The 61,932-nt window shown below is 47.5% G+C and overlaps 2 protein-coding genes and 1 long non-coding RNA gene across 3 annotated transcripts; all 3 read right to left on the reverse strand.

Annotated features, from left to right (window-relative positions):
* Window positions 1-16,389: 16,389 nt before the first annotated feature.
* LOC144888840 (uncharacterized) lies at window positions 16,390-20,558 on the reverse strand. The gene is made up of 2 exons (XR_013621402.1): window positions 17,593-20,558; window positions 16,390-17,470 (listed from the first exon to the last, which is right to left on the reverse strand). It is a non-coding gene; the product is annotated as an uncharacterized LOC144888840 (long non-coding RNA).
* Window positions 20,559-29,503: 8,945 nt separating this feature from the next.
* LOC144888801 (L-serine dehydratase/L-threonine deaminase-like) lies at window positions 29,504-47,002 on the reverse strand (the record flags this gene model as incomplete). Its single annotated transcript, XM_078768012.1, has 6 exons — window positions 29,504-30,114; window positions 31,528-31,652; window positions 40,865-41,092; window positions 41,237-41,325; window positions 41,497-41,636; window positions 46,930-47,002. Coding segments are annotated over 6 exons (876 nt in total), but the record flags the coding sequence as incomplete, so codon positions are not given.
* Window positions 47,003-56,305: 9,303 nt separating this feature from the next.
* LOC144888809 (uncharacterized) lies at window positions 56,306-57,692 on the reverse strand. The gene is made up of 2 exons (XM_078768055.1): window positions 57,435-57,692; window positions 56,306-57,296 (listed from the first exon to the last, which is right to left on the reverse strand). Exons 1-2 carry the CDS (start codon window positions 57,588-57,590, stop codon window positions 56,448-56,450), a joined length of 1,005 nt encoding a protein of 334 aa, XP_078624181.1. The 5' UTR covers window positions 57,591-57,692; the 3' UTR covers window positions 56,306-56,447.
* Between the last annotated feature and the right edge of the window lie 4,240 nt (window positions 57,693-61,932).

The raw sequence follows: 61,932 nt of genomic DNA on the forward strand, positions 1-61,932 counted from the left end.
AGTTCCCTCTACTATTAACTCTACCCTGAGTGCGACAGTTTTATAGATATTCACAAATGAGTAAATATGTCCCCCTGCGACGTTGCACCCTTCTCCTCTCAGAAACACACCCACAGGATAACCGAATCCGGAAAGAATCCTCAAACTAAACATACAGCCGGTAGGGAGCATTATTTACAAGACTACGCTGATATTTACACTACGATCCAGGACCTGTCTTTGGAGGAACACATGCAGATGTTATGCATAGAGAGAGCGCGCTTGCCAACATCGATACACCAACCCACGAGTGCTCTGTGGCCGACGGCCTTTAATAACGTGCAGAGCACCCTTTCCCAGCATCAAAAGCACCACCCCACCACCAATCGGTGCAGTCACCATTGTTCATTGGAATAAAAATAACTTCAACAACCCCTAACCCTGCAGGTGTCTCTTGCTCTTCTTGTGGTGCACTTGGTGGTATTAACTATTAGTGGTTCACCTGTATGGCATAGGTGCCACGTTGATCCATAGGTCCATCCCCGGGTGGTGCTTGGCCGCAAACGAACTGCGGTCCATTGTGGGTGGCCACAAACATTGCGGTCCATATGGTGTACCGATCCAGGCAGCGAACAGCGAAAGTGCAGGCCCACAACTGCGTCGCCAGCACCTCTCTCTCCTCTCTCTCTACCCCAAAGCCAGATCCTCGGAGGTGGGAGACAACAGAAGAAACCAGTGAGTAAGGTGGTAAGGGCGCAAAAGTGCACGCAATATAAGGTAATGCACACTGGGGGCACATGGGAACCAGGTGAGACAGGTACGTTCCTATCGTACGCCCCCCCCCCCACCAGGTAACCTACATGGCCCCTCCCTTACCCCTTACTGTATCCACAAAACACAACACTACCCATAAACATCTACTTTACAAATCAACAAACATCCCTACTGTCTTCCCCGTTCCTCCCATAAACCAAATTCGTCTTCTCTCCCTCCTAACCAATCAAATTTGCCATTTTCAACTCTCATCAAAATTTGCCATCTCCAACTCAACATCATAATTTGCCATTACCAATTCATCATCAGTCCCTCCTAGGGAGGGAGAGATGGAATCACCCCAATGTCTCATCCACGTCGTGATGCGTCTCACAAATCCTCACAGCAATCTCATTTCCTGCAACAAACAACGAAAACACAGGTGTGGAGTCATCATCATCACCACAGGCAAGTGGCTGCGTATGGTGCGACAGGTTCATCAATCCTAACTATCTCCTAAATGACTTTAACAACTTTACACTACCCGGGGGCTTTCTCCGGCCAAACCATTGGCCCTCTTACACTATGGGTTCTAAAAACCAATTCCCATTGGCCAAACTGTGGTGCTCTTCAATTTGGGGTCTCACTCCCCCGATTCATCTCCCGGTGCCCTCGTACAATTTCTGGGCTGCGACGTGTACCTCTCCCAGTGGGTCTACCCACCTGCACACCTCCACCACTGCAGTTGCCTCCGAGCTTACCTGCTCCTTACCCTAACCTAACTACCAGGGGAAGGCCCTCTGGCTCTCTCCCCACTCCGTGCCCTCTCTGGCACTGGGCTGCCCGATCCACACCCGGGATCCTCAGGCCCCATCCACAACTCTACCGGCTCCCAGAGCCCACCTGCGGCCTCACCTGGCCGACATCCTCACAGTGGTGGAGTGCCCAACCAACTACACACACTAACAGGCTACACGCCCAGCCATTTCCACAACACTAATGCACCCATCCACAACACCATTCTGCAACCCCACCACAAATGCCAATATCCAACCACAATTTACCTGCACCCTCTACCTAACACTTACACTACCCGCCCCGGGTATCCGTGATGGGGGTCCACTCTTCCCCCATCCACACCTTCGCACCATGCACACCACTCCGTACCACTTACTCCAACTTTCTCCACACACCTGTACTTGCACACCTGTGCTCTCACACCTGGTGCCACCGGCACCCTTCTCTCCCCAAGCGCATTCGCGCTGATCCACAACACTCACTACTCATACACTGCTCCACACACCTGTCCAGTTGCACACCTGTGCAATCACACCTGTTCAATTCTCACACACACAGCATCATCTCAGCTAACTACTCCCTTCTGAAACTTGCGCTTCCCAGTCGTCCCTTTAAACTATTGCGCTCCCTCGTCATTATCATCCATACTAATCTACCTGCGTCCCCACTACAGGTATCAGTCACTAACTAAACTTAACGTTACCTAATGTCAATCTCTTCTAGATCCCTACACACCATATCCTAACCCACCCGGGCTAGTTTTCACTGCCATACACCCCATAAGCTATTGCGCATTTGCCCCACATGGGAAGGATGGTGGATTTGCCATCCCACCACATCGGGGGTCTCTCACTACCAATTTCGCACATCAAATTGCAACAAATTAAAAATTTGCCAATCACTGCCCATCATCTGCCAATCACTACTGCCAATCATCAAATTTTGTTCTTCTCTAATTTTGGGTCCAAAACACTAACCTCATCACCCAGTCTACTCACTACTGCCTCTCGGTGCGCCAATTCCTGTCCAAAGCCCGGCTTCGTAAAGCCAAGCAATGGATGCTGGTTGTTTTGTGCCAGCGGCTGGATGCGTCCGGCACTCGGTGCAGGGACGGGGGTTTACCCGTGCCGAGATCCCACACACCACCTCGGCGTGGAGCCATCCAGTGTCCCGATCTCGACCTGCCGGCACGTCTCAACAAAAAGTGGTCGCCATGACGACCCTTTCTATCGGGCTGCCAGCTCCGCCTAGTGGAGCACGGACGCGGCCGTTCAAAGCGAGGCCCAGCACGCACCGAGGGCCCGCTTCGGCTAAAAGTCGACCTGACCTTTAACCCGTGTAACGTCGATGCTTCACCTGCATGCTTACACCCCGCAGCCCGTTCCTTGCTCATACATGCAGCTGTTCCCATTCTCCTTGTACCGTTCCTTACACACCCAGGTACACCCATTCCACTCACAGCCTTGGTCACACACCTGACCACCGAACACTTTGGCACACATTCGTTGGTAGCACACCTCACCAATACACCTCTTCGCGCCCCCTCCTCAGTCACCTCCTCTGTGACAATCACAGGTGTGCTCTCATTCGCACACCCAACCACGTGCCTCACCACCATCTCCAGCGTGCATTCCCACTCACGCTCTACCATTCCAGGTGTGCATCCTTCCATCCCAGGTGTACATCCTCTCTCACCTGTCACAACTAACTCACGCTCCATGTCACTCTCACTACTTTCACCTCCATTCCTGACAGCGCACTCACCCTTACTCTTGACAGCACACTCTTTCCCCATGCACCTGTCCGTCACACACCTTTCTCGCGCACACTCCTGCGCACACTCTCCCGTCACACCCTCTGTAACACTCACCACAGGTGGACACTCTTCCTTACTTCTGACAGCGCACTCTTTCCTCATGCACCTGTCCGTCACACACCTTTCTCGCGCACACTCTCCCGTCACACCCTCTGCAACACTCACCACACCGCGCTTCCATGTGCTCCCTCGCACACACGCTACGACCGACTCACTCTCGCCAGCACACTCACTCCTTGGCACGCACTTTTTCCTCACACACCCCAGAGTCGGACTTTCTTGCACACCTCCTTTTTCGCACACCAGACCTGTCGCACACTTCACCAACGGCCTCTCACGAACACCCGGGTCTATCTCGACCCCCAAGCTTCTTAAATCCCCTGGCGCATCATACGCACGACCATATTGGTCACCACTTACACCGGGTCCTCTTCCTCTTCGCTTCTCCTCCATCACCTGCGAATCCCTCATCCGGTTAATGAGCACATCATCACGATCCAAACACAGACTTTGGACCAATTCTTTTATCTCCTCCTTTATCTCCTTCTTATCCCCTCTCCGTCGCTTCTTAATTTCGCTCATCCCTTCTTCCACTTCTTCTAATTTGTGCTTCACCTCTTTTATTCCCCGGTACGTCTCCTCAAGCTCGTCCTCCAAGGCTACCTTGACCGTTTCCAGGTGCGTCCTCACCTGCCGGTCCTTCGTCTCCATTACCTCTATGACCTCGTCCAACCTCGTTGTCAGTCCCTCACGTACCATCTGACATTCCCTCTTTGTCGCTATCAAGTCGTTTTTTATGTCGTTTTGTGTCGCTTTCAACCCTCCTAATACCGCAGTGTTCCTTTGAACCTGCTCCACTAACTCCGTCTGTCCCACCGTCAGCTGCTCCACCTCCTGCGTCAGGTCCTCTATGCCCCCTTGTAACTTTACAGTCCCCTTTCTCACCTCCTTTTCCATGTGCTCCTCACAGTGCCTCACCTCCTCGCGCACTCCTCCGACCTCCTCACTCACTCCTCTTCTGATCTCCTCTCCCATCACTTGCATCTCCTGCCCAGATGCCACCCTCATCTGCTCCATTTCCTCCCTGTGAGCATCCAGTTTGGTTTCTACCCCCATTCTGACCCCCTCTATCTGCTGCTCCATTTGTTTAACTTCCCTTTCCGCTTGGTCCCTCATGTCCCTCAATTTGCCTTCCATACTGTTTTCTAACCCCTCTAACCCATTTTTCACTCCCTCTATCTGATTCTCCTGGGCAGCCATTCTATTTTCTACCCCCTCTAACCCCTTTTGCATCCCTTCCATTTGATTCTCTTGAGCGGCCATTCTGTTTTCTACCCCCGTTAACCCATTTTTCACTTCTTTTATCCCGTTGTCTAACCCCTCAAAATTATTGTCTAACTTCTCACTGGTACCCCTCGCTTCGTCCCTCATTACCCCCATTTGGCCCTCCAATCGCTCACCCTGAGCATCCATCCGGCCCTCCAATCGCTCACTATTCTGGGCCATAAGGGCCTTCATTTGTATAAAAAAAAGGCCCCAATCCATCGGGGGCGCTGCCACGGTCGCTGGCGCGGTGATCAGCGAGGCGCCATTTTGCGCGCCCGCTTCTTCGTGCGTGACGGCGCTATTTTGCGAACCTGCCGCCCTCACTGCTTCGCTCTCCTCCTGTCCCTCATTTTGGTCCTGGATCGACCCTACCTCACTCTCCTTTACCGGACCCCAGCCGTCTTGATCCGCCATAGCGCGACTTGCAAAATTCGAGTTTCGTAAAACAAAACAAATTTCGGCCGCTCCAAATTTTGACCAAATTTTTTTTTTTTCCTCTATTCGTTTTTTTTTTTTTCCTTCAAAATTTGGTCGGGCCTCGAATCTCACTCCCGACACCAATTGTTACAGATACGACTTTGATGGTATGGTGGGCCGAGCGGGATGGCCGCCGTATCCGTCCAAGTTACCCCGATTGCACCCGGGGTTGACTAATCGCGCTATGCTGGCTCAATAAGAAAAAGAAGACACCCGGCTGGATTACAATCACACAATACGACACCAGGGATACGGTTCTCAAAGGTTGTTATTACAATTGCGGAAGGTTTAGATTACAGGGACAAGAGGGAAACATAGGAAGGTGGGCACTTAAACACACTTATATTATCCCCGGACAGACGACAGGTAAACGCGGGACAAGGCTCACTCACACGGGGTTTGATGGCCAGGAAAGCGGGTAGCGATCGCTCCAGGTGCACCTGTGCTCAGGGCAGGATCACGTACGGTGGTGTCCAGAGATGCGTGAAGGTATCACAGCGCTTGTGGGTCGCGACTTTGGTCTCAAGCTGGGGAGGTCGCTCAGCGCTCGGGAGGGTGGCGTCTTTTCCTTCCAAGGTTCGGGGCGCATCTGACGTCACATCCGGCGCGGGGCCGCGTATATCCGGCGGGGAGTCACGCCCTCGCTCGTTAGCTCCGCCCCATATGGCATCGGCCCATGGCTTCTCATTGGGTGCGGGGGTTACCGGCTCCGCCCTTGACGAGGGGCCGACAGGGAGCCCCCTTCTGGGTAACCCCGTCGAGCACATGTTCAATGGCGGCCAACCGAGCCGGAGTGAGGACGCAAAGCCGCTGTTGTTGTGGTTGTTGTTGGAGCTTGAGATGATGGGAAGAGATGCGGGGAGGTATGGGAAGGTCCTAAACTCCTACTGGTGCCATATCATCACATTCTGGTGCAACGAAGAGTCATAATTAATGGAAACAAGTCCTTAACTGACATAGATTAAGAATAACTAGCAAGATGTCCTATAATTGTCTACGTGTGGTGCGGGGGACCTGGGCACGACATTTAATGGGGGAATGAAGGGGAAGATCGGCTCTAATGGGTGTTGTTTACAGACAATGGGACTAGGGAATGGGGTAAGGGGAGAGTTGGGGAGTATCGGAGAAGATAGGGGAATATTTACAAGCGGATATGGAGGTCAAATTCCATATTCGCAACAATATGTAGAACAAATATGGATATTGGGGCATCAGAAACTCGCCCCCTGGTGGCCATAGCAGCCATTTGATTCATAAACGATTAAAAAAAACAAAAAAACATTTAAATACACATTAAATTAAGAAAAATACAATTAGACACACACAGTCACTCACACACATTTTTTGCGAAGCTACCCTCCACAGCCACCCCCACCCACCGCTAGCAGGCCAGCCAGCACATGCGTTATGCCACAACCAGTGCAGTCGACTGTCCATCAAGGCATGTTAAACATTTTATTTGAACTGCAATAACTATTATATTATATAATCGTTACACATGTTGAACACCATAGGTAAAGTGTTATACATCTGGCCCGGTGTATAAAGAAGTGAATCAGGTGAGTGATATTAGCTTTCTAGCTAGCTAAATTAGCTTTCTGACTAGCTAAAGTAGGCCAAGCTAGGTTAGGTTGAGCGATTTTAGCTTTCTAGCTAGCTAAATTAGCTTTCTAGCTAGCTAAATTAGCTTTCTGACTAGCTAAAGTAGGCCAAGCTAGGTTAGGTTGAGCGATTTTAGCTTTCTAGCTAGCTAAATTAGCTTTCTAGCTAGCTAAAGTAAGCCAAGCTAGGCTAGCTAGCTAAATCATGCTTTAAAGTTAACTACATTTGGCGTAGTAGTAGTAGTAGTAGTAGTAGTAGTAGTAGTAGTAGTAGTAGAGGTACTAGAAAGCGTATTAATATCATACTAGTAAAATATAGAAAGAACTACTTGTTCTAGTGCTTATTATATTAGGATTAAAAAACAAAATGTTCTTTCTGACAATTTCTGAATCTGTGGTGCTTGTATTATTACAGATCACATAATAATCAAGATGGTGGCAACTAATTGACTGTGTCAAAAAGGTTTCTGCTAAAAGACACAGGGTGTCCAACACCCTCGACATCTTCTAAATCACAGCCTGCAAACAAGATAAACTGGGCACTGTGTGTCATCTGCCAAGAAGACCGTAAAGAGAAGCTGACTGATCCAACACTGACGAAGAGGAAGGATGCCGGGAGTGCATACACGTCTTTAGCTGAAAGTCTCCTGAGACTGAATGAACTGAATGAACTACCCGGAGATATACAGATAGAGATACTAGATGAAGGAAATGGGCTTGAAGCTGCTCTTGTTGACAACAAAGCTCAGTGGCATCAATCATGCAGGCTGGCCTTCAACAAGAACGAAGTTCAACGGGCCGAGAAGAGAGCTCTGGAAAAGTCTAGCAGTACAGGCGACGATGACACCATTGCAGTCCCAAGTAAACAGAGAAGGGGACGTTCTAGCACTGAGAACCCAGCAAAGGAAGCACTCTGTTTTTTCTGTTGCAAGCCAGCTGGCACAGATGGTCTTCACGAGGCAGCAACGTTCCATCTGGACAAGCAAGTTCGGACATGTGCAGAGCTCTTACAGGACACAGAACTGCTGGCTCGACTAAGTGCAGGAGATATGATTGTGCTTGAATCCACATATCGCAATAAGTGCTTGGTGGGCCTCTACAACCGTGTCAGAAAACACAAAACTCAAGAAAAGCAGGGAACCGATGAGGAAAAAATGCTATCAGGAATCGCTTTTGCTGAAGTTGTCATGTACATTGAAGAATCACGTTTTGATGACAGCACTGCACCAGTTTTCAAGCTGGCTGATCTGGCTGATCTGTACAGGTCAAGGATGGAGCAGCTTGGCATTAAGCTTGAATCTAAAGTAAACACCACAAGATTGAAGGAAAGACTTTTGGCTCAGATCCCAGACCTGCAAGCTCAGCCCCAGGGGCGGGATGTTCTCCTTGCATTCTCTGATGACATTGGTGCAGCCTTGACTAAGGCATGGGAATGGGACAGTGACAGTGATGCTGTGTACTTGGGCCGTGCTGCAAACATTGTACGTCGCCACATGTTTGAGCTGAAACCCTTCACTGGATTCCATGAAGGCTGCCAAAGAGATTCTGTGCCGAAGCTACTCCTGGCACTGGAAATATGGTCCTTGAAGGTCCAAGCATCAGAGACCAGAGTGCATATCCAGCAAAGTCAGCAGCCTTAACCATCGCACAACTGCTTAAGTTTAACAGCGTCAAGCACAGGCGGCTTGAAGGATCCACATCTGTCAACGTCAGACACAATGCCACTCAGGAAACACCTGTTCCAATGTATATAGGCCTGATGGTCCATGCCCAAACCAGGAAGAGGGAAGTTGTGGAACGGCTTTCACATCTCGGTGTCAGTATCACATATGACCGTGTGCTTCATCTGTCAGCCCAGCTAGGAGAAAGTGTCATACAGCAGTACTACAAGGATCAGGTGGTCTGCCCTCCTAAGATGCGTGGTGGCGTCTTCACAACTGCTGCGGTTGATAATATTGACCATAATCCTAGCTCAACTACCTCAAAGGAGTCCTTCCATGGCACAGGTATCTCACTCTTTCAACTCCCTGCCTTTGCAGGTCAAGGAGTTGACCGCAGTATTGCGATTGTTGGAGGTTCTGCAGGCAAAAAGACAGTGGGCCATTTGCCAAGCTACTACACAGACGTTCCACCTGTTGTCGGTAGCACCACAAAGGCACCTGTACCACCTAGCACTGTGGCATCTTTGAGCAGGGAGAACTCTGACCAGAGCATCAAGGAAGAGTACTGCTGGCTAGAAAATGTGCGGAACATTATAGCACTTCCATCTGAAGATGAAGAGAATCAGAGTGTGGACAATATGTCCTGGGCTGCATACCATGCAAGTCACCAGCCTGCCGGGGAGGAAATCATATGCCCAAGTGCCCTACTTCCTCTGTTCCACGAGAGTGCCCACACCATGGCAATGATCAAACACGTGATGGACATAGTCAGAAAGGCTGTTCAACATCTGAATGCTGAGCAGACACCGGTACTAGCATTTGATCAACCCTTGTATGCGATTGCCAAGCAGATCCAGTGGAAGTGGCCAGAGATGTATGGGGAAGACAAGATTGTTGTGATGTTTGGTGGCCTGCATATAGAGATGGCAGCTCTGAAGACCCTGGGTGATTGGTTGAAAGGCAGTGGCTGGGTTGAAGCACTGGTACAAGCGGAGATAACAACAGCAGGCACTGCCGACTCCTTCTTGCGTGCAGCACATGTTACTCGCACCCGACATGCCCACCAAGTCACAGTGGCTGCATTATACATCCTGCAACATCGGGCCTACAGTAACCGTGACACAGATACAGAAGACGATCCTTTGAGCTTTGACGAATGGTGCCAAAAGAGGGGCGAGAGCTGCCCTCAATTCCAGTACTGGGCAACAGTCATGGAATTGGAGCTGTGTTTACTGGTCTATGTGCGATCCCTGCGTCAGTCCTCTTTCAGCATGTACCTCGATGCTATGACAGAACTCGTCCCCTGGTTCTTTGCTCTGGACCACACGAACTATGCCCGCTGGATCCCAGTTCATCTCCATGACATGTCTGAACTACCAACAAGACACCCAGATGTTGCCAGAGAATTCAATGCTGGGAATTTCACCATTCAGAAGAGCAACAGGGTCTTCTCAGCAATCCCTATCGACCAAGCACATGAGCAAAATAATGCTTGCATCAAGGGTGATGGAGGGGCAGTAGGTCTTACAGACAACCCTAGTGCCCTTCGGCGGTGGATGGTAGCTGGCCCTGAGGTTGCCGCAGTGATTGAGGACTTTGAAGATGCACACCAGCTCATGGGAAGAGGAGATGAGGTGCTCCACCATGACCAGACAGCAAGTGTGCAGAAAGGATTTAAGAAAGACATCTCCTCCCTCATCAATGTATTGGAAGAACTGGGCAATCCATTTGAAGAGGAGAGCAAAGACCTGCTTGTCCTTGACAGCAAAGACATTGCTGAACCATTGGCAGTGGAGACTGTTAAAAAGGCACAGAAGATTGGTCAACAGCAGTTTCAAGCATTCACAAAAGAATGTCTTGTGGAGAGAACAAAGCCCATTGATGACCCAATCCACCGCAACCAGTTGACACTGTTAGTTGGCTCAACAAAAAAGATGGCAAGTAAGCAGAAGCAGCAGCTGACCTCAATGAAAAGTGATGTCGAGCTGTTCTCACGACTCTGCATTAGCTGTCAAACAAGAGATGGAAACCTGGAAGACTTCTTTCAGCATGAGAACCAAGCATGGCCACCAGCGCTCTCCGATGGAGGAAGATTACGACTTGGGGCCAAGAGTGACCTTCTGACATGCCTGGAGGACCTGTCTCCAGCTCAGACTAAAGCCCCTGATGCTACTTGTGTAGTCTTGATGGAGCTGCCATCATTCAGATGATGAGGCCAGCAGGTGCCAAGACATTTGATGAATATGCCCAGCAGATATTCATCCCATACATCTCTTCTCATCTGCGCAGTGTGTCACGCGTGGACCTCGTTTGGGATACTTACAAGGATGACTCCCTGAAAGGCACAGCAAGAGCCAAGCGTGGAAAAGGTGTAAGGAGACGTGTGGTTGGGAAGGCTGCCATACCAGGAAACTGGCAGAAGTTTCTGCGGGTTGACAGCAACAAAACTGAACTATTCAGTTTCTTGTCCAGGGTCCTCCTTCAGGTGTTCTGTGAAGAGGACAAGGAAGTTGTCCTCACTGATGGGGAGGGTGTGCTCAGCATACAGCTACTTCAAGATCTCCACACCCTGGCCCCATGCAGCCATGAAGAGGCTGATAGTCGTATGCTACTGCACGTATCACATGCTGCACAGCATGGCCACCAACAGGTGCTGATTCGGACTGTTGACACTGATGTTGTGGTCTTGGCTGTGTTTGCCATAAGTCTACTACCATCTGGATGTGAACTCTGGCTAGCATTTGGAACAGGCAAGAGCTTTCGCTACCTGGCAGCCCACCAAATGGCTGCATGTCTCGGACCAGAGATGTCATGTGCCCTTCCAATGTTTCATGCTTTGACAGGTTGTGACACCGTATCCAGCTTTGCTGGACATGGAAAGAAGGCAGCATGGTCTACATGGAAGTCGCTTCCAGAATTGACAGATGCACTACTGATGCTGGCAAGTGGACCAAACGAGATCCCAGATGATGCAATGAACATTATTGAGAGGTTTGTCATACTTCTCTTTGACAGAACAAGCATCTGCACCAAGGTGGACGATGCAAGAAGGAAGCTCTTTCTACGGAAAAACTCAGTGCAGAAAATACCACCTACCCGAGCTGCTCTGGTGGAGCACGTCAAGAGAGCAGTTTACCAGGGTGGTCACATCTGGGGAAAGACACTGCTACCAGACCCTGTGCTGCCATCACCAACTGACTGGGGATGGGTGAAGACAGAAGGATTGTATGAGCCCCACTGGACGACATTACCACAAGCATCAAAATCCTGCTACGAGCTGATCTCTTGTGGCTGCAAGAGTGGTTGCAGAACACGCTGCAAGTGTAAGAAGGCTGCTCTTCAGTGCACAGGCCTCTGCTTCTGTGAAGGAGAATGTGAGAGCTGACCCTAAAATTCTCTGACCCCAAAAAACATCAAATGACACGCAGTTGTCCGGAAGAACCACACATTTTGGAACTGCACCCCAGAGACACAGAAAACACTGCAGGTGTTTTTCACACTATAAAAAATTGGTTGAAAATTTGCAAAATGCCCCTTTAATGGCTTCAGTACATTCACTGAACATTGTTAGATATCGTATGTTCAAACTGTTACAGTGTAATTGTTAGTATGTTCACTGAACATTGTTAAATGGCCTTTGGTAATACAGCTTCGGTGTAATCCACTATATCACACCATGTTGTTAGATTTCTTTAATTTAATATTGTCCTACATTGGAATACATTTTTTTTCACTTTAACTGCTCTTTAAATTATATTTGTGGTGCTGAAAACATGGTAACAGCAGCTTGGGGGTGACCAAAGTGTTCTATTCCAGTAACCGCTGGCAGCCATTTTGGAAAATGGCTGCCACTGTCATAAGAATGCCAATCTGCAATGCCCCAATATCCAGATTCATTCAACATATATTAAGCTATAAATGTAGAAAATCTGGTGCTTCTATCACAAAAATGAACGATGTTTTAGCTATGCCGCCTCACTATCACCACAAGTTATACACAGTTTGAAAAAACAAAAAAAACAAAAAAAAAAACAGTGGGTGGAATTATGATAATAATACATTATGCTTAATTTGTTGGTTTGCAAAATTTGTTGGGAATTAGATATTCCTGTTTGTGATGGTAATCATATACACTCATTATTAATGCATTTATTTTCTGTGAATAGTGTTAAAATAACTGCATGAGTTTTCATTTTCAAACCATATTGATTTGAAAGCAATTTTAAATGCTATTCTTAGTTTAGTAATAAAATACATACCTGATTGAATATTATTTGTGTGACGCATATAAATGAATATAGCTTTTTTGAATGTTTTAAGGAAAAACAACAAATTGTTGAATGTGAAACTGTCGGAAGATATACATGACTATGCTGATTTCATGGTAAGATGTACCCTATCTGATTCAGTGTGTGTGGAAAGCAGATTCAGATGTGACTGAGTAAAAGGATAAGACGAGATCACATTTTGAAGGGAGTGCTAACGGAATTGGGAAGAAGTTCGAGAAAGAAAATTTGTGGCTAAAAATGAAGTTAATCTTGGCATACACCCTCCTTCTCAAAGAATGATGAAGACAAACTCCTTTGGAAGATTGGAGATGGATGCTTACCTTCACCAAGGAAAATTTATGTGACCATTTGCCTGGATCACACTGCAACATATGAAAGAAAGGCGAGCACTTACTCTTGTTCGAAGGCTTCGAACATTCATCACATCAGCAATTGCAGGACAATGACAGTTTACCTTCAACCCCTACGAAATGCGGGGACATATGTTATTACTTCACCAACTTCCGGGGAGCCAGCATGGAGCTGCAAGCAAACGGCTGTGCCTTTTCACAACAGCTGTGCACGATTCTGCTGGTTGCTCCTGGTATGGACCGTGGATGACCTGAACACCATGGTCCCAACATTATTGTGGATGCATCTGGCATCCCTGTTCCACATCTTGCTGGCCAATCAACATCACACCAATACTTGCTGCCCACTCATAATGAGGGAGGAGGCAAGTCGACTACAACTGGGCGAAGGCCTTGTTCAGGAATTACTATGGTTTACAGCAAGAGTGGCAAGAATGCTACATGGAGAGCAGGGTCAGTCTATGACTCCGCGCAGTTATTACAACAGCGAAACCCTACACGAAGTAGTGCAGGTGTTATGAAGACATTAGAAGAAAATGTTTCATACCTGAATTCAAACACAAGTGATCAGCCCCTTCCTTTCAAACAAAGAGTCAACATTTGTTTGGAGGCAAACGTTTTTGCCAGATGTTGCAGATGCTTTATAAACTTGAAAATGGTGAAGTGAAATTGTTGTGTCTTGGTGATGGTGAAGTGTTGTTTTGCAAAGATATTTGTGATGCAAATGAAATAGATTGAATTAACAATATGGAAGGAGTCAATGACCAACGAAATGTTTTGTGATCAGATTCTTCCAGGATGACGGTGTATGCCTAAGGGAATTGGATTACCAAATTTGTGGTTTGAGTACTTGTATTGATGTTTAGATTAATGGTTAATATAAACAAAAACAAAAAGATGAGGGATTGTGGTAGTATAAATCTTTACTTGTAATTAGTTATGAGATTGGTGAGTGAGCAGGTGGTTCAAGGAATGTCAGGAATGCCAGGAACTTGGACCTCGGAACATGAAGAAAAACGAAACCTGGGAATCCTTTGTTCACCTTGTCACGGCCCAGGGCTAACACACATTCCTAGGCTCGCACTATTGTTTAAACATCGGGATGCAAATGAAGGGTTGGAGGAACTCCCAGCAGGAGGGGAAAGGATTAAAACTTGCGCAGGAGGGATTAAAAGTTAGCGGAAGGAGGATTAAAAACTTGTGTGTATTCGTGCGCTCATAAAACGTGAGCAGCGTCCTGGTAGATTCAGACTTGCCACCAGAACCTTTGTCGAACGAGACGGAACGAGTGTCCATGTGAACAGCGCTGCGCAGAGGACCGGCTGAGAAAGAAGAACCATCTACTTGAATTACCAATTCGTTTAGCTATTGTAGTTGCTTATTATTTTGAAACAAGTGATCTATTAATTATAATAAATCTTTACTTTGTAAAAGCTGTTTCGTTCATTGGAGTCTCCTGAGTCTTCTCAACATTCTCCAACAATCTCAATGGTTTCCAATGGAGTGCTTGCTTGAGTGCTTAAGCCACTTGGTGAGTGTTCTATAAGATTTTTGCAATATCTTTATAAAATAATAAGAAAGTAAAAGGTAAAAAGACTGAAATGGCAAAATGGCACGAATGAATCATTGTTAGATCAAGGAAATACTGGAGTCAATCCAAACAGACAAAAAAATCGACCAAGAAGACCTCTTGGAAAATATAGGATGAAATCAAGAAGTTTGCAGGAGCAAGATGAATGAGATTTCATCCAGCAGTGGATTCAGGAAAGCTGATTATGACATCTGTGTGTTGTGCAGAACTTTATGTCATAGAGTTAGTCGATTATTCTGAGAGGGCGTTAAGCCGGCTAGCCCGTGAACATGTAAGATCCCATATGACGCCTCTTGAAAACAGAAGGCCTGTGACTTGGACAAATTCCTGCCTATTTGTGCCCAGTATTACTTGTTCCTTCTCATCGTGTTATGGTCCACCCATGCATCCTCTACTGCCCCATTCCTCCCCACACCTCTTGTTTGTCCAAGTCTCCCTCTATCTTGGCCTTCTACTCTGCTGTTGGTGTTTCCCCCTGTCTCTACTCTTCCTTTGGCATCCTGTTATATCCAATGTACTAGCTCTTCCACGAGCCTCGACTCTGTATACCAAAATTGTGCTCAGTTTTAATCAGCTGGGAAACATCATCATCTTCGCAATTGTTCTCCTTCCGTTTTCGATCTGTTTACTATTAATGTTTGTATTTTTCATTCCTTTCTCCTCCTCTCCTTACTTTATGCAAATTTGACCAGCATTTAATGCTGATGGTTGCAGAGCTGTGGGTCGGATATGAATGTGATGGCTTTTGCATGCGTGGCAAGTTGGAGGTGAGGCAAAGCAGGTTGGTCGGGATTGAAAGCGAATTTTTATTTTATTTTATTAATTTATTTTCATTTCATTTCATTTCATTTCATTTCATTTTTAAAATATATTTATTTATTTATTTATTTATTTCTGTTTGTTTGTTTCTTTGTTTGTTTATTTATTTGTTTCTTTGTTTGATATGATCTGGCTGAAGTGATACTGCACGCGGAATCCTGGAGGGTGGTAAGACCTGCAGCCAATAAGACTTCAGACATCACACAGCCAAATGACAAGAGTGATACCTTGCAATGGAAACGAGTGTATTTTTAAAATTGAATAAAGCAACAACAACAGTAACATAATTGGAAAGAACATAGCACATAAAATTTACTTCACGAAAACGACTCTGCGGGTTTGCAGAAACGAAATGGGCCAAACCCATGGAATGCAGGTCACCTGCCATCCATGTTTTTGTCCTTATTGTTGTTTCTCACACAACATTCTCAACAATCAGTACTTCGAGCATAAGCTACGGGAATGGAGGTAAAGACGGTGTGATGGTTGATGGTGAAAAATGGTGTGAATGTTCCGCGGAAAATTCCGTTCCCATTTCCTCAATTTTATTTCCTATTTTTATACATACTCAACCCTTATTAAATGAACATTAAAATAATAAAAAACGTAAACAAGAAAACCCAAATCTTTTGTTCAGGAATAAAACTTTTATTTGCCCTACAAAAAAGTAAAAGGAAATGTACAACATTAAGGTGCGAGGATAAAATATTTACAACAAATATTTGACAAACACAGATCAGGGTAGTGTGCACTGAGTGAGTGCTCAGGACTTCATGAAGTTGTTTTCATGGTAAAGTTGTTGTCTTTGCTGCTTCAACTCATTACCATTGATGCATACACTGTGCATATACTGCTGACCTCAGAATATCAAAATGAAAACACAGCTCATCTGTTGTATCACAGAAAACACATGTGATGTACAAAACACAGAAACACGCATGTGATGTATTATCAATATCAACATCATCATTGCTCATCATACTCATCATGCACTGACCTCGTACATTCTTCACCGGTCATTTATTGTACAGAACAAGGAAACGTAGCCAAAAATAAAAAACCTCCCTTCTCCAAAAACATCATATATGATGAAATTCTAAAAATTAAGGCATCACCAACTGGCATTAGCTGAATAATATAGGAAAGGCCCAGGTCCAGCCTGTGCAGGCTTCAAGTGCCACGTGTTAAGTATCCTCCCAATTTGGAGGTAGGTAGGCATCACCTGACTGCACTAAGCAGATATTCCTTTTGTAACGTTCTCTAAAACCGAGTATTCGTGTTCACCGCACAAGATAAAGCAATGTATTGTAATCACACCTTTCTTATCCACCTGAGGTCTCATGCATCATTCACATATATTCAAGAGAATGAGGTGCATCTTTGCACCTGCATTTTAAACACAGAAATTGATTTACTAATCAAACGAGATTCGATTTCTGGATTTTAGACAACTGTATTTTATTTTTTGGCATTATTGCTTCGGCTGCCCTTTTCTTTGGGCGTTGGACATTTGCGGATAGGAGGGCGTACCCTACATTTTACCGTCAAAAAATTTTTTTTTTTTTTGTATACTGAATCGAGGCTCGTGAAAGAGCTAAAATCGAGGCTCGTGAAATTCAAGGTTTCCAAAGAACTATCTTAAAAAAAATTCATCACAACTAAATACAACTAGTTAATGATACAAAGACAAAGATGTAGAAACAGGAAACTAATGGTCTATTTCAAAAAAGAAAAAAACAACCCGAAAGAATATCATTACGATTCCTTTTGTACAGGTAACATCGGAGGCCTAGCAGCTGACTAGGCCTGCGGCTGCATCTTTAATTCCGAGTTGTGCCTTCAGTTTGTAGAGCTGGGTGAGTGTAATGTTGCTGCCTCCACACATGACGATCACAATGGACGACAGGTTGTGGCTTAATTTGCCCTCGTACTGCAGCTTGCCGATGACGTCTTCGTAGACAGCAGAAAGGGCCGCGCCACACGCCGGCTCCACAAGCATCTTCTCATCGTCTGTGCCACGTGACAGAGGGTACAATACACTCATACTCAGGTCGCGTGACAGAGGGTACAATACACTGTGGAAGTGTAAAATTTATGAAGCAAGTAATTTATATGAGCTACAACCTGCTCACCTTGTGTGCAAGTGTTTTTGTGATTTCCATGCAGAAGTTGAGATTTCCTCCAGTAGGCGAATCATCTCCGACACTCTGACCAAATTCGTTCGCTCGCGAAAAGTAAATTGTTAGTAGAGGCAATGGTTGACCACATATTGTCATGGTTAAATCATTTTTATGACTGAGGATAATATGATTACAGATAGGGTGTTTTTTGGAAATAATGTAATGTTAGATCGAGTATGTCTTACTGAAGTTCCATAAGCAAATTGTAAGCAAAGATATTGTTTTCTTGGTAAATAAGACAAACTCGCAGCTGGTGACACATTGTCTAACCAGGCTGTCTGAAGTAATTTTCTTTCACTTAACTGGTTTATCGAGGCTTGCTTGTCAATGCGCTCGGTAAACAAGCTTTCATTGTGACTGTGAATAATTGACTCAGTGCGAGGTTGAAGCTAACATTGTTTTGATAAGTAAATGCAAAATACTTGGTAATTATTTTCAGAGTTGGACAAAAAGTTCCCTGATACAATAGAAGTGGTCAATATATATATATATTGTTACGGATTTGGCCCTAATGATTGTTGTTGTGATTATTGTTGTTGGTTCTAAGTATTCTGGTGATTGTGGTTGAAGGGAAAGGGTTATGATAGATAAAAGGTTTAAAAGCGCTCATGATAAAATAATACCGGAAATGGCATAGTGGGCCGGAAGAGGTCGAGGGAGGAGGACATGAGAGAAAGGAAAAGGAGGTGTTCTGCCGAAGCTCCGCACCTGGCTTGGGCGAGCTTACATGGCGAGAGAACTTTGAGTCCGGGAAGGGAATCTTGAGCGATTGGTGATCGCTGCAATTGTGGAAAAGCCTGCGAAGTCAGGTACAGGTGTGATTCCGGAGAATCTTCACCTTGCAGCGACGGCTCGAGGACGAGCCAGCCGCCATTACTGGGACCTCGCGCGTCGTTCGCGGAACCTTGGGTTGGCCGCATCCGCGGGTCCCACCATCCGGTGATTTACCGAAATAGGATCATAGCTACTGTTGGATTAGACCACGTGACAGTCCATGCCTTACCTACACCGCTGTACTCGCCTCTTCGCGTCTTCGCCTCATCTCCGTTGAGTTATCGAGACATTGAAGGGTTGGGCTCCATTCACTGGGAGCGTGGATTAATGCCAAGCTGCTGCTGAGCTGGGACTGGGATCTGTGAGTTTATGTTACCATCTTGAGGTTAATTGTATAACTGATTGCTTTCATTGCTGTATGTTTTTCCTGTGTGCTTTAATACAATCAGTTCATTTACAATCTTTGGGTGTGGTTCCACTATTGATTTGTTTTTGACACCGGATAACATATTTTTTTCTGCCGGGGCTCCTCGCGGGGTTCGGAGGTTTACCGAGACCAGGAAATCGGTGAGGACACCGTAACAGAAATTGGGGGCTCGTCCAATTGACTCGTGGGCTCGAAATTGGGTCTGCGTCCGGGATCTAAAATTTCCGAAATTTAGTCCGGGAAAGAATTCCCTAACATTCCCAGAATTCCAAAATTTGGAACTTTTTCCAACATTCCCAAATTTCCCCCCCCCCCCCAAAATAAAATTTTGTGCGAAGGTTAACAGATGTTAACAGTAGTCACCATGGAGTTTGACGCAGATAAGTTTACAGTGACCCCTAGTGAAGCACAGTTCAGAGCGTTAGTAAAATCGGACCTCTTGAAATTGGCCAAACATTTTAGCTTGGAGGTCGAAACTAATATGAAGAAGGCAGAGTTGCAGACAGTGGTGATACAATCTATGGTGGGATTAGGAACATGGGGAGAGGTAGCCCGGGATTGGTTACCCGAGGAACCAGAAGAGGTGGAGCTCCGGAAACTGGAGATGCAATTGCAGAGCGAGGAAAGAAGAGCCGCAAAGGAAAGTGAACTCCAGGAAAGGTTAGAAGACAAAAAAGCAGAGGAAAGGAGAGTGGAACGAGAACTCCAGGAAAGATTAAAAGCACAGGAACGAGAACTCCAGGAAAGGTTAGAAGAGAAAAAATCACAAGCAAGAACCGAGGAAAGGAGAGTGGAAAGAGAACTCCAGGAAAGAAGAGAAAAGGAACAAACAGAGGAAAGGTGAGCTGCAAGGGAACTCGAAGCAGAGGAGAGAAAAGCCGACAGGGAGTTAAAGGACCGTGAAATGGCGCTTCAGCAGGAAATTAGACTCAAGGAGCTGGATGTAATGAAAGAACGGGGAGAGGTTCCATCCATGCCGACTGGTTCGACACCTCGTCAGAACACCTGGGATGTTGGCAGACATGTGAGGCTGGTTCCACCCTTCAATGAAAAGGAGGTAGCCAAGTTTTTTCCACACTTTGAGAAAGTGGCTCGACAGTTAAACTGGCCTGAGGAGTACTGGTCCATACTAGTGCTAACTGTTCTGGTGGGTAAAGCTCAAGAGATTTATTCGGCTTTACCGATTGACCAATGTTCAGATTACGAGGTATTGAAGAAACACATTCTCAAAGCCTATGAATTGGTCCCGGAAGCTTACCGGCAAAAATTCCAGAATGCCAGGAGGGAGAGTGAGACCCATATGGAATTTGCCAGAGTGAAGGAAACCATGTTTGATAGGTGGTGTGATTCAAAAGGAGTTGGGAAAGACTTCGAACTATTGTGACAATTGATCCTGGTGGAGGAATTCCAACAGTGTGTCCACGAGGACATTAAAGTTCATCTGGAGGAAAGGAAAGTACCAAAGCTGTATGAGGCAGCCACCATGGCAGATGACTATGCCTTAACACACAGGATGGGGTTCCACAAACTGAACTTCTCGGCCAGACCTCGCCAGGGGAGCTATGGTACATCAGGGGCGGAGAATGAAAATCCATGGGGGCGGCTTTGGGATGAAAATGAGGTCCACTTTGACACCACGACTTCTAGAGATCAGAAGACTGCGGTTCCAAGACAGACCTATCGTCCGGGGGACTCGAGGCAGACCGCCGCCCCCATGCCTTGGCAGACCACGAGGTTCTCCTCCGGGCCTACTTGCACTTTTTGCCATAAACCTGGACACTGGAGGTCCAACTGTTATGCTCTGGGAAAGGAAAATCATGAGCGGAGTTCGACTAGTACGACTCCAAATGCGATGGCCATTGTGAGAAATCGCCCTCAACAGGGTTACCAACCATTTATTTCCGAGGGGTTTGTGTCACTGGATGGAGCCTCGACTAACCGGAGACCGGTTAGGATATTGAGGGACACAGGAGCACGTCAATCTTTAATGCTTGAAGGCATCTTGCCATGGTCCGAGGAGACGGCAACTGGGGATAGTGTTCGTTTACAGGGGATTGGTGGCTGTGTTAGTGCTCCGCTTCATGTCATCCATTTGGAGCCGATTTGGTGTCAGGACCGATCACCGTCGGTTTACAAGCCACGCTTCCTGTAGAGGGAGTATCGGTTGTTATCGGGAATGATTTGGCCGGTGGTCAAGTTTATGGTAACCCGATGGTTGTTAAAAAGCCCAGTAGGGAAAATAACACCACACCAGTTAGGGATGGCGACAAGTTTAGCAAGTTATTTGTAGGTGGACTGAACTTCAAAACACAGGAAGATGTTTTGGAGTCTGCCTTCAGAAACTATGGATCGCTTTTGGAAGTGCGGCTGATAAAAGACAGGGAGACACGAAAGTCAAGAGGGTTTGGCTTTGTCACGTTTGAAAACTCAAAGGATGCCAGAGAGGCAGAAAATGATCTGAATAGCAAGGAGTTGGAGGGTCGGACCATCACAGTAGGGAAGGCATTTCCTAGGGGTCGAGGGGGCTACAGAGGACCACGGAGTAGTAGTGGTGGTGGCCGCAAGCGATATTATTATGGAGGCTTCCAGAGTTATGACAGCTCCCGAAGGAAGGATTATCAGAGCAGTGGCCGAGAAGGAGACCGCCAGTCAGGTGACTACTGTGACAAGTGGTCCCACCATAATTATTAGGAGTCCGGAAAAGTTGAAGCACTGAATGCTGCGGAGCCGCCGAGCCAAGATTCCTACATGGACTAACCGTGAACGCCACGTTCCTAAAGGCGTCCAGGTAGTGAACTTTCCTGCACGGACTAACCGTGAACTCCACATTCCTAAAGGCGTCCATGTAGTGAACTTTCCTCCCCGGACTAACCGTCAACTCCACGTTCCTAAAGGCGTCCATGTAGTGAATACTTCCAGGCCTCACCACCCAACCACCATGGAACCTGGCTTTCAGCTCGGCCTCCCGGGGAAAGTGCTATAGATTTGCTGGCCTTTGGGTTTTTGATCACAGCCCCTTAACCTTCATTCAAAAAATGAAAAATAAAAATCAGAGGTTGGTGAGATGGAGTTTGGCTTTGCAGGGGTTCAACTTGGAAATTGAACATGTAAAGGGCCGGGACAATGTCGTGGCTGACGCTTTGTCCAGAGGGAATTAATTTTGGGAAAGCTCTGGGGGTGGTGTGAAAGTTTGTTGCTTTATTTTTTGGGGAAATATTGAGTACTGTTGCCCATGGGAATGGATGATGTGGGTTTTGAATTTACTTTTGGTGGTTTCAAAGCTTTACTTACAAAGAAAGTTCTCGCGGTGTTCAAACTTTCTTTCCTGAGGGGGGGGGGGGGGAGGGGGGGAGTGTTACGGATTCGGCCCTAATGATTGTTGTTATGATTATTGTTGTTGGTTCTAAGTATTCTGGTGATTGTGGTTGAAGGGAAAGGGTTATGATAGATAAAAGGTTTAAAAGCGCTCATGATAAAATAATACCGGAAATGGCATAGTGGGCCGGAAGAGGTCGAGGGAGGAGGACATGAGAGAAAGGAAAAGGAGGTGTTCTGCCGAAGCTCCGCACCTGGCTTGGGCGAGCTTACATGGCGAGAGAACTTTGAGTCCGGGAAGGGAATCTTGAGCGATTGGTGATCGCTGGAATTGTGGAAAAGCCTGCGAAGCCAGGTACAGGTGTGATTCCGGAGAATCTTCACCTTGCAGCGACGGCTCGAGGACGAGCCAGCCGCCATTACTGGGACCTCGCGCGTCGTTCGCGGAACCTTGGGTTGGCCGCATCCGCGGGTCCCACCATCCGGTGATTTACCGAAATAGGATCATAGCTACTGTTGGATTAGACCACGTGACAGTCCATGCCTTACCTACACCGCCGTACTCGCCTCTTCGCGTCTTCGCCTCATCTCCGTTGAGTTATCGAGACATTGAAGGGTTGGGCTCCATTCACTGGGAGCGTGGATTAATGCCAAGCTGCTGCTGAGCTGGGACTGGGATCTGTGAGTTTATGTTACCATCTTGAGGTTAATTGTATAACTGATTGCTTTCATTGCTGTATGTTTTTTCCTGTGTGCTTTAATACAATCAGTTCATTTACAATCTTTGGGTGTGGTTCCACTATTGATTTGTTTTTGACACCGGATAACATATTTTTTTCTGCCGGGGCTCCTCGCGGGGTTCGGAGGTTTACCGAGACCAGGAAATCGGTGAGGACACCGTAACAGAAATTGGGGGCTCGTCCAATTGACTCGTGGGCTCGAAATTGGGTCTGCGTCCGGGATCTAAAATGTCCGAAATTTAGTCCGGGAAAGAATTCCCTAACATTCCCAGAATTCCAAAATTTGGAACTTTTTCCAACATTCCCAAATTCCCCCCCCCCCCCCAAAAAAAATAAATAAAATCTTGTGCGAAGGTTAACAGATGTTAACAGTAGTCACCATGGAGTTTGACGCAGATAAGTTTACAGTGACCCCTAGTGAAGCACAGTTCAGAGCGTTAGTAAAATCGGACCTCTTGAAATTGGCCAAACATTTTAGCTTGGAGGTCCAAACTAATATGAAGAAGGCAGAGTTGCAGACAGTGGTGATACAATCTATGGTGGGATTAGGAACATGGGGAGAGGTAGCCCGGGATTGGTTACCCGAGGAACCAGAAGAGGTGGAGCTCCGGAAACTGGAGATGCAATTGCAGAGCGAGGAAAGAAGAGCCGCAAAGGAAAGAGAACTCCAGGAAAGGTTAGAAGACAAAAAAGCAGAGGAAAGGAGAGTGGAACGAGAACTCCAGGAAAGATTAAAAGCACAGGAACGAGAACTCCAGGAAAGGTTAGAAGAGAAAAAATCACAAGCAAGAACCGAGGAAAGGAGAGTGGAAAGAAACTCCAGGAAAGAAGAGAAAAGGAACAAACAGAGGAAAGGTGAGCTGCAAGGGAACTCGAAGCAGAGGAGAGAAAAGCCGACAGGGAGTTAAAGGACCGTGAAATGGCGCTTCAGCAGGAAATTAGACTCAAGGAGCTGGATGTAATGAAAGAACGGGGAGAGGTTCCATCCATGCCGACTGGTTCGACACCTCGTCAGAACACCTGGGATGTTGGCAGACATGTGAGGCTGGTTCCACCCTTCAATGAAAAGGAGGTAGCCAAGTTTTTTCCACACTTTGAGAAAGTGGCTCGACAGTTAAACTGGCCTGAGGAGTACTGGTCCATACTAGTGCTAAGTGTTCTGGTGGGTAAAGCTCAAGAGATTTATTCGGCTTTACCGATTGACCAATGTTCAGATTACGAGGTATTGAAGAAACACATTCTCAAAGCCTATGAATTGGTCCCGGAAGCTTACCGGCAAAAATTCCAGAATGCCAGGAGGGAGAGTGAGACCCATGTGGAATTTGCCAGAGTGAAGGAAACCATGTTTGATAGGTGGTGTGATTCAAAAGGAGTTGGGAAAGACTTCGAACTATTGTGACAATTGATCCTGGTGGAGGAATTCCAACAGTGTGTCCACGAGGACATTAAAGTTCATCTGGAGGAAAGGAAAGTACCAAAGCTGTATGAGGCAGCCACCATGGCAGATGACTATGCCTTAACACACAGGATGGGGTTCCACAAACTGAACTTCTCGGCCAGACCTCACCAGGGGAGCTATGGTACATCAGGGGCGGAGAATGAAAATCCATGGGGGCGGCTTTGGGATGAAAATGAGGTCCACTTTGACACCACGACTTCTAGAAATCAGAAGACTGCGGTTCCAAGACAGACCTATCGTCCGGGGGACTCGAGGCAGACCGCCGCCCCCATGCCTTGGCAGACCACGAGGTTCTCCTCCGGGCCTACTTGCACTTTTTGCCATAAACCTGGACACTGGAGGTCCAACTGTTATGCTCTGGGAAAGGAAAATCATGAGCGGAGTTCGACTAGTACGACTCAAAATGCGATGGCCATTGTGAGAAATCGCCCTCAACAGGGTTACCAACCATTTATTTCCGAGGGGTTTGTGTCACTGGATGGAGCCTCGACTAACCGGAGACCGGTTAGGATATTGAGGGACACAGGAGCACGTCAATCTTTAATGCTTGAAGGCATCTTGCCATGGTCCGAGGAGACGGCAACTGGGGATAGTGTTCGTTTACAGGGGATTGGTGGCTGTGTTAGTGCTCCGCTTCATGTCATCCATTTGGAGCCGATTTGGTGTCAGGACCGATCACCGTCGGTTTACAAGCCACGCTTCCTGTAGAGGGAGTATCGGTTGTTATCGGGAATGATTTGGCCGGTGGTCAAGTTTATGGTAACCCGATGGTTGTTAAAAAGCCCAGTAGGGAAAATAACACCACACCATTTAGGGATGGCGACAAGTTTAGCAAGTTATTTGTAGGTGGACTGAACTTCAAAACACAGGAAGATGTTTTGGAGTCTGCCTTCAGAAACTATGGATCGCTTTTGGAAATGCGGCTGATAAAAGACAGGGAGACACGAAAGTCAAGAGGGTTTGGCTTTGTCACGTTTGAAAACTCAAAGGATGCCAGAGAGGCAGAAAATGATCTGAATAGCAAGGAGTTGGAGGGTCGGACCATCACAGTAGGGAAGGCATTTCCTAGGGGTCGAGGGGGCTACAGAGGAGGACCACGGAGTAGTAGTGGTGGTGGCCGCAAGCGATATTATTATGGAGGCTTCCAGAGTTATGACAGCTCCCGAAGGAAGGATTAATCAGAGCAGTGGCCGAGAAGGAGACCGCCAGTCAGGTGACTACTGTGACAAGTGGTCCCACCATAATTATTAGGAGTCCGGAAAAGTTGAAGCACTGAATGCTGCGGAGCCGCCGAGCCAAGATTCCTACACGGACTAACCGTGAACGCCACGTTCCTAAAGGCGTCCAGGTAGTGAACTTTCCTGCACGGACTAACCGTGAACTCCACGTTCCTAAAGGCGTCCATGTAGTGAACTTTCCTCCCCGGACTAACCGTCAACTCCACGTTCCTAAAGGCGTCCATGTAGTGAATACTTCCAGGCCTCACCACCCAACCACCATGGAACCTGGCTTTCAGCTCGGCCTCCCGGGGAAAGTGCTATAGATTTGCTGGCCTTTGGGTTTTTGATCACAGCCCCTTAACCTTCATTCAAAAAATGAAAAATAAAAATCAGAGGTTGGTGAGATGGAGTTTGGCTTTGCAGGGGTTCAACTTGGAAATTGAACATGTAAAGGGCCGGGACAATGTCGTGGCTGACGCTTTGTCCAGAGGGAATTAATTTTGGGAAAGCTCTGGGGGTGGTGTGAAAGTTTGTTGCTTTATTTTTTGGGGAAATATTGAGTACTGTTGCCCATGGGAATGGATGATGTGGGTTTTGAATTTACTTTTGGTGGTTTCAAAGCTTTACTTACAAAGAAAGTTCTCGCGGTGTTCAAACTTTCTTTCCTGAGGGGGGGGGGGGGGGGGGGGGGAGTGTTACGGATTCGGCCCTAATGATTGTTGTTATTTGTAGGTGGATCAAAAAAGAAAAAAACAACCCGAAAGAATATCATTACGATTCCTTTTGTACAGGTAACATCGGAGGCCTAGCAGCTGACTAGGCCTGCGGCTGCATCTTTAATTCCGAGTTGTGCCTTCAGTTTGTAGAGCTGGGTGAGTGTAATGTTGCTGCCTCCACACATGACGATCACAATGGACGACAGGTTGTGGCTTAATTTGCCCTCGTACTGCAGCTTGCCGATGACGTCTTCGTAGACAGCAGAAAGGGCCGCGCCACACGCCAGCTCCACAAGCATCTTCTCATCGTCTGTGCCACGTGACAGAGGGTACAATACACTCATACTCAGGTCGCGTGACAGAGGGTACAATACACTGTGGAAGTGTAAAATTTATGAAGCAAGTAATTTATATGAGCTACAACCTGCTCACCTTGTGTGCAAGTGTTTTTGTGATTTCCATGCAGAAGTTGAGATTTCCTCCAGTAGGCGAATCATCTCCGACACTCTGACCAAATTCGTTCGCTCGCGAAAAGTAAATTGTTAGTAGAGGCAATGGTTGACCACATATTGTCATGGTTAAATCATTTTTATGACTGAGGATATTATGATTACAGATAGGGTGTTTTTTGGAAATAATGTAATGTTAGATCGAGTATGTCTTACTGAAGTTCCATAAGCAAATTGTAAGCAAAGATATTGTTTTCTTGGTAAATAAGACAAACTCGCAGCTGGTGACACATTGTCTAACCAGGCTGTCTGAAGTAATTTTCTTTCACTTAACTGGTTTATCGAGGCTTGCTTGTCAATGCGCTCGGTAAACAAGCTTTCATTGTGACTGTGAATAATTGACTCAGTGCGAGGTTGAAGCTAACATTGTTTTGATAAGTAAATGCAAAATACTTGGTAATTATTTTCAGAGTTGGACAAAAAGTTCCCTGATACAATAGAAGTGGTCAATATATATATATATTGTTACGGATTTGGCCCTAATGATTGTTGTTGTGATTATTGTTGTTGGTTCTAAGTATTCTGGTGATTGTGGTTGAAGGGAAAGGGTTATGATAGATAAAAGGTTTAAAAGCGCTCATGATAAAATAATACCGGAAATGGCATAGTGGGCCGGAAGAGGTCGAGGGAGGAGGACGTAAGAGAAAGGAAAAGGAGGTGTTCTGCCGAAGCTCCGCACCTGGCTTGGGCGAGCTTACATGGCGAGAGAACTTTGAGTCTGGGAAGGGAATCTTGAGCGATTGGTGATCGCTGGAATTGTGGAAAAGCCTGCGAAGCCAGGTACAGGTGTGATTCCGGAGAATCTTCACCTTGCAGCGACGGCTCGAGGACGAGCCAGCCGCCATTACCGGGACCTCGCGCCTCCTCGTCGGAGGGGAGGGGGGAGGGGGGAGGGTGAGGGATGGGAGGGCGAGGGGGAGGGGGGAGGGGGTGGGGGGAGGGGTGGGGGGAGGGGGGACGTGGGAGGGGGAGGGGGAGGGGGAAAGGGGAGGGGGAAGGGGGAAAGGGGAGGGGGATGGGAAAAGGGAGGGGGAAAAGGGAGGGGGGAGGGGAGAAGGGGAAGGGGTAGGGGGGAGGGAGGGGGAGGACGGAGGGGGAAGGGAGGGGGAGGACGGACGGGGGAGGGGGAAGGGGGAGGGAAGGGGAGGGCCAGTCAACAATGACGTTGCAGTTCTCATGGTCGGAGAGCAGCACAACAATCGCGACATCTTCCTGCATCTTCGCAACAGCACGAAGCGGATTTGGAGACTCACTGATCCTGTGACGCCCTCCAGTACCGGCGTTGCCGGGCGGGGGAAGGGAGACCCGCACATTCCCAACCTGTACATTCGCCCTCTCGACTCAAGCTCGTATTCAATTCGTATTCGAAATCGAAAGGGGAAAGGGGAAATCCTTCGTATTCGAATTCGTAAACACGAAATATGAATTAAAATTTAATTCATATCGCACAAAATCGACACAAAACACGATCGCATAAAGGTGAAAAAACGCAATGGCTTTTCGCCCTAAATTACGTGCAAACGTGTGACGTGTGACGGGATGGAACATCACGTGATCGCTCTGAGTGAATCAGCGAGCTGCTCGCACTGGCTGAGATTAGCGGGTACTTCGCTGAAATGCGCTGAGGTAAATATGAATAAAAAATATGGATCTCGTCAAATATTGTCTCGGCCATGTTCGTCCCAGGCTCAATGGCCATGTCTATGGCAAATATCAAGCACGTGAGCCTCTCCGTTTCAGAGTCTATCGGTAACATTACACACACACACACACACACACACACACACACACACACACACACACACACACACACACACACACACACACACACACAGTGTTTTATATATATAGATAGATACATATATATATATATATATATATATATATATATATATATATATATATATGATTTTTGACTTATGAGGGAAAAGATGAGTTTGCAGGTTGACAAAGGATGTGGTTGTCATAGCTACTGAGTGACCTATTGATTAAATAAGGACTTTCTTATTTAATCGCATGCCTGTTTGAAGTTTTAACATGACTTATTAAGTCTCATGTTACTGTTGTGTCAATTTGCAATATGGTATGATAACTCTTGTATCAACTGGCAGAATACTCAGGTCCTGTGAAAACAATAATGTTAAAGATGAATGAATTACAGATAACATGCAGATTTGGAATTTGATGTGCTTGCAAAACTCAGGTATTTCTAAGTTTGATATTTAAAAGTTTGAATTAGTAAATATATATAAAGTTTCTTTGTAGTTACATTCACATGAGGTGAATGACTTTACAAATAATTGGGAGAATCTTGGCAACGCAGAGTCCAGAAGAACATATCTTCCTCATTAAGGAGATTTTTATATGCATTCCTCATTCAGCGGGATATCCCTCCGCTCAATATTTCACTCGACCAATCACATTGTATCCCTCGATCCTTGCTCTCTCCCACCTACACTTTGCCTAACCAATCCTACTGCTCTCCTCCCCTCTCTTCGCTCCTCCCCCTCCACTTGCTCCTCCCATTTCCAACTTGTATAAAGATCAGAACTGACGTCCAAATATTTAGGATTATCACTGGGTTTGTAAAATGTTGGTTTGTTGTACTTAGGATTTTCACTGGGTTTGTAATGTTGTAAATGTTGTACTTAGGATACTTCACTTGGCTGGTCGATTCTGTATGTTTACACTGCATGTTGACTGTATTCTGTGCATGTTACTGTTATTTGATGTACCCTTATGATGTTTCCTCTGATGTACATCTCTACTGTACCAGGATTTTCACTTGGGACTTGGTGTGAATCTTGCAATGTGCTTTTGTGAATTGTAGTATGCTCTTCTTGGTTTGATAAAGATTATTGTTCCTTGCTGTGTATTTCCTTGTAGACAGAAAGTGTTGTCCTCCTCGGGAATTAAAATTTGTGATTCTTCTTCTGACAAAAGTTTATGGACATTGAATTTCTTGATTCATCTATTACATACTATCTAAAAAATATCTCTATCAAATGGAAACTAATGGTCTATTTCAAAAAAGAAAAAACCAACCCAAAAGAATATCATTACGATTCCTTTTGTACAGGTAACATCGGAGGCCTAGCTGCTGACTAGGCCTGCGGCTCCATCTTTAATTCCTAGTTGTGCCTTCAGTTTGTAGAGCTGGGCGAGTGTAATGTTGCTGCCTCCACACACGACGATCACAATGGACGACAGGTTGTGGCTTAATTTGCCCTCGTACTGCAGCTTGCCGATGACGTCTTCGTAGACAGCAGAAAGGGCCGCGCCACACGCCGGCTCCACAAGCATCTTCTCATCGTCTGTGCCACGTGACAGAGGGTACAATACACTCATACTCAGGTCGCGTGACAGAGGGTACAATACACTCATACTCAGGTCGCGTGACAGAGGGTACAATACACTCATACTCAGGTTGTGTGACAGAGGGTACAATACACTCATACTCAGGTCACGTGACAGAGGGTACAATACACTCATACTCAGGTTGTGTGACAGCGGGTACAATACACTCATACTCAGGTCGCGTGACAGAGGGTACAATACACTCATACTCAGGTTGTGTGACAGAGGGTACAATACACTCATACTCAGGTCGCATGACAGAGGGTACAATACACTCATACTCAGGTCGCGTGACAGAGGGTACAATACACTCATACTCAGGTTGTGTGACAGAGGGTACAATACACTCATACTCAGGTCGTGTGACAGAGGGTACAATACACTCATACTCAGGTCGCGTGACAGAGGGTACAATACACTCATACTCGGGTTGCGCGACAGAGGGTACAATACACACACTCGGGTTGCGCGACAGAGGGTACAATACACTCATACTCAGGTTGCGTGACAGAGGGTACAATACACTCATACTCAGGTTGTGGGACAGAGGGTACAACACACTCATACTCATGTTGCGTGACAGAGGGTACAATACACTCATACTCAGGTTGTGTGACAGAGGGTACAATACACTCATACTCAGGTCGTGTGACAGAGGGTACAATACACTCATACTCAGGTCGTGTGACAGAGGGTACAATACACTCATACTCAGGTCGCGTGACAGAGGGTACAATACACTCATACTCAGGTTGTGGGACAGAGGGTACAATACACTCATACTCATGTTGCGTGACAGAGGGTACAATACACTCATACTCGGGTTGCGCGACAGAGGGTACAACACACTCATACTCATGTTGCGTGACAGAGGGTACAATACACTCATACTCGGGTTGCGCGACAGAGGGTAGAATACACTCATACTCATGTTGCGTGACAGAGGGTACAATACACACACTCGGGTTGCGCGACAGAGGGTACAATACACTCATACTCAGGTTGCGTGACAGAGGGTACAATACACTCATACTCAGGTTGTGGGACAGAGGGTACAATACACTCATACTCATGTTGCGTGACAGAGGGTACAATACACTCATACTCGGGTTGCGCGACAGAGGGTAGAATACACTCATACTCATGTTGCGTGACAGAGGGTACAATACACACACTCGGGTTGCGCGACAGAGGGTACAATACACTCATACTCAGGTTGTGGGACAGAGGGTACAATACACACACTCGGGTTGCGCGACAGAGGGTACAATACACTCATACTCAGGTTGCGTGACAGAGGGTACAATACACTCAGGTTGCGTCATACGAATGTAATTAATCACTTTTCAAAGTAGGTTTAACTGTCTCACCAACAAATCTCTCCAGTGCCCTGACAGCGTCTTGGTCCGTCACCATCGCAGGAAACACCGGGTGTTCATTGGCCAAACGGAATGTTTGTTCACCCACTCGCTTTGCACCAAGTGTGGTGGCGATACTGAAGAAACAGTGGTGTATTACTTTGGTGTCATCAAAAACACTTTAATATGACTGCCTGTTATTGAATATTGTACATGTTGGTCAACCTTGGGTGTCCGCTTTGAGTTTGGCGGTCCGAGCTCTGGCCGAGTCACACCGAAGACTTAAAAATCAGTACCTTCTCTAAAACATGCGCTGACTTAGTATGTGCTGTTTCCTTGCCAGAAGCTCAGAGTTTAAAAGGAAAGAGCACAAACAAACAACCAGAGTTTGATGGGTACTCATGCTATTCAAAGATTGGTACTCAAAGCCTGGATGGGTACTTACTACTTATGTTACTCAAAGATTGGTACTCAAAGCCTGGATGGGTACTCATGTTACTCAAAGATTGGTACTCAAAGCCTGGATGGGTACTCATGTTACTCAAAGATTGGTAATCAAAGCCTGGATGGGTACTCATGTTACTCAAAGATTGGTACTCAAAGCCTGGATGGGTACTCATGTTACTCAAAGATTGGTACTCAAAGCCTGGATGGGTACTCATGTTACTCAAAGATTTGGTACTCAAAGCCTGGATGGGTACTCATGTTACTCAAAGATTGGTACTCAAAGCCTGGATGGGTACTCATGTTACTCAAAGATTTGGTACTCAAAGCCTGGATGGGTACTCATGTTACTCAAAGATTTGGTACTGAAAGCCTGGATGGGTACTCATGTTATTCAAAGATTTGGTACTCAAAGCCTGGATGGGTACTCATGTTAAACAAGAATGTATCAATTGAATGCAGGTTTATTAGCAACAACGATGAACAATCAATCTGCAAGACAAAGAAAGCGATGGTAGATATTAGAATAAGATAATAGATACAGAATATGCAAATAACAATGCGCAGTATTACACAAGATGAGAACGCAATAGAGAACAGCACCATACAAGAGTTGTCTATCTCCCTTTCCCAAAAACGTTCAATTGTGACACAGAATAGAACGAAACTGGAGACCGAGAAAAAGGATCACATGAGTTTATAATTGATATTCTTCTGAATTGAATCGGGCTGGTGGTTTGATAATCCGCTTCGGGCGGCCCGTCACCACCCGATCAATCGTCGGAGTCCTCTGAGGGCAGTTCGTAATTTCCTGGTCCATTGTGGGAGTCTCCGGTGGGTGGTTCACTATCGCCCTGTCCGACGCCGGAGTCCCCTCCAGCTGGTCCATCATCACCCGAACCGTCAAGGGGGCAGAAATAGGCAGTGACCGTGGAGGTGTGGCGGTGGTCTGCACATGTGGTTGGTTAGCGACTCTCGCAGGTGGTGTCATCGCGGTGGTGGAGCGGAGTGTCTGTGATGGTAAGCCCGGCGCAATGACATGTTGGGGTTCACCCTTCTGGGGAGTGGTAACAGGATTGAGACAGACTCTTGGAGCGGCGATGGGTTGGGTACCAGACATTAAGTATTTCGGAACGATTGGCATAACACTTGGCATAACGGTTGGCAGCATGCCACTTTTGCCAGTCGTAGTGGGAGTTGTCATGCTGAAAGGCGTAAAACGTCGCAGGAACTTACGATTCCGGAGAGTGATTCTTCCGGAGCCATCCACCTTGACAACGTATTGATCGAATTGTTTTACCTCAATCACGGTTCCGGTCCGGTCCCATTTTCGTGGTTCCAGGCCGGTCTGGTTCTGGATCCGGACATGGTCCCCGACGGCCAGTGGAGGTAGTTTTGTCGTGTGTTCAGAGAGTCTTTCGATCTCCCTGGCATGCCGAATGCGCAAAGCTTCCTCACGATTGTTGCGTGTTTCCCGCCAGGTGTCCGATGGCAAGTATCTGCCTGGGATGATGGGTATGAAGTCCTTGACTGGCCTCTTGAAGATGATCATGGCTGGAGACAACCTAGTGTCCTGATCCGGTGCATTCCGGTACTGGAGTATTGCACGTTGGAACCGATCAGTGTCTAGTTCACCATTGGAACCAGTGTTATCGGTGATCAATCTTTTCGATGTTTTGACTGCGATCTCGGCACGACAGTTGCTGTGTGGGAAGGCAGTGGATGACAACCGATGGTTAACGCCCCACCGACGCAAGAAGTCTTGGGTGTCATGTGCCGTGAATTCCGGCCCACAGTCAGATGCCAATTCGTCGGGGATACCATAAGTGGCGAAGTTCGACCGCAGACATTTCACTAGGCCTTGTGCCCCGCCAGTTGTTAGCTGAATGATTGGCCAATTAGAGTAACGATCAACGGTGACCAAATAACTCCGACCCTTGTGATGAAAGTAATCTGAACAAACGTACTGGAAAGGGTAGGCAGGTTCAGCTGAGGCTGTAGGTGGAGCGCTTGGTTGCGATGGGGCCATCCGATTGCAGTGTGAGCAGCGATTGCGCATCTCATGAATCTGGGGAGTGATTCCAGGCCAAAAGATCGAGCTGCTGGCTCGGGTGGTCATAGCCGTGACTCCTTGGTGAGCAGCATGAAGATTCTCAAGGACAAGCTTCCGTAGCTTCGGTGGGATGATAATCCTCCCCTTGTAGACCACTATGCCATCAATAGTGTAGAGGTGTTCACGGAAGGGAAAGTATTCCAAAATGGACACAGGGAAATCGTCCCGACTGGCAGGTAGACCCTGCTCAATAGAATTGAGTAACTGCAGCATCTGAGTGTCACTTGCTGTTTCGTCCCGAACATCGTCCCAAGTGACGGACCGCACAGAATCGAGTGTCTTGATGGCTGCCATAGAAATAGCCATTTCCATGCCAGTGTCGTCATCTGTGGTCCACAGCCCAGTCAAGGTGTGCTGTCTTAGTGTAGTCGATGTGGCCACATCCATAATGGAGGAAATGTCATCCACCAGTGGCAGTCGTTCCGATGGTCTGGCACCCGACGGATGTCGTGAAATCGCATCTGGTACGCAGTGTCGTTTTCCCGGGATGTGGATAATTCGGAAACGATATGCTAGGGTCCTTTCTTTCAAGTTGGCAAGCCGCGTGTTATGGATGTCCTCTAATCGTCTGTCACCAAGAAGCTTGATTAAGGGCTTGTGATCGACGGCAATAATCAGGTTCTTGCATCCCAACACAAAATACTTTACTTTTTCCAGGCTGTCCGCCACTGCTAGAGCTTCACCCTCTATCGGAGCATAGCGCGACTCCGCTGCATGGGTGAAGCGGCCTCCAGCAAGGGTGATTTTCCAGCCATCGGGGCAGCACTGTGGGGTTTCACCAGGGCATCTGCAGTGTTTTTGGAGGAGCCAGAAGCCAATCCCATCCTTCGACCAGTCAGTTGCGAGACATGTTGTCCGTTCCTTGTCAAAGATCCGGACCCCATTTGCGACTTCAGATATGATGAGTCGTTTTGATTCTTCGAATAGGGATTGTAGTGTTGCATCCCAGTAGAAGGGGGTGCATGGTTTTAGGAGGTCCCGAAAAGGTCGCATCCTCTCGGTCATGCTGAAGCAGTATGTTACCTGATTGACTAGCCCAAACCAGGAGCGAATGTCAGTAATTGTTTTTGGTGTGGGGAAGTCCTGTATCGCTTGGAGATACCTTTGGCATGGTCGTACACTGTCCATGGTGATCTCGAATCCAGCGAATTCGACCGTGTCCTGACCAAAATGGAATTTCGTCGGATTTTGCGTAATCCCATTACGGCCGCACAGGTCGAGCCAGTTGCATGCCTGAAAAAAGCTCTCTTCCAATGTGTCGCTCCACATGATGGTATCATCAATACATTTGGACTTGTTTTTGAAGTCCGATACAATTTCGTCAAATCGTCTGGAGTATCCATCACCTGAAGCGATGTAACCTTGGGGAGTGGTGCAGTAACGGTATCGGCCCCATGGTGTGATGAACGTTGTCAGATGGCGGTCACATTCTCTGATTGGAACGCTGTGATAGCCATTCCAGGCGTCTGTTACCGTCTTTTTGGTGTTATGTGGCACCGCCATTGCTTGATGGAAGGGTGACTGGGTGTGGTGGGTCTCACGTGTGCAGTGCGCATTCAGTGGTTGCAGATCAACTGTCCTCCGTGGGGTCCCATCCTTCTTTGGACAGACGACCATTCTGCTGCACCATGTCACTGGTTCACCAATTGGCACCGGTTCCAGGACCCCTAACCTGATGTCGCGATCGATACCAGCCTTGACTTCTGCCTGCCAGTGTAAGGGGACAGGCACTGGGGTGTGCACCGCTTTTGGTGTTGCCTCGGGGTCAACCATCAGTGTGAGAGGCGGACCTTCCATGTGGGGTAGTGGCTGGTGTTCGCAGACATTGAATGTGCTGCTTTTGTAGTACTCCAGTAGCCATTTCTCCAGCCTCTCTCGGTTCTCGTCAGTGGCCGGAAATGGGATAGATGTAGGCAGTGTAGGGGGAAGCGATCTTTCCGGGCAGTTACAATTTGCATCGATAACTGCTGCCACTGCAGCACCAACTGTGTTGGATTCGCCAATGGTTGGGAAGCTACTAGACACGAGGCCTAGATCGACGCATGCTTCACGACTGAGATACATGTTCCGTGTGTCAGGTGAGATGTAGCAGATTTGTCGGGTTTCAATAATGTCGCCATTGGCTGTGCGACCAGACAGGTGTAGGAGCATGGCGCCGATAATCCGGACCCTTCCACTGTTAACAGCATTCATCTTCAGGTTGACAGGTAACAGGTCTTCATTACGCAGCCCGAGTTTGTGGAAAATATTAAGTCCTGTGAGGCAGCTTTGACAGCCAGTGTCGGCCATGGCCTGGAGCCTGGCCGATTTTGGTCGGGATGACAGTGGCTGGCCGAAATGGTCATAAGATTCCTTATCGATCCGTGCTATGAGTTTTATGTACGGCTGTGGTTGAGACTTCTTCTTGGTCCAGCCAGAGAGGTGGTCAAATATATGGTGGTCGAGGTGTAGTGGAGTTGACAAGGTGGCCATGGCCCTTTTAATTTGCGGCTTCCAAATGGCCGTTTCTCGTTCCGTGACAGAGCAGAGGAGATCGTGGACCTGGCTGCTTTCTTCCACATCATGAGCATCCATTGATTTGTCCGTAGGTTTGTTGTCCGCCTTTTTCGTGCCTCCCCGGCAGACATGTGCAAAATGGCCGCGAGTGGCGCATTTACTGCATGTTTTCCCGTAGGCATTGCAGAATTGACGCCTTTGGTCGATGTTCGGCTGTTTGCCATGACCAGTTTTGCCGCAATAACTACAAATGGCCACCTGCTTGTCGGTAGTGATGAGGGCTCTTTTGTTCTTCCAGTTTTTGTATTGGCTTGCGCCATGAGCGCCTTCACTATCGAGCAAGGCATTCTGGGAACGTTTCCCTGCTTCCTTGGCCTCGACGAAAATGAGAACTTCCTCCAAGCTCATGTTCTGATTTTGATCGCCGAGAATGTCCTGTTGTATATCTTGATCGGCGAGTCCCCGACATAGGACATCGCGAACCATGTCCTTGGTGTAGTTGACATCAGTAGGGGGATTGCATGAGCATACAACAGAAAACTTGCAGATCTCAGCTTGACCAGCCAGACGGGCTGCGTAGGTACGAATTGGTTCTTCTCGGTCCTGTCGCATGTTGTGGAGGTTTACGCGGGACACCATGGTATTCTCCTCTCGGACAGCAAGGGACCGAATGGCTTGTAGTATAGCTGCCTCGTCCTTGATTTCAATGCGTGGGTTGCTGCGGTGGAGGTCACGTCGTAGATTATCATCACAACATTCAAGGAGTTGAACGCGAACATCATTGCCGATTATCTGGGTCGCTGCCTTGTAACCATCCCATCTTCTGGTGAAATATTGCCAATCTTCGCTGGTACCGCCGGTTTGGATACGAGGACGGCTGACTTTGTCCGGTTTGGCTGGTGCAATGGACGTGTGAGTCATGGCGTGGATGGAGAGCTGGATAGCAGCAACGGCATTGTCAGTGCTGTCAGTAACGTAGACACAGCTCGGGAAGGGGCAGACTGCAGCAGGCATCTTCAGATGAGTTGATTGTTCATAAACAAGAATGTATCAATTGAATGCAGGTTTATTAGCAACAACGATGAACAATCAATCTGCAAGACAAAGAAAGCGATGGTAGATATTAGAATAAGATAATAGATACAGAATATGCAAATAACAATGCGCAGTATTACACAAGATGAGAACGCAATAGAGAACAGCACCATACAAGAGTTGTCTACATGTTACTCAAAGATTGGTACTCAAAGCCTGGATGGGTACTCATGTTACTCAAAGATTGGTACTCAAAGCCTGGATGGGTACTCATGTTACTCAAAGATTGGTACTTAAAGCCTGGATGGGTACTCATTTTACTCAAAGCCTGGATGGGTACTCATGTTATTCAAAGATTGGTACTCAAAGCCTGGATGGGTACTCATGTTACTCAAAGATTGGTACTCAAAGCCTGGATGGGTACTCATGTTACTCAAAGATTGGTACTCAAAGCCTGGATGGGTACTCATGTTATTCAAAGATTGGTACTCAAAGCCTGGATGGGTACTCATGTTACTCAAAGATTGCTACTCAAAGCCTGGATGGGTACTCATGTTACTCAAAGATTGGTACTCAAAGCCTGGATGGGTACTCATGTTACTCAAAGATTGGTACTCAAAGCCTGGATGGGTACTCATTTTACTCAAATATTTGGTACTCAAAGCCTGGATGGGTACTCATGTTATTCAAAGATTGGTACTCAAAGCCTGGATGGGTACTCATGTTACTCAAATATTTGGTACTCAAAGCCTGGATGGGTACTCATGTTATTCAAAGATTGGTACTCAAAGCCTGGATGGGTACTCATTTTACTCAAAGATTGGTACTCAAAGCCTGGATGGGTACTCATGTTACTCAAAGATTGGTACTCAAAGCCTGGATGGGTACTCATGTTACTCAAATATTTGGTACTCAAAGCCTGGATGGGTACTCATGTTATTCAAAGATTGGTACTCAAAGCCTGGATGGGTACTCATTTTACTCAAAGATTGGTACTCAAAGCCTGGATGGGTACTCATGTTATTCAAAGATTGGTACTCAAAGCCTGGATGGGTACTCATGTTATTCAAAGATTTGGTACTCAAAGCCTGGATGGTTACTCATGTTATTCAAAGATTGGTACTCAAAGCCTGGATGGGTACTCAAGTTATTCAAAGATTTGGTACTCAAAGCTTGGATGGTTACTCATGTTACTCAAAGATTGCTACTCAAAGCCTGGATGGGTACTCATGTTACTCAAAGATTGGTACTCAAAGCCTGGATGGGTACTCATGTTACTCAAAGATTTGGTACTCAAAGCCTGGATGGGTACTCATGTTACTCAAAGATTGGTACTCAAAGCCTGGATGGGTACTCATGTTACTCAAAGATTTGGTACTCAAAGCCTGGATGGGTACTCATGTTACTCAAAGATTTGGTACTCAAAGCCTGGATGGGTACTCATGTTACTCAAAGATTTGGTACTCAAAGCCTGGATGGGTACTCATGTTACTCAAAGATTGGTACTCAAAGCCTGGATGGGTACTCATGTTACTCAAAGATTTGGTACTCAAAGCCTCGATGGGTACTCATGTTACTCAAAGATTTGGTACTCAAAGCCTCGATGGGTACTCATGTTACTCAAAGATTTGGTACTCAAAGCCTGGATGGGTACTCATGTTACTCAAAGATTGGTACTCAAAGCCTGGATGGGTACTCATGTTACTCAAAGATTTGGTACTCAAAGCCTGGATGGGTACTCATGTTACTCAAAGATTTGGTACTCAAAGCCTGGATGGGTACTCATGTTACTCAAAGATTGGTACTCAAAGCCTGGATGGGTACTCATGTTACTCAAAGATTTGGTACTCAAAGCCTCGATGGGTACTCATGTTACTCAAAGATTTGGTACTCAAAGCCTGGATGGGTACTCATGTTACTGAAAGATTGGTACTCAAAGCCTGGATGGGTACTCATGTTACTCAAAGATTTGGTACTCAAAGCCTCGATGGGTACTCATGTTACTCAAAGATTTGGTACTCAAAGCCTGGATGGGTACTCATGTTATTCAAAGATTTGGTACTCAAAGCCTGGATGGGTACTCATGTTACTCAAATATTTGGTACTCAAAGCCTGGATGGGTACTCATGTTACTCAAAGATTGGTACTCAAAGCTTGGATGGTTACTCATGTTACTCAAAGATTGGTACTCAAAGCCTGGATGGGTACTCATGTTATTCAAAGATTGGTACTCAAAGCCTGGATGGGTACTCATGTTATTCAAAGATTTGGTACTCAAAGCCTGGATGGGTACTCATGTTATTCAAAGATTTGGTACTCAAAGCCTGGATGGGTACTCATGTTACTCAAAGATTGGTACTCAAAGCCTGGATGGGTACTCATGTTATTCAAAGTTTGGTACTCAAAGCCTGGATGGGTACTCATGTTACTCAAAGATAGGTACTCAAAGCTTGATGGGCCTAATGGCCTGGTACTCATGTTACACCTCTTGGGAAACTTGTTGTAATATCAAGAATTCATGTGCTTATTACCTCCGCAAAAAAGGTGGATGGAGGTTATGTTTTCACCCCTGTCCGTTTGTCTGTGATCAAAATATCTCAAAAAGTTGTGGACGGATTCGGACGAAATTTTGCAGAGATGTGGCGCATGTGACAAGCACGAAATTATTAGGTGTTGGTGAAGATCCGGATTCGGATCCGGCTACTAGAATTTTTGACTGATTCTTCACCATTGGGAGATAGGGCCAAAAACGATACGTAGCAGGATATCTCAAAAAGTTGTGGATGGATTTGGACGAAACACGGTGGACCCGTTGTGTGTGCGACAAGGAAGAATCCATTCAATTTTGGTAAAGATCTGAATATGGATTCGGCTACAATAATTATTTTATTTTTCGAGTGATTCTTCACCATTGGGAGATAGGACCAAAAACGATACGTAGCAGGATATCTCAAAAAGTTATGGACGGATTTGGACGAAACTTGTTGGAGAGGTTGTTTGAGTGACAAGGAAGAATCGATTCCATTTTGGTGAAGATCTGGATCCAGATGGTAGAATTTTGAAAGTGATTCTTCACCATTGAGTGATATGGCCAACCAGGTGGAGGTATGCTCTCTACTGAGTGCCGTTCTAGTTTGATAAATGATAATGGGGATTAAGTTATATGGCAATGAGCAGCCATATTGCATAATTCGATGACAGAGTTATTACATTTCTTGTCGAAGACTTTCAAATTGATTATCAAACCTATCTTGGACTAACCTGGTAATTTTTGGAAGTGTGACGAGTTGTCCACTCTTCATGGCGGCATTAAGGCTGTGTGCCCCTTCGGTTTCCATGGCGATGATGGGAACGTCTCCCCAGCCCACTTCTCGAAGACCCTGAATGACCCCACAGAGCAACCCGCCGCCCCCGACAGACAGCACGATGGCACCAGGCTGGTCATGCATTGTGGCCTTCAGTTCACGCACCAAACTCATGTGACCTTCCCTGTGAAGAGCCAGGGTCAGGAACAAAAAGATCAGAAAGAGGAAAATATCCTTTCCCAGATATATGAATCTTTGTACTATGCAAAAAGTTCAAAAGTTCAAAAGTACCATGGGGAAAGTTAATAGTTAATGTAGCATCTCATACCAGATAAGTGGGTTATCGAAGGGAGGGATGTACATCCATCCGTTACTCTTAGCTACTCCAATCGCATGTTCGATGGCATCATCAAGCGTCTGCAAAGATTTAAACACGAGGAATCAAAACAAAAAGGTTCATCATAAGCACCTCATTGGTAACAGGATGCAACAAGTTCAATGCAAATTTCACCAGTCGGCGAATGGAAGGATAATCCATGAAGAATTGGAGAAAGAACAAAGACCTTGTCTCATGGATGAGCACTCTACCTTGCCAGCAATGGCCACTGTGGCACCCTCGCCCTGTAGTCGTTCGATGGTGAAGGTGGGAGTGGTGTCGGGCACGAAGATGGTCGCCGGGATGCCAAGCTTGCGAGCCGCGTATGCAGCGGCCAGTCCCGCATTTCCACCTGTGTGCAGGTGCACAACCACTAAGGTGAATACTATGTACAAAGTCGAAAGAAACAGGAAATGCTTTGCACATCTTCCACCAGGGACAGTCATAGTTGAGTAATCTGAAGGAGGAAGCACCCCACTTCCCCCCTAACCCCCCTCCCCCACCTGTCTCCCTCCTGTGTACATACTACTCTGGTTTGTACTTACATGATACCAGATATTTAGCCAGAACCGAATATGTTATAGCTTGAGGAAAGGCATACACTGTTCCAGACAAGGACACCTTGCTGCTACATCTTACTATAATTCACCAAATGTCTGTCTGTCTGTTCCCAGGTACCGCAAAAACGGCTGAACCGATCACGACAAAATTTTGGGTGGGTATTCCTGGGACCCCCTGGAGTAAAATATGCTATTGTGGCGGACACGAAAGCCCACTGGCGTGGTGACATCATTCCGCGCACCAAGTGGGCGGCGGCCACGCCCGAGGGTTAGGCGTGGCCTGAGGATATACACGGGGCGCGCAGCCCGGAGCGCGCTAGTGTTACAGTGAGCTCCTCAAATAAAGACGCTTATAAGTTACCGCTTGCCGCTTCCTCCTTGCTCGCAAGCAGCGCGCGTAACGCCGCGCTTTACTGGTGACCCTCGACGTTGGATCTGCCAGAGCGATCCTTCCACACACGACGCCATTGCCATGGCCAACAACGCAATGTCGATTAAACTTCCCGAATTTTGGGAGGCCCAGGCTGAAGTCTGGTTCGTCCAAGCCGAAGCCCAATTTCAGCTACGGCGCCTCACCGGCAACGACACGCGCTACTGCCACGTTGTCGCCTCCCTCGGGCCCGGCACGGCCGCTCGAGTTGTGTCCGTCCTTCGCCACCCACCGGACGGCCACAAGTACGAGGCACTCAAGCGGCTACTCCTAGCCACGTTCGGCCTCACGGACGACGCACGGGCCGACCGCCTCCTGGATCTCCCCGAGCTCGGCGACACGCGCCTGTCGGTCCGAATGGACCATATGCTGTCGCTGTTGGGCGACGAAGCCCCCGGTTCTCTATTCCGGGCGCTTTTCCGTCACCAACTTCCAGCGCAGGTTCGCCTCGCGTTGGCCGGGACCGTGCTAACGGAACCCCGAGCATTGGCAGCCGAGGCGGACAGGTACTTCGCGGCTTCGGACACGCGGGCGAGAGCCGGTGCGGCCGTCACGGACCTCGAGGCTGATGCTGCTGATGATGCTGATCCACAGCATCAGCTTACACAGCATACGCAGCATGCTGATACGCACCTCGTGACCGCCGCCACGCCCCGCCCACCGCCGCGGCGAAAACCGCCACCACGGGGAAAACCGCCAACTCCACCGGCCTGGCAGAGCCAGCCGCACTCCTCCAGCTCCACCACCTGGTGCTGGTTCCATGCCAAGTTCGGCCACGAGGCTCGGCAGTGTCATCCGCCATGCTCCTTCAACAGGTCGGGAAACACCCGGGCCGGCGCTCAATAGTGGCGATGAGCGCCGGCCGTTCGAGCAGCCTGCTGTTCATAATGGACACCTTATCCGGGCGCCGTTACCTGTGCGACACGGGAGCGCAGGTGAGTGTCATTCCCGCCGGTACGTCAGACAAGCACGCCGCGGGCGGGGGCCCCGCGCTGCTTGCCGCGAATGGGACGCCCATCCGTACGTACGGAAAACGCTGCCTCTCTCTGCGGTTCGGAGGGCAGGTTTTCCGATGGACGTTCGTCACCGCCGACGTGCCCATGGCACTGCTTGGCGTGGACTTCCTGTGCGCTAATGGGCTCCTGGTCGACGTAAAGCGCAGACGTCTTGTCCAGGCCGAGACGTTCAGCTCGCTCGCTTGTGCGCTGCCCAGCTCGTCGAGCAGCTCAACGAGCGGCTCGCCGAGCGGCTTGCCAAGCGGCTTGCCGAACGGTTCGGTTCCGGCCACGTTCATCTGTACGCTTCCGGCAGCGGACGAATTCACCCACCTCCTCGCCGGCTTCCCGGCCCTCACGCGGCCCACCTTCTCGGCGGGGGCCATCAAGCACGGGGTGGCCCATCACATCCCCACCGTCGGGCCACCGGTCTACGCCCGGGCACGCCGCCTCGAGCCGACGAAGCTGGCGGTGGCAAAAGCGGTGTTCGCTACCCTGGAGTGACTCGGCATCGTTCGGTGCTCGGAGAGTGCTTGGGCGTCGCCGCTGCACATCGTGCCGAAGCCCGGCGGGGGATGGCTACCGTGCGGGGACTATCGCCGTCTCAATGACGCCACCACTTCCGACCGCTACCCCGTCCCCCACATTCAGGACTTTTCCGCCCGTTTGGCGGGCATGTCCTTCTTCTCGAAGGTGGACCTCATACGCGGCTACCATCAGGTCCCCGTCAGGCCGGAGGACGTCCCGAAGACGGCGGTCATCACGCCATTCGGACTCTTCGAGTTCCTGCGCATGCCCTTCGGTCTGAAGAATGCGGCTCAGGCGTTCCAGCGACTGATGGACAGCGTCCTGCGCGACTTGGATTTTGTCTACGTCTACCTGGACGATATCCTCATCGCCAGCGCGTCCTACGCCACCTCTGCACGCTCTTCGAACGCCTGGGCCAGCATGGCCTGATTGTGAACCCCGCAAAGTGCCGGTTCGGCATCGCCGTAATCGATTTTCTGGGGCACCGTGTAAACCAGGCACGGAGCCGTCCCCCTGCCAGCCAAGGTGGAGGCGGTGAAGGGGTTTCCGCGCCCCCGCACGATCAGAGGGCTGCAGGAGTTCCTGGGCATGGTGAACTTTTACCATCAGTTCCTGCCCCGTATCGCCCAGCTCCTGCGCCCCCTGCACGAAGCTGTCCGAGGTAAGCCGGGGAAAGGCGACGTTACCTGGACCGAGCAGATGGACATGGCGTTCACGTGCATGAAGCTCGCCTTGGCTAATGCCACCATGCTCACGCACCCGGCGCCCGATGCACTGATCGCCCTCACCACCGACGCCTCGGACTACGCGGTGGGCGCGGTGCACGAGCAATGGGTGCGTGGAGCTTGGCAACCGCTGGCGTTCTTTAGCTGGCAGCTTCGCCCGCCCGAACGCCGTTACAGTACCTTCGACCGCGAGTTGCTCGGGCTTCACTTGGTGGTCAGGCGCTTCCGCCATCTGCTCGAGGGCCGTGCGTTCACGGCCTTCGTCGACCACAAGCCGCTGATCTTCGCGATGGGCAAGGTCACCGAGCCGTGGTCGGCCTGGCAGCAGCGTCACCTCTCGGCCGTGTCCGAGTACACGACGGACATCCGGCACGTCGCGGGGAAGGACAACCCGGTGGCGGATTGCCTTTCCCGGGGCCGGTAGCCCACGCAGTCCACCTTGGCATCGACTATGCCCGGATGGCAGCGGACCAGGCCGCTGACCCCGACGTCCAGGCCTTGCGGACCGCCGTCACGGGCCGCCGCGTCACCGAGGTGCCGTTCGACGGCGCGGGCGCGGCCCTCTTGTGCGACGTCTCCCTCGGGCGGCCTCGCCCCATCGTGCCCGCGGGCTGGCAGCGCCAGGTGTTTGACGCCATCCACGGCCTGTCCCACCCGGGCGCGAGGGCCTCCCAAAGGTTGATCGCCGACAAGTTCGTCTGGCATGGCCTCCGGAAGGCCGTCCGCAGCTGGGCCAGGACGTGCCTCGCGTGCCAGCGCGCCAAGGTGCACCGGCACACCCAGGCCCCGTTGGCCCCGTTCACGGTGCCGGAACGCCCGTTTGACCACGTCCACGTGGACCTGGTGGGACCTCTGCCCCCCTCGCGGGGTTTCGCCCACGTCCTCACCATGGTGGACCGCACCACCCGGTGGCCGGAGGCCATGCCCTTGGCGTCGACGACGGCGGCGGACGTCGCGCAGGCTTTCATCGCCACCTGGGTCGCCCGGTTCGGCGCCCCCTCAGACATCTCGTCCGACCACGGCCCCCAGTTCACCTCGGAGCTCTGGGGGGCGGTCGCGCAGGGGCTCGCGGTCCGGCTGCACCGAACCACGGCCTACCACCCCCAGGCTAACGGCCTGTGTGAGCGATTTCACCGCTCATTGAAGGCCGCGCTCCGGGCCACCCTCCGCGATGGCGGCTGGGTCGACAGGCTCCCCTGGGTCCTGCTGGGCCTCCGGACGGCGCCCGAGGAGGACCTGCGCGCATCCGCGGCGGAGTTGGTCTTCGGGCAACCGCTGCGGGTGCCGGGCGAGTTCCTCCCCGACTCCACGGCACCATGGTCCGCGGCACAGCAGCGCTCCGCTCTGCAAGAGACCGCCCAGAGGTTCGCCCCGGTGCCAACGGCATGCCACGGGCACCCACCGACGCACATCGCCCGGGAGCTTCGCACGGCGGAGTACGTCTTCGTCCGCCACGATGCCCACCGGACACCACTGCGGCCCCCGTACGATGGGCCTTTCCGCGTGCTGGAGATCGGGGCGAAGCACTTCACCCTGGACATCGGCGGTACTCCTGACCGCGTTTCTGTAGACCGCCTCAAGCCGGCCCACCTCGACGTGGACCATCCACCGCCAGTGGCCCGACCCCCGCGTCGGGGCCGCCCCCCTGCGGGCGGACCCCCGGCACCGCCCAGCCCCGCCGCCACCCGGTCCTGCACCCATCCAAGGGGCAGCCAGGGGCATCCCACCTGGCATCCCTGCACCCCGGACGCCGCCGATCGCCAGGGGGCGCTTCGGCCGGGTCATCCGTTTGCCCCGCAAACTGGCCCTCCAGGTGCGCGGGAATTCTGGGGGGGCGCGTGTGGCGGACACGAAAGCCCACTTGCGTGGTGACATCATTCCGTGCACCAAGTGGGCGGCGGCCACGCCCGAGGGTTAGGCGTGGCCTGAGGATATACACGGGGCGCGCAGCCCGGAGCGCGCTAGTGTGACAGTGAGCTCCTCAAATAAAGATGCTTATAAGTTACCGCTTGTCCGCTTCCTCCTTGCTCGCAAGCAGCGCGCGTAACGCCGCACTTTACTATATTGTTTTTACAATTTTCCCCCCAATTTTTCCAATTTCCAATTTTTCCAAACACGATGGAATAATATTTACCGATATGAACAGTGATGTGGCTTTTATTGAAATTCTACAAATACTGTTTAGATTTTGATGATTTGCGTGTGATATGATTTGACGGATGTTTATATAAATCGTTAAAAATAAAAAAAACCTTCAATTTCTGATATTTTATCTTTTAATTTGGGCTTCCAAATTGAAGCCCCACCTGTGTGGCAGGTACCATTGCTAGTTAATCGAAATGCATTGAGACCTGGAAACATAAAGTTAAAATGCAGAGATTTAAACTGAAGAATGAATAACTCCTACCTGAGGAGCAGACGAATTGCTCGCATCCTCTCAAAGCAGCCTGGAAGAAAAGGAGGACAATGAAGAGAAATGAGTTTAGAGATCATTCAAGCTTTGCAAGGACTAAAGCTATTTGTTCTACTAGCTGGGGTAGAGTGACGCGGGATGCCTATAACGCACCGAGAGACCCTCTGAGTCAGGAATAGGCACACATTGAATCCCTTTGGATGGATAGCATATCATTACTCCCTCACCAAGCCCTGGTGTTGGCTTAACGGTTAAGGGGGCTGGCCTAGGATCTTCGGAACTTGAGTTGGAGCCCCTGTCGCTTAGCCTGTCATCCTTCCAAGGTCAACAAAATGAGTACCAGGTTACTGGTAACATGGGCACTGCATCGGTGACACAGCCCTGCTTTCAGAGAATGATGCAACCAGCAACCACAGGCTGCATAGGAAACAACAACAAACTCCCTCACCCACCAGGAAAAGCCCTGTTCAAGATCTTTACTTCTCATGTCATCAGATGACGTCACACTCAGTCACTGCCAATTACTACGCGCATTGGGCCTCTCTTTTACATATGTTATATACTTCTGTGAAGCCACAGACTTAATGATCAGCCATTGAATCTCCGATTCTCATGTATTTCCAACAACAAAGATGGCACGGACACTCCATAGGTTTAATACAACACAGATCTTCAATAAAATCCACCAAGATATAAACTTAGAAACCTACCAAGTACCTACCAATCGTCTGGAAGACTTCATATCTAGTACCACTCATTAGAATAATGAACATCATTACTGAGCTCCAAAACTGACTGACCCAAAATATCAAGATTGTAATTACTTCCGCCCCCATAGATGGTCAGAGGTTATGTTTTCGCCCTTGCCTGTTTGTTTGTATAGATCAGAAAGGTATGGACGGATTTGGATGAAACTTGGTGGACAGGTTGGGTGTGGTGTGGGACAAGGACGAACTGATTTGATTTTGGTGAAGATCCGAATCCGGATACTGGAATTATTTAATCTCTGAAGTGATTCTCCACAATTGGGAAATGGGGGCCAAAAACGATATATGGGATTTCAGAAGGTTGTTGACGGATTATGACAAAACTTGGTGGATGAGTCGGAGAGGTGACAAAAACAAGCTGATTAGATTTTGGTTCAGGTCCAAATCCAGACCTGATCTATCAGTGGGATCAAGATGAAAACTGTTCAGCCTGGTGGAGGTATGCTCTCCATAGAGTGCCATTCTAGTTTACTCTTGAGTTTGATATGTGACCTTGTACTTTGCATCCTGACCAAATGCCAAATCCTTACCCTCCGGTTTTTATCTTTATACTGCTCCGGGAGCACTTCTTGGACCTAAAGCAGATTACCGAACTTGATTCACCTATGGTTTCTCCCTTCCTCCCTGTGCATGTGTATATATATATATACACACACATCTTCCACCAGGAACAGTCACAGTTGAGTAATCTGAGGGAGGAAGCACCCCCTTTAAATCGTACATATATATGTGATTGTGTGAGAAATCTGTGATGGTATCCTGGAGACTCGATAACTCAGTAGGCTGTCACCGCGTAAGTGATGAGGTTCCTGGGTTCGAGTCCCGGGTTGAGTCAGAAATTTTTCACACGAGCCCCACGCAGGAATTTACTTCCTGTTTATTAAATTGCTATATCATATATAGCAATATAAGGTGTGCAATATATAATATATACAGACTTGGCATTTAATATGGAATATTTTTTTTGTGGGGGTGAACTTACTTTTCAAGATGTCTTAGAACCAAAAGTTCATTGGAATTATGTTGAAATTATTCTAGATTTTGTTAATGTGACCTTTAAAAGAAACAAAAACCACATTTGACATTTCGAAGCAAATAAATTGATCCTTGAAAGTGATGTAAACTGATATCGAGCTCAATTCACGGACAGTACTGTGTTAAACTTCTGTGCGTTTTCCAGAAGTATCTCTTTATTTTGCACATTAGCCAAGAATTTTTTTTAACAAAAACAAAAGTTAAATTACGACTGGGATTACGGACAGTAAAATTACAGTTCAGTACTTCGTGTAACCCCCACGAGCATTCAGGAGAGCACGTACACGTCGAGGCATGCTGTTCACGAGATTTGCCAAGGTTTGGACAGGAATCGCTTGCAATGCAGTGACAATAGCCTGCTGCAATTCACGCACAGAGGCAGGCTGCTGGTCCAACTTATCGATTTCACGCGTTAATTCTGCCCACAAGTTCTCTATTGGATTCATATCCGGGGACATGGCCAGCCACTCCATATGCTCTACACCACGGTCAGCAAGAAAGTGTTGGATCATGCGAGCACGATGAGGCCGTGCATTGTCATCTTGGAAGACAAAGTTTCCTCGAAAGGCTGCACGAACAAATGGAAGCAATGTTTCTTCCAGAATGGCCCTGTGCTTGAACTGGTTCAGGTTTCCATTCAGAACAACCAGGTCAGTTTTGCCCCCTGCATGAAAAGCAGCCCAAACGGTCACCCCACCACCTCCAGCTTGGACTCTTGGCACTATACAATCTTCGTTGTAGGCTTCATGCACTGGTCTGTGCACTCGGACGCAGCCAAATTGATGATAGACCAGAAATCTAGACTTGTCACTGAAGATCACGTGATTCCAGTGTCCTGGCTGCCATTGACGGTGCTCTCTGGCCCCCTGCAATCGGCGCTGGCGGTGTTGTCTGGTCAGACGTGGCTTTCTCAGGGGATGCCTGGCATGATAGCCTGCTTGAACCAGTCGTTGGTTGACGAGCCTTTTGGATACAGGCACATTTGTCAGTTGCTGCCACTCAGCCCTAAGCCGATTAGCTGACTTGGTACGGCCATTGCGGACTAACCGGTGCAGCTGGCGATCATCCCTCCTTGTGGTTCTGCGGGGACGTCCTGACCTCGGTGTTGGAGTAGGGACACCCCTCTGAGCATTTTGTTTCAGGATCTTTGACACCTGACCTTGAGTGATGCCATACTGCCGAGCAATAGCACGCTGTTTCATGCCGGAATTTCGTAAAGCCACCACTAAATGACAAACAGCATTGTCACGGACCATCTCCAGGGGAAGCGGCAATAACTTTTGTAGACGTGCAGCAGTTGTTTTCCACTAATACAGAACGCAACAACCCTTATATACCCGATTGTGAAGCCAATCGTCAAATGTACCTGTCCGTACATTTTGTCACGCCACCTGTGATATAATCCTGTTATTGACTTCTTGCTGCGACAGACAATCAGTGACATGGTTCTTTTAACAAAGAAATCACCGAAGCATAAAAGAAACTCACCAGATTGATATACCGAGTTCAGAAAGTAAACCCAAGTCAAGAAAAAAAAAAATTCCATATTAAATGCCAAGTCTATATATATATATATATATATATATATATATATATATATATATATATAGTTACGGTTTTTAGAACCTTCACTTTGCAAAATAATAATTCTTGTAAATATCCCCCTTTGTAAAGGTCGCACCCTAGTTAGGCCATGTACAACACGTAGGACACCATAGGATCTTCTTTAGTTATTTCTTTAGTCTATGTTTCGGCAGGATCAGGATCAGTTTCCAAAAGTTTTACTCTGTGTTGTATTAATCAAATAACCTAGGCCCCTTCAATTATCCCCAATTTCTCTCTCTCCAAAGTGCCAGTAGCCGTATTGCAGCGTTCGCTGCCTTGGAGCTAAAGCTCGCCCCAAGCCGCCATTGCCAGCAGCGTCGCTCCCTTTTGGTTTGTTCCTGCCCGCCGTCATGATGCACGCGGTCAGAGTGGGAGAAAAAGGGAGGAGCGGCCAGGAACACAGGCGTGGCCCCATCAACGCGTCACGAGGGGTGGTACTGATGAACCCTCGTGACCAATCCGGGCCGAGGCGTGTTCACCGGTAGGCGGAGCAAAGTGGCCGCGGCTTGATACGTGAGGCTCGTAATAAAAGCGCGAGCACGAAGCCTTTTGATGGAGATGAGCAAGAGAGTAGATGCGGGGGAGATCGGCAGATGCGAGAGAACAGCGCAGAGGCGGCAAACATAAGAACATTGCGCAGAGGATCGTTTGGGACGATCGTTTTCGATACGAACTGCCGTGGTTTTGAGAGCGTTCGGCACGCTGTACGTACGCGCATTCCAGCCCCTCGCGTTTGTAAGGTCCGGTCGCGCGTTAAGCTGCCAGCCGTTCTGCGCCCGCGGACCGGGAGCCTGGACCATCCCATCGCCTGGAACCATCTGCCTGGACCTTCCTCCCCTACCAGCTACCATTCCGTGTGAGTCTGTCTGTTTGTCCTGGGCATGTTATATAAGAGTGTATAAGGTTGCCCTATGTCCTTTTATTTCCTCTCCTTGTATATCCCCTTCTTTCGTTTCCTCTTTTAGATAGTTAATAAACCATATTTGTTCTTCCTTCACCCTTCTTATTCTGTGGCTTCCTCTCGTCCGATCGTCTTTGTCTTTTCCCCATTGAATATCGGTGGCACGATATAGGAACCGCTCAGAATCGGGTTAGTCTCTTTGCTAACGGCTCGAGCTGCAGATTGCTAAACCACTCGGCAATCTTCCATCTTGTCCGTGGCTCGAGCAGAAGTATCGTCCTGCTTTGCGGAGAGGTTGGCGAAGGTATCTGGGACTCCATTGACCAGTCACCATGGTCAACCTCAACCCCGCAAAGGAGCACGATATCTTCTCGGACTCGGACGGCCAGTGTAATAGACGAGGGGATTAAACCCCCCTCGGTAAGGGGAGTGCCGTAACTGAGATCCGTAACAATATATATATATATATATATATATATATATATATATATATATATATATATATATATATATATATATATATATATATATTGTTACTGATCTAAACTCACAGTTACCGACCTGGTTTCGCCTTGCTGGCAGTTCCCCACTGATGATATGAAGGTCGCATCATGACTGATATAAAAACTTAAAGGTTTTCAGAGTTACAAGTGTATGGAAGGCTCACTGCGTTGCCCTGATGAAGCCCCAACAAGGGTGAAACCAGGTCGGTAACTGTGAGTTTTGCATGCACTTGTGACAGTATCTGAAAATATAATCCATAATGACGCTCTGCGAGATGGCTCACCTGGAGCTTTGCAGGCAATGCGGACATGCATGGCAATGACGTCATGACGTTCGTTCATTAGTTTGGAGAACCAGATTACAGATACCAATATATATACGTATATATATATATATATATATATATATATATATATATATGTATATATATATATATATATATATATATATATATATATATATATATATATATATATATATATATATATATATATATATATATATATATATATATATATATATATATATATATATGTGCTCTTTCTGACCACTGACTGACTGACTAATCATAGAAAGCTGAAATTTGGCATAGAGACGGACATTGAAGCCAATACACGGGGGAAAATCCCAGAACCATCCGAGAGTGCCCATAAATGAAAATTTATGTAAAAAAAAAAAAAACGTAAACACATACGTATAAGACAAAAACTAAAAAAAACCTGAATCGATATCTAGCATTTGAAAATTGTAATTTATATAACTGTAAACTGTGAAATAAAAATCTCAATTAATTTTACGTAGAAACAGTAAACGCATCCGTAAAATAAATAAATAAATAAACCTAAATTTATATCTAGCAGCAAGTCAATGATGCTTGTCTATAACCATAAAGCTTCTCTTCATTATATACCTAAGTACAAAGCACAGTTTGTTATTGCTTACACAATTTGTAAGCATACCCAACTAGTATATATATATATATATATATATATATATATATATATATATATATATATATATATATATATATATAGTTACGGTCCGCGGATTAGATGTTATTTTTACCGAGCGGTGGTGTAACCGCGGCCGAACAGTTATTCCCCGACTAAACCCGATTCAACCCAAACGTTGGCCGTATCGCGCCACAGATACTCAATCTGGAAAACTCTAAAGCGACCGAATGCAAAGAGGAAGAAGACGTACAGAAGAGTAATGGGATTTATTATTTACACACACAAGCAAAAAGGAGCAGTCACGATTATGTACAGGGACATGAGACGCAGGTGACACAGTGAATTCCTTATACAAGCTTAATTACCTACCCAGGACAGAACAAACAAAGACGACTCACACGGGGAATTGCAGAGTGGATTGGCTGGAAGGAGGTGTGTGGCTGGAGGGGGAGGACGGCACGGAGCTGGCTGGAGCTTGATCCCGCACGGGACGTCGGGCTGGACCTCGACGGCCGCTGATGCCACCGATCCTGTCGTGTGCGCGGGATCACGGGTCGGATCACGGGTCGGATCACGGTCGGAGCCGACGCGCTGGTGGGGGGTCTGGCGTGACGGGTTCTCTCCTCTCTCTTTCTTTGTCCAACCACTCTTTCTCCAACACAACCACTCAACGCAACCACTGACCACCCCTGACGACCAACTCAGCTCTTGTCATGGACCTCTCTTTTCAGACTCATCTCCTTGTCTCAGTAAAAGCACATCTCTCTGACGACCCAGCTCTTTCCTTGGACTCAGTAAAAGCACAACTGCTCTGACGACCCAGCTCTTTCCTTGGACTCAGTAAAAGCGCAACTGCTCTGACGACCCAGCTCTTTCCTTGGACTCTTACCACGCAGCTCAGCTCAGCCTTTCTCTCACTTCTCTCCCGCTCATCTCGTGGGGAACGCCCCCGCGGCGGGTTATATAGGCCCCTCAACCTTTGCGAACCTCCCCCAAATGCTCTTCCTCCGCCCTCTCAAACCAAACCCCTCGTGCTCAGTTGGTTGTTCGGGGCTGGCTCACTCCTCCCCTCTATGACGAGGTGGAGACACACCTTTCTTCCCCAACCCTGCCTCGTGGCCAATGGTGGTTGAAGAAAACCGCCCAAAATGCAGTTGGCCATTGAAACGAAATGAAAGGGGACCTATTCTTATTTCACTTGGTGCAATGGAGTATTTAAATTAATGGGAGACACAGCCTTACCCTAAGACACATAATAAGATATAAGCTACTGAACAAGGGTTTTATCGGGTCCTGCAATGTGGTGTTTATGGAATAACTACCGAGACGCCCTTTTTATCTTTACACAACTCCGGAGGCAGGAGGCGCAGAATAAACAATAATAATAATAAAGCACACAATAAAAAAAATACAGTCCTCATATCCGCAACAATATATATATATATATATATATATATATATATATATATATATATATATATATATATATATATATATATATATATATATATATATATATATGGTGTGTTTGTGTAATATATATATATATATATATCAGTCACTATGCGACCTTCATATCATCAGTGGAGAACCACCAGCAAGGTGTCCCATACAGCTGCTGCTGCACCTTGCTGGGAGCGATAAGCACCGCCTGCCACGCGGTGACGTTATCTCTGGTATCCACTCATCATATGGAGTCGACCTGGTTGCGGTTGGGAGTTACTAATAATGGTATCTGTAATCTGGTTCTCCAACCTAATGAGCGGACAACATGACGTCATGACGGACAACATGACCCTGATGAAGCCCCAACAAGGGCGAAACCAGGTCGGTAACTGTGAGTTTTGCATGCACTTGTGACAGTATCTGTATTTATAATCCGTAATGACGCACTGCTAGATGGTTCCTCTGGAACTTTGCAGGCAAGGCGGACGTGCATGGCGATGACGTCATGTTGTCCGCTCATTAGGTTGGAGAACCAGATTACAGATACCATTATTAGTAACTCCCAACCGCAACCAGGTCGACTCCATATGATGAGTGGATACCAGAGATAACGTCACCGCGTGGCAGGCGGTGCTTATCGCTCCCAGCAAGGTGCAGCAGCAGCTGTATGGCACACCTTGCTGGTGGTTCTCCACTGATGATATGAAGGTCGCATAGTGACTGATATAAAAACCGAAAGGGTCACAGAGTTACAAGTGTATGGAAAGCCTCACTGCGTTGCCCTGATGAAGCCCCAACAAGGGCGAAACCAGGTCGGTAACTGTGAGTTTTGCATGCACTTGTGACAGTATCTGTATTTATAATCCGTAATGACGCACTGCTAGATGGTTCCTCTGGAACTTTGCAGGCAAGGCGGACGTGCATGGCGATGACGTCATGTTGTCCGCTCATTAGGTTGGAGAACCAGATTACAGATACCATTATATATATATATATATATATATATATATATATATATATATATATATATATATATATATATATATATATATATATATATATATATATATATATATATATATATATATACTGTATATGTATATATATATATATATGTATATATATATATATATATATATATATATATATATATATATATATATATATATATATATATATATATATATTAGGGTGGTCCTCAAATGTAAACATTAACTTTTCTAAAGTGCTTTTCCATTTTTTTATTACACCTGTAGAGAGAACAAATTGGGTAAAATTTCATTTCATTTTGAAAACTTTTACCACTGTCACATGGCCCCTGCTAATCTGCTAATCAGCACTATACAGAAATTATTTCGGTTTGTTTCAGTTATGATGGCGAGTGCAAGTACTTCAAGAAGAGCAACCAGAAAAAAGAACCATGTGTGGCTGATAGGCTGCCATATTGAAAAACTACCAGCAACTCGGCTCCCATCTTGGCAAGAGATTCTGCAGCGATACTTTAAGCTACATCATGCTGAGAAATTGGACATAAGCAGTGCCGCAACAACTGTTGTTCGTGAGACATTATGCATCTGGGAGAAAGCATGGATCCCCACTGCAGATGAGCGGAATATCATTGCAAAACTAGAGAGAAAAGTAGAACAATACAGATCCATCCTGAAAGGAAAGAGCCGGCGATCTGTCCCTCAGATAAAGAAAGAAGAGCAGTTTCAAACCGGTCTCCGTGACTTATTTGACATTGCTCATGTTGATGTCCTTGATCTGATCAAAATACCAGAGGACCGTGAATTCCTTAATAGTCTAGTAGGAAGACTAGGTCCCCCTGCACCCCCCGGAGATATACTTCTAATCAGTGTTTCTAGATTGGAAAAAATGTGTAGAAAATGACTAGCTATGGCCCCAAGCTGAAACAATGTCCCACATACCATTTTTATGCAAATTACTGCTGCCATTATCAAAAAAACGATTTTTGACATATCTCAGCCAATATTGCAGATAATTGAAAAATGAAGGTGTCTAGACCCATGTTTTGAAGGGCATAGATCATGATAGAACTATTCATAACATGATTACATGTGTCTATGGTATACTAGTATGCTAATTAGTGCTTTATTTACAAAATAATCACAGTTTTACGGAATAATAGACTCATATTAAGGTCCGTCTACACAGACGTTAACACAAAGTTTTATTTTTCTAAATATTACAACTGTCAAAATAGTCCTAGCACTCAATGTGACCACTCTTCTCTTGCTTGTTTTAGATAAACATCATTAGCATTAGTGATTCTACACTGAGTCAGTCATCATCATTTTCATCGAAATCGTCAGAGTCAAACTCTTCTTCTCCTTCCTCTTCCTCCTCCTCTTCGTGCTCTCCTGTGTTCAGAAGATCCACCAGTGAGGTTGGTAGGATGGGACCACTGGACCACATTGGTTTCAACAGTCCTTCATCAGTCCTTATCCATCCTTGCTCCTCATAAGGTTTTGGCTTTTCGATGATAGGTTGATCGGCTCTTTTGTACAATGCTACGCGGTGGTTCACACGCTGGATGTGCGGCTTCAGGGCAGACTGGCATGGAGGAAGGCGAGCCAGATCAACCTTGGACTTGGATGTGAGGGTCTTGTCCTCTCCCACCATTTTTCGTAGCAGCTTGGCACGGACAATGTCCACTGATGACTCGCGACTCTGGCCGTACATCACACAGGTGAATTTTTCTAACTGCCTCTCCACCTCAGGGTTGGCATCCCAGTTGTCACCCAGTTCACCGAATGCCCTGTGAAACCTGGGATTCTTCTCCAGCTTTTTCAAGGGCCCGACTTTTCCCTTCCCTTTGAAGGCACTGGTGCAGTCTTCTCCGCTGAACACATAGTACCCCAGGAGAGTGGCACAGTAGTCCTCTCCCAGGGATTCTGCCAGCTCAGAGACGTTGACAAGTTGGCGATGCTTCCCTGACCCTGTATCCAGGTACACCGTCAGCTTGATGTTGTGGGCATGGTGGAGCAGGATCAGGAGGATGTCTGTGTCCGGTGTTCTGACTACAGCGTTCTTGTATCCGATGGTAGCAGCATGATGGAGGTACAGAACCACCCTGGTATCAGTCTCTTCCTGGTTGCTGTAGATCGTGGGGAGTTCACGTACCTCGACCTGAAACACAAAAAGGCACCGCATTTCAATCACCAGTCACTGCCAGTTTCAGATCTAGACAAACATCACAGGTAATCACCTTTTTTTCAGGAAAAATTACAAATTGAATCGCCATTCACGAAGGGCTTTCAATTTTACCTTGCCATTCGTTGAGGCAAGTTGGTGGGCCTTCCCCTCCACGATCAGCACAGCCATCTCTGTTCTCTCCAGCCTGGTAGCTGCCTCTTGTCCACTCCACACTTTCAGAAGAAGCTGGCACATCTGCTTTTTGTTGTCGTCATTTGCAAGGAACATTTTGAAGTCATATGGCTTCCTGGTTGCTGGTCCAGCCAGAATGATCTTCTCTGAGCTGCCCCGCCTCAGCCTTTCCTGCGCTTTGATTGACTCAGGATGGTAACTGTGCAAAGGTGGGAGAGTTTTTGGTGTGTCGACCTTCAGGCTACGCTGTTGTGACCTATTGATGGTAGGTAGCATTCGGTCCTTGCTGCTCTCGAACCCGGGCTTGACCTCCTGCACCATGATTCCTCCAGCACTGTTTACAATGTTGCTGCCGTGCACACTGGTAGTGGTTTTATTCAAGTTGTCCCACTCACAGTGGAATACAAGGTTGCCCTCTCCTGTCACAATTTGTGGTGTACGATAAGTTGAGACTTCATCCAGGACCTTGGCGAGAGCAGTTTCCAACTCCAAGGCGAAATCGTAGCTCTCAGAGTGTCCAAGCCTGTGTAGTATTGTGGTGAGCTGTTTGCTTCGGAACAGGTGCCTTACAGTCACACAGAGGAGAATGTGCTTTGGTAACTTCCATTTTCCATCTGACACTGCACGGCACAGATCTTGTCCAATGGAGAAGACCAGACGCTTCACCTTTTCTGTCTCGATGCCCTCCTTGCCAGTCATTAGCACGCTGAGAAAGCGGACAAGGTCTGGAGGTAGGATGTCTTCAGGATTGAGCTCCATGTCTTCAGCTGTTGGTGGCCATGGTTGGTCTTTACACTCTCTGAAAGCCTGTAGAATACCCTGGCGAAGTTGGAGGGCAACATTTTGGTTCTTGTTTGTGCTTCCGAGTGTGAATGCTCGTGCGAGAGCATTGGAAACTGTTATGTTTGAGCTGTGCACAAGCCAGAAAGAAATGACATCACATTTGTCATGATCAACCTTCGTGAAGTGGATATGCTCCTTGATTGGGTCATTCTGTAGGCGTTTCAGTAGTTTCTCTGACCGATAATTTGAGTTCTCATATCCATTCAGTTTCAGTTCCTCGACATAGAGCAAGCGCAAGGAAGAAAGCTGTAGAACTTTATTCTGCTGGATGACCTGGGTTTGAATGTGTTCCAGTACTGAGTTGAATGCCTTTTCATGGGCGGCTGACATGCAAGCCTGCTCCTTTGGTGCTTCGGCTCTGTGAATCGCACGCTCATAGTTGTAGAATGCTGTGCGGAAAGCTTTAAAACATGACGGATGGTGTTTGGCCTCACATGCAAAGAGGTCTTTGTTTTTCACCTTTCGATGGAGTCGATAGAGACCCATTTTCTCAGCCCGTGTTTCGATTTGCTCCCATGCATTTTCTTTGTTTTTAAAGGATGGGAAGGTTGTAGGCCTCTCAGTATTGCGATGAGCATCTTTGGTCTCAACTTTCTCACAAAATATACACTCTGGCGGGAAGATGGGTTCAGCAGAACCTCCTGGTTTACGAGGAGAGTGATGCCATGATGAGGTTGATGGCCCTGGTTCTGTATCATCTCCCAGACGATGAAAGTGGCGGACAAAGTGCTTATAACACTTGCTGTGATATCCTACTCTTTCTAGGTCATCAGGAAGAGTTGCCGGGATCTGATCACATACTGATTGCATACGACATGGGGAGTCATGCGGTTGGTTGAGACGTCTATCCCGGATCTTTTGAAGCAGTTGCAGTTTTTCTGAAGCAGATCCTTTAATTTTACGGAGGGGCGTGAAATCCCCATGATCAGACATGGATGGTACATGAAGGATGCATGTAGGAGGAGAGCTTTGGGCTGCAGGTTCTACACTCCGTTTTCTTTTGGGCATGCTTGCTGTCGATGTCTACCATCACTGTTAAATGACAAATAAGAAATCACGAATGATGTTAAAAGTGCCTGTGAAAGGAGGCTCTGAGTTTTCAGTGAGGTAACAGAGGTTCTGAGTCATGTTCTACACTAGGGTACTTTTTAGCTGACTAAACCATGTTTAGTGGCATCAAAAGTGCTAATAGCTAAAACATCTAAATTCTTCCACACTAACGTTAGCTATCTAGGCCAATGAAACATTGTGCTAAGTTACTGTAGCTAGCTCAGCTGTCGTGCCTCTTTCTGGCACGTGGGCTGGGTGAGAAACCTTTAAATAAGCAAGTGAAAATCTCTCGCAATACAAAGTCAATGGTGGGAAGAAAAGTTGAGTGGTACCAATGTTACTGCCAATGTCCCGCCCCTATGCAAGACTCAGGAGCATCTTGTTGACATTTAACCTTGAAAATACCTGGGTTTAGACCCCTTATGTACCATGTTAAGTTATCTGCAGTATTAACGTATCCTTATCATTTGTAAAACTGATTATTTTGTAATTACAGCATTAATATGCATACTAGTATACCATAGACACATGTAATCATGTTATGAATAGTTCTATCATGATCTATGCCCTTCAAAACATGGGTCTAGACACCTTCATTTTTCAATTATCTGCAATATTGGCTGAGATATGTCAAAAATCGTTTTTTTGATAATGGCAGCAGTAATTTGCATAAAAATGGTATGTGGGACATTTTTTCAGCTTGGGGCCATAGCTAGTCATTTTCTACACATTTTTTCCAATCTAGAAACACTGATTAGAAGTATATCTCCGGGGGGTGCAGGGGGACCTAGTCTTCCTACTAGACTAAGGCACAACGGGGGCCAGGTCGACGGGGCTTTATGGTTGGTGTTGACAAGGTGCTAGCAGGAAAAGAGGAGCGGACACATCAACGCGACAAGGTGTTGACTGAAAGAGAGCAGCATGAAAAAGAGAAGCAAGCAGCCCGAGAGGAGACTCTTGAGCTAGCATCATCAACAGACAGCAGTGCTGAAGCCAGTGATCATGACGACTCTGCTGTTCTATCTGCTTCAAAGAGGCAGAGCCGAAAGCGTGCAAGTAGCATTGTTACACCGGACCTAACAGCAGCTCTCGACCGCACCAAGGTTAGCGATCGATCAGCTGTTCACATATTGTCAGCAGCAGCCTCTGCTCTGGGACACGACCCTTCAGAGTTGGCCATCAACCGCACATCGATCAGGAAATCCAGGCGGATCCAACGGAAGACAATTGCAGGTGACATCCAGGCATCCTATGCTCCAAACACAAGTCTGGTGGTTCATTGGGATGGCAAGCTCCTTCCAGACGATGGGACTAAAAAAGTTGATCGCCTTCCTGTCATTGTCAGTGACCCACAAGGAACTGGAAAGCTTCTGGGTGTGCCAAAGCTGCCAGCAGGAACTGGACTAGCAACAGCTGCTGCTGTTATGCAATGCCTCGAAGAATGGCATTTGCAAGACATGGTGGCAGGTATGAGCTTTGACACGACAGCCAGCAACACTGGTTCAGCACTTGGTGCATGCACTATTTTGCAGCAAAAGCTTGGACGACCACTATTACATTTTGCATGCCGGCATCACATTCTGGAACTAGTGGTAGAGGCAGCAATGGCAGCATTCAAACCATTTCTTGGTCCATCAAAAGGACCTGAGATAGCCGTCTTCAAGCGTTTCCAGTCAAACTGGAATTCCATTGACCAAAGCAAGTTTAAGCCAATGATGCCTGATGACCTGGACTCTGTAGTTTCAAGTGTATTTTTAAGTTGCAAAGAAGATGTCGTTTCATTCTGCATCCAGAAACTGGAATCGGGCCAACTACGAGATGACTACCGTGAACTTCTTGAGTTGACTATTATTCTGTTTGGTGAGTGTCCTCCAAGAGGATTCAGGTTCATGCAGCCAGGAGCCATGCATCGGGCAAGATGGATGGCCCGTGTGATTTATGGAATCAAGATCTACTTGTTCCGTGATCAGTTTCGACTGACCCCAAAGGAACTCACTGGCATAAAGCGTTTTACAGCATTTGTTGGAGCAGTGTATACCAAAGCCTGGTTCAGCGCTTCATCTGCCATTGGTGCTCCCGCTGGAGACCTAGCTCTCTTAAAAGCACTCATTTTCTATCCTGATTCAGTGATTGCCGAAGCCACCAGCAAAAAGCTTTCCAATCACTTGTGGTACCTCAGCGAAGAACTGGCAGGACTTGCTCTGTTTGACGATAGTGTTGAGCTTGATGTCAAGCGAATGATAGTAGCTGCTCTTAAAGAAGAATGCCAAGAGAATCCTCAACCACGGGTACATGTGGATCTTACAGCAAAAGAAGCCATCGCTGCCAAGACTGTTGCAGATTTTGTTACTTCTGCCTCACTGCGAATTTTTACTGCATTCAAAGTCAATACTGACTTCCTAGAAAAGGACCCTGGTGAGTGGGCCGATGACCCATCATTTCAGTCATCACAGCAAGTCTTGCGCGGTATTGCCACTGTCAACGACTTTGCAGAACGTGGTGTAGCATTAATACAGGACTACAATCAAGTCTTGACAAAGGATGA

Source organism: Myxine glutinosa, chromosome 14, assembly GCF_964187855.1.
Source record: "Myxine glutinosa chromosome 14, kmMyxGlut1.1, whole genome shotgun sequence".
Classification (NCBI taxonomy): Eukaryota; Metazoa; Chordata; class Myxini; order Myxiniformes; family Myxinidae; genus Myxine; species Myxine glutinosa.

Bases quoted from the DNA above. Each gene is read 5' to 3' on its own strand.
- LOC144888809 (XM_078768055.1), bottom strand. From the start codon at position 57,590: ATGTTCCTTGCAAATGACGACAACAAAAAGCAGATGTGCCAGCTTCTT. The intron at 57,297-57,434 runs GTAAAATTGAAA...TTTGTGTTTCAG, and splicing joins TTGCCTCAACGAATGGCAAG to GTCGAGGTACGTGAACTCCC.